The sequence below is a fragment of the Aotus nancymaae genome, unplaced genomic scaffold (assembly GCF_030222135.1).
Source record: "Aotus nancymaae isolate 86718 unplaced genomic scaffold, 86718_ANA_hifiasm-v0.15.2.pri h1tg000012l, whole genome shotgun sequence".
NCBI lineage: Eukaryota > Metazoa > Chordata > Mammalia > Primates > Aotidae > Aotus > Aotus nancymaae.
In genome coordinates this window covers 40,468,844-40,530,384 of record NW_026988423.1, presented here as the reverse complement: position 1 = coordinate 40,530,384, position 61,541 = coordinate 40,468,844, and the positions used below count along the sequence as shown (strand labels likewise).

Genomic DNA, 61,541 nt, shown 5'->3' with positions numbered 1-61,541 from the left:
GTCTCCGAAAGTGCTGGGATTACAGGTGTGAGCTACTGTGCCAGGCTTTTTCATTTTCATGTATTTATTTTGAGACACAGTCTTGCTCTGTTGTCCAGGCTGGAGTGCAGTGGCTTCATCTTGGCTCACTGCAAGCTCTGCTTTCCGGGTTCAAGCAATTCTCCTGACTCAGCTTCCCGAGTAGCTGGGATGACAGGCACGCACCACCACGCCCGGCTAATTTTTGTTATTTTTAGTAGAGACAAGGTCTCACCATGTTGTCCAGGATGGTCATGAACTCGTGACCTCAAGTGATCCACCTACCTGGCCTCCCAAAGTGCTGAGATTACAGGCGTGAGCCACCATGCCCGGCACTTATTTTTATTTTATTTTGTTTTATTTTTATTTTTTGAGACGGGGTCTTGCTCTTCACCAGGCTGGAGCGCAGTGGCACATCTCGGCTCACTGCAATCTCCGCCTCCTGGGTTCAAGCGATTCTTCCGCCTCAGACTCCCGAGTAGCTGGGACCACAGGCACGTGCCACCACGCCAGGCTAATTTTTGTACTTTTAGTAGAGACGGGGTTTCACCATATTGGCCAGGATGGTCTCGATCTCTTGACCTCGTGATCCACCCACCTGGCCTCCCAAAGTGCTGAGATTACAGGCGTGAGCCACCGCGCCCGGCACTTATTTTTATTTTTGAAAGAACCTTTGAGTTCCGGTCCAGCAGAGCGAGTGGGGAGACACAGAGCGCGGCGAGCTCGCCCTGGGCCCTGCAGGCCCTGCGGCCCCGGCCGGCGGGTGAGCTGGAGGGCCCCGGGACGGGCCGTGCCCTCTGCCCTTCAGACACTGGAGGCCTCCGCTGTGGCTGCCCTCTGGCCAGGCCCAGGCCTTGAAGCCGCGGTGAACGTCTCTATCCGCCCCCACTTCGGTGGCTGATGGCGGCGGCAGCAGCCTGTCCCACCCGTACCTCACCCTGGACTCCACCGGCCCACGCGTGCCGGGCCTCGCGAAGCCCCAGCTGGGCTGCCCGGAAGCAACGCCTTTGCGCGGCGGAAGTGGCGGGCCAGGAAACATGGCGGCCTCTCGAGGGCTCCCCGGAGGAGCCGTTAGGTCACGGGGGGCCTCGGAAGGCGGCCTAAGGAAGCAGGCGGGCTCGGCCGCCTCTCTAGGCCACGGAGCCGTGCAGATCCGGGTCCCCAGTGACCACTCGGTCCCCACTGGGCGAGACCTACCTAGTCCTGACAACGGACAGAGGCCTTCACAGGCCGGGAGGTGAGCGGAGTTCCAAGTGAGGCGGGTGGAACGGTTAGCGGCCGTCGCGCGGTCAGCGTTCATTCTACAGACCTTGCTGTCGGGAGGGAGAAACGGTAGAATGACAGGCCGCGTCTGGCGCGTTGGAAATGCCCACCACGCTCTGGGAAGGTTGCTGACCGTTTGTGGAAGACCTGTGAATATAATTTGAAAAAGCTGCTCCCAACTCCACCCCAACCTTTTTTTTTCTTTTTCTCTTTTCTTTTTATTATTTTTTTCTCTTTTTTTTCCACCTTCAACTGTCTTGGTAGAGTTATACACCCCAGCCTTTTAATAGAAAACATTTGTCCATCTAGCCCCTCTAGGTGTAAAGAGGTTGCCGACGTATGATAAAGTGGAGTTAGAAAACCACGCATCTTGTAAATTCTCATTTGTTTAAAAGAAATCATAGAAAATACATATCTCCTGGAGATGACTTTTGGAAATGGAGCTGTTAGGTGGCCTCTGGAAGCGATAGTCCACGTTTGTTCAGTGGGTTAGGTGACATGGAGCTGGAAGACCCGAGAAGGAGGAGAAGGTTCTCTGCTAGACTGGTCCTATTTAGAAGATATTTTCGTATTCTAGCCGTTGCTTTGTGTGCATTTTATTCCTCACTACTGTATATATCGTTGACAATGCTAAACTTTTTAAAATGTCTGTTCTTTTTAGATGTTCTGAAGTGCCTGATGTTAAAATTAGAGGTAGTAAAATCGTATTTTGTAAATAATTTTTTGTTACAATTTGTAGGAAATGTTTTTTGGGGGGAATGGCCAAATCACCTGTTGAGTAGTACTCACTGTGTGTGCAGTGGTTCAGGGGAGGAGGGAAGAGGGGGAGGTGCAGACAGTTCTGTGCCACCCTGCTTACAGCAAGGCAAGGTGAATTATTATATCTCTGCATTTTGTTTTACTTAACTGCGCATATAGTGTACATAAAGGACAAACAAGTCCTAACTTTAACATCTAGTCTTTCTAGAGGTTAAAGAGGTTGCCAGTGTATGACCAAGTAGTAAAATCAGCATATTTTGTCCCCTTTGTGATGAAATTCATAGGAAAACTTGTCTTCGGTAAACGACTTTTGCATTGGAATTTGTTCAGTCATCTCTGAGCATTACATGTGCCTGTACTCGTCCACTGGATTGAAGGCAGAGAAGAAAGAGAGGAGGGAATGATTCCAGGCCAAAATGGTCACAGTTAGACGGTACCTCAGATGATAACCATTGTTATGTGTGTGCAATTTTAGTTAACAGTGCTGTGTACGTGTGGACAAGTTATATGAAATATCTACTCTTTCTAGATATTTGGAAGTGCTTGGTGTATTTAAAAGTAGAAGTAGAATAACACTTTTTGTAAATAGCTTTTAAAAAGTGATGGGAAGTGCGTTGGGAAGTGGAATTGTGGAACCACCTGGGAGGTGGGAGGGAAGAAATTACAAAAGGTGTTTTGCCATTGTTTATTAGAAAATTTCAGCTTAATCCATTGCCTATATGTTACATGCATTTCCTTTAACTTTGCTATCTATACCGTATGTATTATGTATATACTGGACAAATGGGTCCCAATTTTATAATATCTAGTCTCCAGATATTAAAGAGGTCGCCAATGTATGACAGAAGTAGAGTTAGTAAACTGACACATCCTGTACACTTTGTTAAAATTCACAGAAAGGCTGTCTTCTGAGGAAGACTTTCGGAAGTGAAGTAACATCAGCTGCAAGTGACACATGTGCCTGTGTCCACCAGGTTGTTGGTGGTGAAGAGTTGGAAGGAATGAAGAGTTCTAGACCAGAATGTTCCTATCTAGAAGACACTTTCAGATATAACCATTGTTACATGTGTGCAGTTTATTCAACACTACTGTGTATATAGCGGACAAACTTAAGTTCTAATTTGAAACATCTAGTCTTTCTAGATGTTTAGAAGTGCACAAAGTGTGTTAAAAGTAGAGGTAGTAAATAACAAACACATTTTGTAGCTGTCTCTTTGATATATTATCTTTTGGAAATTGATCAATTCTCTGAGCAGTACATTATGGTATCTGTGCAGATTCAGGGAGGAGGAGCGTAAAGGGCTTTCCACCAGTGTGTTTATGATGAGGCACATTGATCATTGTCCTTTATGTCTGCATTTGCATTAACTGTGCTGTGTATGTAGTATATATGAGGACATAAGAGTCCTAATTTACATCTAGTCGATGTTAAAGAGGTTGCCAATGTATGACAGAAGTAGAGTTAGTAAATTCAATACATTGAGTATACCTTGTGTTAAAAATCGTAGGGAAGACTTCTTAAAAACAGAAGTGACATTGTTAAAATCCCCCCTAAGCTGTCCATGGGGTTGGTAGAGGTCGGAAAGGGAAGTAGGTTCTAGGCCAGAATGTTCCTATTTAGAAGACACTCAAATTACAGTCTGTGTTATGTATATACACCATTTATTCAATGCTACTGTGTATATAATGGAAAACTTGAGTCCAGTTGGAAATACCTAGTCTTTCTAGGTGTTTAAAAGTGCACAACATAGGTTAAAAGTATAGGGCTAAAGTACCACCCTCTAAGCGTTTGTTTTCATTACTTCCTTAGGAGTGGTTGGTTGCATTTGGGAATGGAATTGTTAAAATTTGATGCCTAGGAGCCTATGCTGACTATTCATTGGGTGGTGATGGCTAGGGGAGGAGGAGGTATGCAGGGAGAAGGGTTTTGTGCCCTGAGATTAGTTCAGCTGGTCTAACCATTGCTCTGTATGTGCATTTTAGTTAATATTATGTATTAAAGGATAAACAAGTCAATGCTCAGAGTATGTTAAAAATAGAAATAGTAAATCAGTCCCTTTGCGCATGTCCTTTTGTTAGTTTTGAGGAAGGCCTGTCTTCTGGGAGTGACCTTTATTATTAGTTCACCTCTTGGAGCCAGACACCTATACGTAGTCACTGGGGATGGTGGAAGAGGGAGAAGACAGGGTGAAGGGAAGGGCTCTTTGCTAGTATCTCCGTATCTAGAAGATGGTTTTAGATGATAAACACAGACAGGTCTGGATGAGTGTTTGTAGCAAAGTGCCTGTGTTAATTGTGGACAAAGTTCATTATTTTGCAACATCTAAGCTTTATGAATGTCTGGGGTGACAACGTAGAGCTAGTGAATTAGCCAATTTGTAAATACCTTTGTTGTAATTGACAGAAAAGATGCATCTTGGACATGGAATTGTTAAACCACCTCTGAGCAGTGTATGTCGGGACTTGTTCATTGGTTGGCAGCAGAGGGGCAGAAGGAAACTCTAAAGGGAGGGATGTGTGCAGATGTGTCCACATTCGTGTTTTGATGATAGCCATTAATGTATGCATCTCTTGTGGCTGTGCTATAGGAATGTATTAAATAATTCAGTGGAAATATACCTTGCTAATATTTTAATGGCATAGATCTGCTAATGAGCTCTCTGAGAAGCATTGTCCTTAGTGTATTCTGTTGCTGTATGCTTCATTTTAAATTGAGCATGAAGGGAATGCAGTGTTTAAATCGGAACTCTGCCAATGCTTTTATCTAGAGGCGTGTTGCCATTTTTGTCTTCTATGAAATTTTTGTCCCAAGAAAGACAGGATTACATTTTTTTTTAGCAGACTGAGTTGGTGTATTGTATTCTTGGTTATCAAAATGCTCAGATTGCTTTGCGATTTTGAATTAGTAATTATTCATGGTGTGTGAAAGATCATGGTACATACTATACAGTCTCAGTCCCATAAAATGGGATGTTGTGCCTACGGACACACAGGACCTGGAAGAACGTGTCAAACTATAAACTGCTTGTGATTGTGACTTTGTTCTTTGCTTCTTGTGTTTTTCAGTTTCCTCTAATGTACTTAACATCTTAAAAGTAAAGCTTATTTTAAAAACATGTATTGCTGGGCGCGGTGGCACGTGCCTGCAGTTCCAGCTACCCGGGAGGCTGAGGTGGGAGGATCGCTTGAGCCCAGGAGTTCTGGGCTGTAGTGTGCTATGCCGATCGGGTGTCTGCACTAAGTTCGGCATCAATATGGTGACCTCCGGGGATTGGGGGACCACCAGGTTGCCTAAGGAGGGGTGAACTGGCCCAGGTTCGAAACGGAGCAGGTCAGAACTCCCATGCTGATCAGTAGTGGGATCTCGCCTGTGAAGAGCCACTACACTCCAGCCTGGGCAACATAGCAAGACCCCGTCTCTAAAAACAAACAAACAAACAAACAAAAAACATGTATTAAGCCCTTGTTGCTTGTAGAATAAAGTTAGTATACTCCACAGGAAAAGGAAAAAAAAATTTAAAGAACCTTCAGGCCGGGCGCGGTGGCTCCTGCCTGTAATCCCAGCACTTTGGCAGGCCAAGGTGGGCGAATCACCTGAGGTCAGGAGTTTGAGACCAGTCTGGCCAACATGGTGAAACCTCGTCTCTACTAAAAATAGAAAAAATTAGCTGGGCGTGGTGGCAGGGGCCTATAATCCCAGATAGTTGGGAGACTGAGGCAGGAGAATCACTTGAACCTGGAGTCGGAAGTTGCAGTGAGCCGGGACCTCGCCATAGCACTCCAGCCTGGGCAACAGAGTGAGACTCCATCTCAAACAAACAAAAAAGAACCTTCCTTACGCATTTTGTTTTCAGCCTGCCGTTTCTATTGGGAGGAGTTCCAAGTGCCAGGAAAAACAGACGGTCTCCAGGTGCATGCGACTCTGGCCAGGGTCCTCATCAGTATGATTCTACCTTACAGGGAGGTGACAAAGCTGGCAGCATGTGGGCACACAGCACATACCCAGTTTTCATTGCTTACCCTCATTCTAAAACCACCTTTTTCCAAACTCCTAATATTCCAAATTGATGGCAGGGGGTGGAGGAAGGGGAGACAGTGCTTTACCCATGAGCTGAGCCCACAAATACCTGTTTTTAATTTTGTGTTTTTTTTTTTAATTTTTTTTTTTTAAGACGGGTTTTCACCATGTTGGTCACGCTGGTCTTGAACTCCCGACCTCTGGTGATCTGCCCGCCTTGGCCTCCAAAGTGCTGGGATTACAGGCGTGAGCCACCACGCCCGGCTGATTTTGTATGTATTTTTAATTTTTTAAATAGAGATGGGGGCTGAGTGCCATGGCTCATGCCTGTAATCCCAGCACTTTGGGAGGCTGAGGCAGGTGGACCACATGAGGTCAGAAGTTAGAGAACAGCCTGACCGACATGGTGAAACACCATCTCTACTAAAAATACAAAATGCCACCGGGGCATGGTGGCGTGCACCTGTAATCCCAACCACTCAGGAGGCTGAGGCAGGGGAATCGCTTGAACCCGGGAGGCAGAGGTTGCATGAGCCGAGTTCGCGCCACTACACTCTAGCCTTGGTGACAGAGCGAGACTCCCAGACTCTGTCTGAAAAAAAAATAGAGATGGGAGCTGGTGCAGAGGCTCACGCCTGTAATCCCAGCACTTTGGGAGGCTGAGGCAGGGGGATCACTTGAGGTCAAGAGTTTGAGGCCAGCCTGGCTAACATGGTGAAACCCCATCTCTACTAAAAATACAAAAATTAGTTTGGCATGGTGGTGCGTGCTTGTAGTCCCAGCTACTTGGGAGGCGGAGGCAGGAGAATCGCTTGAACCCGGGAGGCAGAAGTTGCCGTGAGCCGAGATCACACGCCACTGCACTCCAGCCTGCATGACAGAGCGAGACTCCGTCTCAAAAATAAAAATAAGAGATGGAGGTCTCACGATATTGCCCAGATTGGTCTCAAACTTCTGGGCTCAAGCAATCCTGTTTTGGGCCTCACAAAGTGCTGACATTACAGGCATCAGACACCACACTCGACCACAGATACCTAATTGATTCACATTTTAAAAAGCACTTCATACAGTTTCACTTGGACCACAAACCCTGGTATTAAGCCAATTTTAGAGAAATTGTGACTTGCTAAAGGTTGCCAAGTAGGTGAGTTGGAGAGCCTAGATTAGCCCCGCATGTTGTGGGTGCCAGAATTTCCTTATGATACTGAGCATCATTTATTTCACTTTGGGGAAAGTTTTTTTTTTTTTTTTTTTTTGAGATGGAATCTTGCTCTGTGACGAGGCTGGAGTGCAGTGACGCAATCTCGGCTCACTGCAATGTCCGCCTCCTGGGTTCAAGCAATTCTTACACCTCAGCCTCCCGAGTAGCTGGGACCACAGGCGCGCGCCACCACGTGCGGCTAATTTTTTTGTATTTTTAGTAGAGACGGGGTTTCACCGTGTTGGCCAGGATGGTCCCGATCTCTTGACCTCGTGATCTGCCTGCCTTGGCCTCCCAAAGTGCTGGGATTACAGGCGTGAGCCACCGCGCCCGGCCTGGGGAAAGTTTTTACTGAATTGTTTATATAAAAGAGCTGGAAAAGACTTGAGGAAATGAGTTCTAAGCATAAAAGCCTCCAACTTACTGAAATGCAACCTACTGAAACACATATTCTGCAAGGTTTAAAATACCTGGAACTTTTTCTTTAATTTACTGTTTTTTCTTTTTTCTTTTGCTTTTTAGACAGGGCCTTGCTGTGTTGCCCAGGCTGGAGTGCAGTGGCACAAACATGGCTCACTACAGCCTTGACCTCTTGGGCTCAAGAGATCCTCTCGCCTCGGGGTCCTGAATAGCTGGGACCACAGGTGGGCACCGCCATGGCCAGCTATGTTTTTTCTAATTGCTGACCAAAAGGGGTCATGTTATGTTGCCCAGGCTGGTCTCAAACTCCTGTCTTCCCACCTTGGCCTCCCAAAGTGCTGGGATTACAAGAGCAAGCCACTCAGGCTGCCCTGGCTAATTTATATATATATATATATATATTTGAGACAGAGTCTTGCTCTGTTGCCCAGGGTGGAGTGCCGTGGTACAATCTCGTCTCACTGCAACCTCTGCCTCTCAGGTTCAAACAATTCTCCTGCCTCAGCCTCCTGAGTAGCTGGGATTACAGACACCCACCACCATGCCCTGCTAATATTTTTTAGTAGAGACTGGGTTTCACCATGTTGGCCAGGTTGGTATCAAACTGCTAAACTCGTGATCTGCCCTCCTCAGCCTCCCAAAGTGCTTAGATTACAGGCTTGAGCCACTGCACTGCCTAATTTGCCATTAATAGACTTATTTTCTCCCTCACATTTCTAAGCTACAGATTTGATTCTTGCTGGTTTATAAGGTATCTTCAGGTGATTGGTTCCAAGGCTCCCATGGATAACAAAATCCACAGTGCTCACATCCCTTATATAAATGGCACAGTATTTGCATGTAACCTATGAACATCTGCGGTATACTTTAAATCATCTCTAGATTACTTAAAGTATCTAGTATAGTGTAAACAGGATATAAATATACTGTATTGTTTAGGGAATGGCAAGGAAAATAGCCTGTTTCCTACAGAAGTGACCATGAATTTTTTCAGAAAAAAATTTTTTTGAGACAGGATCTCACTCTGGGCTGGAGTTAAGTGGTACGATCTTAGCTCACTGCAACCTTGAACTCCTGGGCTTCCGCAATCCCACCACCTCAGCCTCCCTAGCAGCTGGGACTACAGGCGCATGCTACTTCACCTGGGTGATTTATCTTTTGTAGGTATCTCTGTTGAGAAATGCTGAGCGTATGATGAGATATATTGTTTGCTAGGAAGAAAGATGGCAAGGAAAACTTAGCCGCCCACCGCCCCCCGCCCAAGTAGAAAACTACTTGGAGTTTTCTAAAGTGGCAAGACAACATATAATTATCACACACCAGTTAAAACAATTATTTAGGGGCGGGATATGTGACCCTGCCCCCTTGGCTCCCTTGTGAATACTTTTGTCTGTGATCAGCGGTAAGCGGGCACCAGCTGCCTACCTGGTATATTTTTGTGTTGAGAAAATATACCGAACATCAGTTTGTTAATAATAATCACCTGTTCACAGAGAATAACTACGTGGGTCAGAATCTGCTCGCGGCCCTCAGCCTGGAATGCTGTCAGCCCCCGAGGCCCTCAGCTCCGAAGGCTGTTGGCCCCCTTGATGGTCCCACTTTGCTGTTCTATCTGGGTATCTGCTTCTCAGTTCCTTCAGCGCCACCTGGGTGGGGGTCTCTACGGCTGAGCTGGTCTTGTAGATCTCACTTTGTTGCATAGGCTCCAAATATTCTCAATCCTCAATTGGCTGAATTCATGGATGTGGAACTTGGGGATTTGAAGGGCCGACTGCACAATCAATGAATGCATCACAAAGTCCTTTCTGACCTTAGGGCAATAGGCCAGTGCACCTAGAGGATTATTACACATCCTTCTTGTAGCAGTGACTCCTACCAGGGAGAGGCCAGGCCAGTCACGCTTGCATTTTGTCAGTCAGTTGTTCATATTTCTTTGATTCAATTTATTTGAATCACCGCTACACCTGGGTATGAGGGACATCTGAGCATGTAACACCACAGACTCACAGAGGTCCCGAGCCTCCAGGAAAATGAGCAAAGGTGTCTTCTATAAACCCAGAAGGCAATATGCTGGGGGACTGGCCAGGAGTGAATTGTGCTCAGAGGCTGTCAGAGAGCCTGTTTCAGAAACAGAAAGTTTAGGCATTCCAAGAGCACAGCTGATAGGAGGCAAGGCAGCAATTGGCTAAGTCCCTTAATCACCAGCACCTCACTCACCTGACAGTGGTGTAGAGCTCTGAAACTCAGAAAAAAGAACCTGTGGAAGGCGAGCATGGTGGCACACACCTGTACTCCCAGCACCTAGGGAGGCTGACGTGGGCAGATCACCTGAGGTCAGGAGTTTGACACCAGCCTGGCCAACATGGTGAAACCCTGTCTCTACTAAAAGTACAAAATTAGCTCTGTGTGGTGGTGCATGCCTGTAATCCCAGCTGCTGGGGGTGGGGGTGGGGGCCACTGAGGCAGGAGAATCGCTTGAACCTGGGAAGTAGAGGTTGCAGTGAGCCTAGATCACACCACTGCACTCCAGAGTGGGTGACAGAGCAAGACGCCGTCTCAAAAAAACAAACAAACAAACAAAATGGCAGAGCAAAATGTAGGCTGAAGATCAACTAGAAGAGAATGAAATTTTGAGCTTTCCATGAAGGATGGAACTGGGCTCACTTAAATTAAAAAAGACCTGCTGATCCTTTTGTAGTTAAGTGTGATGATTGGGTTTTCGCACTCATAGGTGAGGTGTACCTCCCTCAAACCTGGTTATATTGACGTATTACTCCTTGACATGAAAAATGTGGCCTACTCCAAACCATATCCCACCCTTTAAAGTTCTTCCCCAGCATGGAGTGGGTGATTGCAGCTAGCCTGAGTGTTTTAGGAAGAGGAGGCTATGACACTTTAAGCAGAAGAAAAGCAACTTCAGGGGAACTGCGTATTAAGATTGGTTTTTATTGTCAATCAGGAGTGTCCAAGGGAGAGAATATGGTCATGGGTTTAGTTTCAGTTTATGGTTAGGCCAGTAAAGCCCCTTCCTCATCCCTCTTTTCCGTTTGTTACTAGAGGTAGAAACTAAAAATCGCAGCTTCAGGCTGCTAAAAGCCTAAAACAAAACAGAACAAAGTAAGGTGGGTGGCACAAGCTTGCTTGGAAACAGCAGGGGAATAGGGAACCCACCCCAAACAGGCTTATTCCTGTTCCTTTATCCGTCACTTGATTAAAACAATGTATTTTTGAGACAGTCTTACTCTGTCACCCAGGCTGGAGTGCAGTGGCATGAACTCAACTCACTGCAACCTCCGCCTTCCAGGTTCAAGCAATTCTCTTGCCTCAGCTTCCCAAGTAGCTGGGATTATAGGCAGGCACCATCACACCTGGCTTAAAACAGTATTTTAAGCAGAGTTTCCTGCTACTGATCAGCTTGCTTAACTCCAGGCCCACAAGACCAGGACCCTTGAATCGAGCAGCATGTTTGTGAGTGAGCCACTCCTTACATAATCCCTCAGGGAGCTGTCAGATCTGGGTGGATGCTAATTTCATAACCAGAGGATACAGACTAGATAAATCACATCTTGGAAGAAAATCATTTTATTCTAATTAACTCACTCACAAAGAATAAAATCATAACAGCTGCTTTAAGGAGGCCACACAAACATTTGACCAGCTCCAAATTCTACAGAGTAGGAACACTCCCTTCCATTTCAATTCTGAAGCAAGGAATCTGGAATGACAGGAGAGGTTTAACAGATGGCTACACTTTATACCTTCACTATTAAATTTTTATATTAAGTTAACTTGGTTATGAGAGCTGGTTTTCCATTTCTCCAGTTTGAACTTCTTGATTAGGCCAATCCTGCAAAGAGAAAAATAAGTTAGAAGAGTGCTAGCTTCATACACTCAACAAAACAGAAGGCTTCCAAATCATGAAAGCAGTGACAAGAAACCAAGGTTATAGCTTTTTTTTTTTAAATAAAAAATAGAGATGGGGTCTTGCTATATTGCCCAGGCTGGTATCAAACTCCTGGGCTCAAGCAATCCTCCCACCTTGGCCTCCCAGAGTGCTAAGTGATTGAAGGCATCCTGCAACAAGACACCCTAAATCTCAAGAGTTCCCCTGAGGAACTTAATAAACTCCTTTCACTCAATGAGGTACAGAATACAGGTAATATATCAGTCTTTTTGTCTATTCCTGGATTTTGGTAAAAACGGAATCTAATTTTATATTCATGGCCTTAAGATGAGGAGGTCACTCTCATCCAGTAATCACAGTAAGACCTGGCATACTGATTTACACCTTCTCCTTCATTTTTTTAAAATTTGGGACAGAGCCTCACTCTGTCACCCAGGCTGGAGTGCAGTGGTGGGATCCTGGCTCACTGCAACCTCTGCCTCCCAGGTTCAAGGGATTCTCTTGCCTCAGCTTTCCAAGTAGCTGAGATTACAGGCGCCTGCCACCATACTCAGCTAATTTTTTGTATTTTTAGTAGAGATGGGTTTTGCCGTGTTGGCTAGGCTGGTCTCAGACTCCCAACCTCAGGTGATCCACCCGCCTTGGCCTCCCAAAGTGCTGGGATTACAAACATGAGCCATCACACCTGGCCTATACCTTTTGAAGGAAAAAGAAAATTCAGAAAATGACATAAAAACGACTAGAAAACTCTGGCCCAGTTGTTAGGAGTTAATTCTAGAAAAATATCAACAAAGTCTTCTCCAAACTTACCAATTTAATTTATTAAACACAGATTCCCCTAAGTTCTACAGGATCCAGGAATACCACTGTGAATTAAGCAGATGCAAATTGGACAAATCACCTACCGTTTGCAAGTCGGCACTGTTTTAGCACCTCACTGAAACCCTCACAGAGCTTGATGTCACCCTGGTTCTGGGCACACTCCAAGAACTGTTTGATCTCATAGAAGCAGGGCTGCTGCTGCTGTGCCGGCTGGGTTCCCTGAGGCTCCTGGGAAGGCAAAACCTTCATTATAGCTAAGAAAGAAAATCATATTTATGCCTAGACAATGAAGAGTATATTCTCTTTGAGGTTAAAGGAAAATGGAACTAGCACCAGATGCAAATTAAAGCTTCCATCTATTAACATGGAAAGTGAAAACATTTAAATCTTTAAAAAATATTTTAGGCCGAGTGTGGTGGTTCACACCTGTAATCTCAGCACTTTGGGAGGCCGAGGCGGGTAAATCACTTGAGGTCAGGAGTTTAAGAACAGCCTGGCCAAGGTGGTGAAACCCCGTCTGTCCTAAAAATACAAAAATTAGCTGGGCATGGCAGTGCACATCTGTAATCCCAACTACTCAGGAGGCTGAGGCAGAATTGCTTGAACTTGGGAGGTGAAGGCTGCAGTGAGCTGAGATCGTGCCACTGAACTCCAGCCTGGGCGACAAAGCAAGACTCCATCTCAAAAAAAGAAAAATTTAAATAAATATTTTTAGTAGAAACAGGGTCTCACTATGTTGCCCAGCCTGGTCTCAAACTTCTGGGCTCAAATGATCACCTCACTTCAGCCTCCTGAAGTGGTGGGATTATAGGGATGAGACACCGTGCCCAGCCAAAAGTGAAAATATTTAAAAGCAGAAAGCAAACAGCTTTAACAAAATTCCAATGACAACCAGAAAGATTCATAAAGATGCAAATAAAGTGGAATTGCTATCTTGGTATCAAGACTAAATGGTTTAGTGATGGTTTGGGGAGGAAAAATGGCACCACTATAGAAAAACGGACGGAGGAGTTTCAAGCACACCACAAATACCAGAGTATACACACCTATCTAAGCTCATTACACGAGAAAACTCGTACATATCAGAAAGACAGGTAATGGCAAATATCAGGTAAAAGAGCACGGAGCTATTTGAGAATTTTGATTCCTTAACTAAGATCAAGACAGGATTGTAGGAAGTGACACTGAGATAAAATATTCAAAGGGAAAGCAGTTGTTTTACAGGGAGTCAGGCTGGACTGTTACGTCTACTCCTTGGGAAGAAATACAGTTTGTACAGTATTTGGTGCTGGCCTAAGGCAGTAACTCAACAGCCAGATGTAGCTTTTGATAACCCATTGTCAACAGTGGGTTCTAAAATCTAAGACAATTCCTACACACAAGGAACTTAAAAATGTCTGGTCTTTCTCATAAAATCCACCCATGGAAGGGAAATGCTGCCTAAATTCTCACCTGGTAAGTGATGTCAGGTCTCGCAGGCTCAGGATCACTTCCTCCACTGAAGCCCCCAGTAATGGCGTGGCCCAGTGTGTGGCCCACAGCAGAGCCCACAGCCACGCCAGCTGCAGTGGTTGCCATCTGGGACAGCAGACCTGGCTGCCGGGGCGCAGCAGCTGGAGAGCCAACTGCAGAAGTGGGTGCCGCTGCTGGTGGCTGAGCGGCTGGTGCTGGCCTGGGCGCAGCTCTCATCTGAGGGGCCCGGCTGTGAAAGAAAAGAACAAAGCGTAAAAGTTCCCACTTCCAACCAGTTTTGGAAATTGTCAACTTAATAATAACTTATATATTAAAATAGACCTCAAGGTTTTCATTTCAAGTTATTTACATCACTTTATCTCTTTAATGTTTTTTTTTTTTGACAGGGCCTCACTCTGATGCCCAGGCTGGAGTGCAGTGTCATGATCCCATCTCACTGCAACCTCTGCCCCCCGGGGTTCAAGCGTTTCTCCTGTGTCAGCCTCCCCAGTAGCTGGGATCACTGGCATCTGCCACCACGCCCAGCTAAGTTTGTATTTTTAGTAGAGACAGGGTTTCACCTTGTTGGCCAGGTTGTCTTGAACTCCTGACCTCATGTGATTCACCTGCCTCCCAAAGTGTTGGGATTATAGGTGTAAGCCACCGCGCCCAGCCCCTTTTATCTTTTCTTATAATAATAATTGCCAAGGACAAACTATTTTTCCTGCTTCTTTGCAACCATTTCCATGTATTCACATAGCCCACAGTATCTTTAAAGACATATCCAATATGTCATAAGAAATATAGACTATTAAAAGAAAGATTCTTACAGAATTTATTCATTCAGATATTAGGTAACTACAAGGCGCTAGTAATATAACTAAACGAGACAAAAATCTCTGCATTCATGAAGTTTACATTTTTTTTGAGGGATCAAATAATTAAAATAGGCTGCAGAGCTGTGGCTCTTGCCTGTAATCTCAGTGATTTGGGAAGTGGAGGCAAGAGGATCATCTGAGGCCAGGACTTTGAGATCAGCCAGGGCCACATAGTGAGACCCTGTCTCCACAAAAATAGAAAACAGAATAAAGTTGCCAGGTGTGACACACACCTGTAGTCCCAGCTACCCTGGAGGCTGAGGCGACAGAATAGCTTGAGGCCAGGTCGCCATGGCTGCAGTCAGCCATGATTACATCACTGAACTGAAGTCTGAGTTACAGAGTGAGACTCTGACTCAAAATATAAATAAATAAAGATGTCGTATTTTAAGTGTTATGGAAGAAATATCAGAAGAATATGTTGTGAGATATCTCTATTTTAGGGTAATCAAGGATGGTCTGGCTGAACCAGTAACATTCTAATTAAGACCTAAAGATGGTCAACTGGGGAAAGAATCTAGTCCAATTCCTTCATTTTACACGCTATAAAATAAGACTGGTGAGAGTGACTCGTCTGAACTATTACACCAAAGCAAGTTCAACTATTCCTCATCTGTACAACGTTCAGATGCTTTCAACAATTTCCCTAGGCCAGGATTACTCCTGTAATCCCAGCACTTTGGGAGGCCGCGGCAGGAGGATCTCTTGAGACCAGGAGTTCGCGATCAGCCTGGGCAACAAAAGGAGGTCCTGTGTCTACAAAAATTAGCCGGGCGTGGTGGCGCGTGCCTGCAGTCCCAGCTACTTATGACGCTGAGGTCCAGGCTGCAGCGAGCCGTGACCACGCCGCTGCACTACAGCCTGGGTGACAGGGGAAAACCCCTTCTCAAATCACAAAAGATACAATTTCACTAATGTCCTGCACTTTAAAAATCTTCACATCTATCACGCTCCCTCTAGCCACTTCCGGATTATTTCCTTGGGTGCTCTTTTCCCCCAAATCAGGCTAGGTCAAAAGGTTAAGGCTTCCTATCACGTGGCGCCTGGCCATAACCTTGTGCCTTTGCCGTCGCTTGGACTGGAAGCTTTTTCCTTAAGTGAATTCCCTCCCCACACTCCCCTAACACGCTTCGCGCTCAATCCACGTCCCCCTGGCCGAGACGGGCCCCGTCGCTGTCGGCCTTGCTTCGCCCCCGCCCGCGCGCGGCCTCCCTCTGCGTCATGGCGCCAGTGGGGTCCGGACGCTCCCGCTCTGGCCTCAAACCACGCGATGGTCTCACCTGGCCGGAGGGGCCATGCGGGAGGTACGGCTTCGGCTTCCACGCGGCATCCTGGCTACGGGGCTGCTCGGCCTTTAGACGTGCGACAACCAGAGAAGAGCTCAACGGCTGCTAAGAAAACCGGAAGGCGAGAGGCGGGGCTGGCCTTAGCGCGCAACCAATCAGCGAGCAGGCAGAGGACTTCCGTTCTCCAACGTCTGCGGGGCGCTGAAGGTCACTGAAGGAGCAGGACGTCACGAGGCCGCCCAGTCCCCCCAGCCCCCGCCTCGAGTTCCGATTGGCTCCGCGGGAGCCGGAGGGGGGGCTCTGACGTCACAGGAACGCTCCTTCGGCGACGTCACAGGGGCGGGCCTTCGGTGGCCAGCGTCGCGGGACGGTATAACGCCTTGAGCAGGGTGAGTGGAGCCTAGCAGCCGCCTCCTCTCTGGGTCATGTGTGTTGCTGGCTGAAGAACGGCAGTTGACAAACTCCGACTCGGCACAGTGTGTCGGTAGAAAACTGTCCGGGCGCGGCGGCTCACGCTTGTAGTCCCAGGGCTTTGGAAGGCCTGGGCGGAAGGACCCCTTCAGGCCAGGAGTTCAAGAGCAGCCTGGGCAACATGGTGCGACCCCATCTCTGTAGTCCCACCTGGGCCTCCCAGCTACTTGAACCCCAGGGTTCAAGGCTGCAGTGAGCCGTGGTCCCACCAGAGCCCTCCAGCCTGCGAGACTGAGGTAAACCCTGTCTAAAAAAATAAAAAAACTCTCCAAGTATGCCACAGGCAGGGACTGTTTAGAGAAAACGTGAGGCCGAGGCCGGGCGCCGCAGCTCATGCCTGTAATTCCAGCACCTTGGGAGGCCGAGCGGGTGTAACCCCTGAGGTCAGAGTTCGAGACCAGCCTGACCAACGTGGCGAAACCCCGTCTCTACTAAAATACAAAAATTAGCTGGGCGAGGTGGCGCACCCCTGTAGTCCCAGCTACTCGGGAAGCTGAGGGAGGAGAATCTCTTGAACCCAGGAAGTTGCAGTGAGCTGAGCTCTAACCACTGCACCCCACCCTGGGCAACAGAGTGAGGCTCCAGGGTTTGAGACCAGCCTGGGCAATGTAGTGAAACCCAAACAAACGAAAAAGCAGGATTCTCCTGCCTCAAGCGATTCAAACAAACAGAAAAGCAGGATTCTCCAGATTCAAGCGATTCTCCTGCCTCAGTCTCCTGAGTAACTGTGTTCACCTGTGGCCCCTGCTACTTAGGAAGCTGAGGCAGGAGGATCAGTTGAGGCCAGGAACTCAAGGCTGCGGTGAGCTATGAGCATCCCACTGCCCTCCATCCTGAGCAATAGAAAGACCTTGTTTCTAGACAGTTAGCTAACTAGCTAGCTAATTGATTCGTAGTTTCCTATCAGAAAATTTTTTCCCTAGATTTGAATAGGTTTTCCTTTTTTTTTTTTTTTTTTCTTCCTGAAACGGAGTCTTGGTCTGTCTTCCAGGCTGGAGTGCAGTGGCGCAGCCTCCGCCTCTCAGGTTAAAGCGATTCTCCTGCCTCAGCCTCCTGAGTAGCTGGGATTACAGGGCGTGCTACCACCCTTGGCTTTTTGTATTTTTAGTAGAGATGGGTGTAGGGAGAGCCCTCACACACCACCTGTGGGTACCCGGAGTTCGGTGGCAGCAAAGGAATTGAGAAAAAGGTTAAGAATGAAAGTGGAACCACGGGGCTTTCACTTGTCCTGGAGGCAGTGAAGGCCCTGAGCTCCGGTTTCCACAATATTTATTGAACACAATCACTTTTTTTTAAATTGTGCTTTGGAGTACATGTGCACATCCTGCATCCTGCAGTATTGCTGCATAGGTACATACATGCCATGGTGGTTTGCTGTCTCCGTCACCCCCCTCCCCTGTCGCCTACATCAAGCATTAAACATAATCACTTTTATCTATAGTGCTGGTAGTAGGGTGAATCGGTGAAGGAGAGACTGTGCATCAAACATAAAATTGATGGCAGTGGCGGTTTATGTGAGTTTCTCAAGAGCTAAAAGCATATGCTTACCAATGGACAGTGCAGCTGGTGGGAGCGGGCTTCTCAAGGAGCCAACATGTCTGGTTACATTCCAGTGCTTCAAGGGAGTGTTATGTCCTTGGGCACTGTTTAGAATATCAGCGCTTAGGTCACTTTGTTCCTGGGAACATGGTAGCAATAGAGAGGCCTTCCACAGTTTATTGTTCCTGATTTATTTTATACGTTCGTTACTTATAACCAGTTTATGTAGGCATGCTGTAAACCCTTGCTCTGTTGCTGCTCTTCCCAACAGATCAGGTTTCACCATGTTGGTCAGGCTGGTCTGGAACTCGTGACCTTGTGATCCACCTCGCCTGGCCTTGAACATGTTTTTCTAAAGTAGCATTCAACACATCAGCATTTTATAGTGTTACTAGTTGTTAATATGATTGTTTCTCTGAAATGCAGTATCCTTTACAAAAGCAGTTTTTTCTTTCAAAGCACGTAGATAGGTCCGTAAGTGAATTTGTCTGATGTTGGCGACCTTGGTACCATTTTCTCCAGTTGATTGAAACAATCAATCAATAATTTCAGGTCACTGTTGGCCTTCGAGGAAGAGCCCAAAGGCAACAAGCAAGGGCGCTGGTGTCCAGTCGCCTTCTAGAAGCATTTTCACCTTCCCTTAAGGTTCCCCTTCATGAACACAGAAGTACTGTATGCAGAATTGGCCCAGTGCTTCCCCGGCAACTTTGTTTTTTAGGCTAAATTTACATTTCTTAACCTTTATGAGAGGTGCCCTGGTAGGCTAGTAGAGTTACACAGGAAGTCTGATCTCAGCTGCACTGTCCAGAGATGCAACATGGTTCAATCAAATAACATTCTGAGCCTGTTTCTTTAGCTGTAAAGTAAGAATAACAATTATACCCATCTAAATAGACAACTTAACTGTATTTGAGTGGTCTTTTTTTTTCTTTCTATGAAACTGTCTTTGCCAGGCGAGGTGGCTCACGCCTGTAATCCCAGCACTTTGGGAGGCTAAGGTGGGTGGATCATGAGGTTAGGAGATTGAGACCATCCTGGCCAACATGGTAAAACCCTGTCTCTACTAAAATACAAAAAACTAGCCGGATGTGGTGGCACAAGCCTGTAGTCCCAGCTAAAAATAGCAATGACCAGTGAAACGTGTTTTGCTGTTTTTATTTGGATGACTATTTACTTTGTCATCTACTAGCAAGCTATAAAATGGTATGATATGCAGAATTTAAACGAGTTGCTTTAAGTGAACATTTAAACATGATAAATCATATCGATGTTTATGTTAATATGCTTGAAATGAACACTTTTTCTTCATCATGAGTCATATAACCTACCCCTCAATGAAAGCGTAGAATGAGAGTAAATTTGCTAATGATTTCAAGAACTTTTCCATAGTATCTTTAGTGATGTGCTTAAGGTTCTCTTAGTGTTTCTCCTTCCTTTTAATAGCTTACAGCTTTTTTGGCTTTGTTTCTTTTTTTTCTTTTTTTGAGACGGAGTTTCGCTCTTGTTACCCAGGCTGGAGTGCAATGGCGCGATCTCGGCTCACCGCAACCTCCGCCTCCTGGGTTCAGGCAATTCTTCTGCCTCAGCCTCCTGAGTAGCTGGGATTACAGGCACGCACCACCATGCCCAGCTAATTTTTTGTATTTTTAGTAGAGACAGGGTTTCACCAAGTTGACCAGGATGGTCTCGATCTTGACCTTGTGATCCACCGGCCTCGGCCTCCCAAAGTGCTGGGATTACAGGCGTGAGCCACCGCGCCCGGCGGCTTTGTTTCTTATTGGCTCACTTTAAAGCAAAAACCTCATAACATGTGCTGGGGAAGCACTGTAACCTAGTGGTAAGATTATAGGCTCTGGGGACACAGCCTGGCCACGTCTCTTATCCTGTCTGAGCCTTAGTATCCTCTTTTGTGGTCATGAGAACTGAAGATCTATCCCGAAGATTTAATAAGATAGTCAAGTGCTTCACATAATACCTGGCATATAAATACATAATAAATGCTTCCACCTTATTTATAATAAATGCTTCCACCTTTCTTATTTATTTTTGATTGATTAATTTTTTTTTTTTTGAGACAGAGTCTCATTCTGTTGCCCAGGCTAAAGTGTAGTGGCGTGATCTCGGCTCACCGCAACCTCTGCCTTCTGGATTCAAGCAATTCTCCTGCCTCAGCCTCCTGAGTAGCTGGGATTACAGGTGTGTGCCACCATCATGGGGTTACTGTGGACAAGCCCAGGGCTGCCAGTGAATCCTGCCATCCTTACACATCTCTCCTTAAAAGGTGCTTTGTAGTGTCTAAATATTAGAAACATTCTTTGTTTCTAGAGATGGGGTTTCAGTATGCTGGCCAGGCTGGTCTCAAACTTCTGATCTGCCCACCTTAGCCTCCCAAAGTGCTGGGATTACAGGTGTGAGCCACCACGCCCGGCCCCATTTATTCATTTTTTGAGACAGAATCTTGCTCTGTCTCCCAGGCTGGAGTGCAGTGGCATGACCTTGGCTCACTGCAACCTCTGCCTCCTGGGTTCAAGCAGTTCTGCTGTGTCAGCCTCCTAAGTAGCTGAGATTACAGATGTGTACCACCACGCCCAGCTGATTTTTGTATTTTTAGTAGAGACAGGGTTGCACCATGTTGACCAGGCTGGTTTTGAACTCCTGACCACAAGTAATCCACCCACCTTGGCCTCCCAAAGTGCTGGGATTACAGGTGTGAGGCACCACACCTGGCCTATGTTTTTATTATATTGTTAATTTAGTACTATTCTGAGTAAAAATAATTTGCTATTACAGTTTTATGAATTGACTATGACAATTTTATAAATGTCAATGCTTTCTATAAGGTGAAACATTATGTTGTGGGGCTTTTGTTGTGATATAATTCCAGAGTGCTGGGTTACAGGTATGAGCCACCATGCCTGGCCAGCTCTTAACTTTTTGTAGCTGTTGTGTTATTTTAATCCTGAGTAAATAAATGCTAGCTGAAATGCTGCATGTTGGAAATAGATGCTTGGTGCTGCAAAGAAAAACTGGCACTGAGACAAAGGATTTTTTTTAGCAACGCAAGTTTTACTTACTGGACTGCAGGAAGGGTACTCTCACTAGCCGTCTTGCCATGAGAGTACAATGAACAAAGGAAAACGGACACTTTTTTTTTTAATTTTTCTTTTTCTTTTAAGACGGGGTTTCACCGTGTTGGTCAGGTTGGTCTTGAGCTCCTGACCTCAGGTGATCTGCATGCCTTGGCCTCCAAAGTGCTTGGATTACAGGCGTGAGCCACTGCGCCCAGCCGGAAAGCAGACACTTTTATCCCTTACACATTTGGGGTTGTCCTTACTGCTGTGTCTGATCTCCATTGGCTGGAGACAGAGCTCAAAATTTAAAACCCGATTGGCTAAAAACTTTTCTAAACAGGTAAAAGCATTGGAGAGTTGGGACATGCCTGTGAGCACGTCCAGTACAGATATTTTCATTAAAGTACAAGGATACAGAATATATTACGTGCCTGTAAGCATGGCATATCTAATAGTTACATAGGATAGGGCTTAACAAAGAGTTATTAACACACTTATGATTTATTCTTTAACAAGAAATAAACCATTAAAAAGGAACTTTTCTACTTTCCACATGCAGTTCAGGAGAATCTTCTGCCTCTGTTATTTGAAAACATTATTTTTGTTGGCCAGGTGCAGTGGCTCATGCATATAATCCCAGCACTTTGGGAAGCTGAGGTGGGTGGATCACCAGGTCAGGAGTTCGAGACCAGCTAGACCAACATGGTGAAACCCCATCTCTACTAAAAATAGAAAACTTAGCCTGGCATGGTAGCATGCGTCTGTAATCCCAGCTACTTAGGAGGCTGAGGTAGGAGAATCCCTTGAACTCAGCAGGCGGAAACTGCAGTAAGCCGAGATTGCGCCATTGCACTCCAACCTGGGCAACAGAGCAAGACTCAGTCACACAAAAATTTTTTTGTTAAGTCTAATAAGGTTACACTAATGTTCACGTTTTGGAAATATTACCTCTTCCATTTAGTATTATTTGTATTAAATAATATCAACTGGTATGTTTTTCTGGCTTCATAATGTGGTTCAGATTTCTGTAGAAAGTCTGGCATCTACATTGCCTTAAAGTAATGGGATATTTCTTTTTTTCTTTTGAGCTGGAGTTTTGCTCTTGTTGCCAATGCTGGAGTGCAATGGTGTGATCTTGTCTCACTGCAGCCTCTGCCTCTGGGGTTCAAGCGATTCTCCTGCCTCAGCTTCCCAAGTAGCTGGGATTACAGGCACCTGCCACCACACCTGGCTAATTTTGTACTTTTAGTAGAGATGGGTTTTCACCATGTTGGCCAGGCTGGTCTCGAACTCTTTGGACCTGAGCTGATACACCACCTTGGTCTCCCAAAGTGCTGGGATTACAGGTGTGAGTCACTGCACCTGGCTCTAATCGGATATTTCACCACAGACTTTGATAAACAGAATATTAGCATGTTTAGGGAGCGGAGGGGAAAAAGAAAATATTAGCATGTTTGGTGTTCATTTTATTTTACTCATACTATTTTTTTTGGACTCAATTACAATAACAAAATCAAATTACAAAATTTAAAGAGCAATACAGATTCCATAATTATTCTTTCCTACAAATTGTATTTAAATGATATCCCTTTTTCTTTTTGTCCTTATAGCTCAAGCTGTAAAAACCAAAGGTCCAGTGATGATCCCATACCCATTTTTCCAGTCTCATGTTGAACATCTTTATGTAGGAGGCCTTCCCAAAGGAATTTTTTTTGTTTTTGAGACAGAGTTTTCCCTTCTTGCCCAGTCTGGAGTGCAGTGGCGCCATCTTGGCTCCCTGAAACCTCTACTTCCTGAGTTCAATCAGTTCTTCCTCAGCAAGAGTAGCTGAATAGCTGGGATTACAGGCACCAACCATCATGCCAGGCTAATTTTTGTATTTTTAGTAGAGATGGGATTTTATCATGTTGGCCAGGCCGGTCTCGAACTTTTGACCTCAGGTGATCCTCCCGCCTCAGCCTCCCAAAGTGCTGGGATTACAGCTGTGAACCACCATGCCTGGCCAGGAATTTTTTTTTAAGAAGGCTATCATCTCCTTATGGAATTCCTGGCCTTGAACGGATATTACTTGCAAAGAAAAGGATTCATTTTGTGATAAAAAGTAAGGCTCTTGGATTCTTTGTTGGACTCTTATCTCTGTGCTGAGTAATACATCTTTTGTTGACAAATAATCATTCACCACTAGGGTTATATGTAATTAAGTTTAAGTTATTTTATGTAGTTTTATCTGCTACTTTTTAATTTATCTGGGTCTAACACTGAGTCAGTCATTCCAATGTTACCTTTTGAAATATGAACACTGCCCGCACCTGACCAGCATGCAACTGGCTTTTTCTTTAATAACTTTCTGATACTTTAGCTAAAGAAAATAGTATCCATGTCTTGTTTTTACACCTGAGATTTTATTTATTTATTTATTTATTTACTTACTTACTTACTCACTTACTGAGACAGAGTCTTGCTGTGTTACCCATACTGGAGTGCAGTGGTATGATCTCAGCTCACTGCAACCACAGTCTCCTGGGTTTAAGTGATTCTCCTGCTTCAGCCTCCTGAGTAGCTGGGATTACAGGTGTGCACCACCATGCCCAGTTAATTTGTTTGTATTTTCAGTAGAGATGGGGTTTCAACATGTTGGCCAGGCTGGTCTCAAACGTCTGACCTCATGATCTGCCTGCTTTGGCCTCCCAAAGTGCTGGGATTACAGGTGTGAGCTACGGCTCCCAGCCAGGCCTGAGATTTTTAAAGCATATATGGGAATATATAATGGTTTTTATCGATGGTAGAGGAAAATAGTCTTGAATGCAATGTGATATTAAAGGATCCCGTTAAAGATTTTTGTAATCTTCAAAGACCTGTTGGTTGCAAAGTTACCACTTTACTCCCCCCAACTGTCACTTAAAGTGCTGGGATTACAGATGTGAGCCACCACATCTGGTCAGTTCATTTCCTGTTCCTGGTTCACTGTAAAGGACACATCTTGGAAACAGCCAGTGAAGGAGATGTGCATGCCGGGTGCAGTGGCTGACGCCTGTGACCCCAGGGCTTTGGGAGCTCGAGGTGGGAGGATCGCTTAAACTCAGGAGTTTGAGACCAGCCTGGGCAACATGGTAAAACCCTGTATTTATGAAAATATTTTAAAAAAGCCGGGCGTGGTGGCTCACGCCTGTAATCCCAGCACTTTGGGAGGCTGAGGCGAGTAGATCGCAAGGTCAGGAGTTGAGACCAGCCTTACCAACACGGCGAAACCTTGTCTGTACTAAAAACAAAAGTTAGCTGGTGTGGTGATACGGGCCTGTAATTGCAGCTAGAGGCTGAGGCAGACAATCACTTTAACCTAGGAGGCAGAGGTTGTGGTGAGATGAGATCATGGCACTGCACTCCAGCCTGGGTAACAGAGCAAGACTTAATCTAAAAAAAATACATAGAAATAAGTAAATAAATAACTGGGTGTGGTGGTGTATACCTATAGTTCCAGCTACTGCTGAAGCTGAGGTAAGAGAATGCCTTGAGCTGGGGACTGGGAAGGCTTAAGTTGCAGTCAGCTGAAATTGTGCCACTGCACTCTAGCCTGGACCAAAAAAAAAATAATAATAATAAAAAGATGCCCAGGGGAAGGTAAATGGGGAGGGGCACAGAGCTTCCATGCCCTCTGTTGAACATGCCACCCTCCCAGCACCTCCTGTGTTCAGCAGCCCAGAAGCTCTGCAAACCCTGTTGTTCAGGGTGTTTATGGAGGCTGTATTATGCAAGCACAATTGAGAAAATCTTTGTCTCTGGTGATTAAGTCAACCTCCAGCCCCTCTTGCCTTGCCTCCTGGAGTTCAGCAGGTGAGGCTGAAGGTTTCAAGCCTCTAATCATGTGGTTGCTTCCTCTGGCAATCAGCCCTCCTGAAGAAATCTACAAGCATGTAGCCACCGAGTCATCTCAGCCACATCCCAAAATGCACTCTTATCATGCTGGAGATCCCAAAGTTCTTAGAGGCTCTTGTGTTAAAAAGCTGGGACCAAGACCAAATATTAAAACTAAAGATGCTCCTGTCATCTCTATCACTGAGGTCTTTATAAGCTTTAGAAGCTCAGTGCCAGGAACCAGGGACAGAGACCAAATCTATATATTTTTTCTTTTTTTCAGACAGAATCTCCCTGTGTCATCGAGGCTGGAGTGCAGTGATGTGATCATAGCTCACTAAAGCTTTGACCTCCTGAGCTCAAGCGATCTTCCCACCTCAGCCTCCCAAGTAGCTGGGAGTACACATGCACGTCACCCATGCCCAGCTCTTTTGTGTAGAGATGAGATTTAGTTATGTCACCCAGGCTGATCTCAGACTCCTGGGCTAAAGTCATCATCTCACCTCAGCCTCTCAAGCATCTGGGAGTACAGGTGCACACCACCATGTCCGGCTAATATTTATTTTTATACTTTCTTAGAGGTGTGGTCTCACTATGTTGTCCAGGCTAGTTTCAAACTCCGGGCCGCAAGTGTTCCTTCTACCTTGACCTCCCAAAGTGTTGGGATTATGGGTGGAAGCCACCATGCCCAGCAATCACAAAGGTCTTTATAAAAGAAAGAGGGTAGGAGAGTCAGAATTGGAGCAGGAGATGGGTGATGGAAGCAGAGTTAGAGAGGGAGATTTGAAGATGCTTCACTTCTGGCTTTGAAGATGGAGTTAGGGGCCATGATCTAAGGAATAGGGGTGGCTTCCAGAAGCTGGAAAAGCCAAGGGAACACTTCAGAGCCTCCAGAAGGAATGCAGCCCTGCTGACATCTTGACTTTAGCCTTAATAGACCTAGTTTGAGCTTCTGACCCCCAGAACTGTAAGATGGTAGATTTGTGGTGTTTTAAGTGACTAAATGTAGGGTAGTTTGTTGCAGCAGCAAGAAGAAATGAACATGAAGCCAGACATGGTGGCCGATGCCAGTAATCTCAGCACTATGGAATCCAGGCAGGAGGATCACTTGAGGCCAGGAGTTGAAGACCAGCCTGGGCAACATAGACCCTGTCTCTCCAAAAAATTAAAATTGGCCAGATGCAGTGGCTCACACCTGTAGTTCCAACATTTGGGAGGCCGAGGAGGGCAGGAGTTCAAGACCAGCCCGGGCAACATGGCAAAACCCCATCTCTACCAAAAATATAAAAATTAGCCAGGCATGGTGGCACATGCCTGTAATCCCAGCTACTTGGGAGGCTGAGGCAAGAGAATCACTTGAACCTGGGAGGTGGAGGTTGCAGTGATCACACCATTGCACTACAGCCTGGGCAAGAAGAGTGAAACTCTGTCATAAAATAAAATAAAAAATAAAAAAGGTTAGCCAGGCATGAAGGCATGCACCTATAGTTTCAGCTACCAGGGTGGCTGTGGTAAGAGGATTGGTTGAGCCTGGGAATTCGAGCTAACATTTATATTTTTTGGTAAAGATGGGGTTTTACCATGTTGGCCAGGCTGGAGTCTAACCCCTGACCTCCAGTGATCCACCCACCTGAGTCTCCCAAAGTGCTGGGATTACAGGCATGAGCTACCACACCTGGCCGATTCTAAGACATTTTCTAAAACCGTATTAATTAGAGTTGTATATGGCATGAGAATAGACGAAATAAAGAGAAATCTTGTCTGGGCGCAGTGGCTCACACCTGTAATCCCAGCTCTTTGGGATGCCGAGTGGGTGAATCACAAGGTCAGGAGATTGAGACCATCCTGGCCAACACGGTGAAACCTCATCTCTCATATAAAATGCGTACTTTAAATCATCTCTAAATTACTTATAATACCTACTACAATACCCACACATCACTTCATTCACATAGAGTCAATGTAGTATTCGGCACACAGCAAGGTCAAGTTGTGGTTTTGGGAACTCTATGGAATATTTTACCCCTTGAGTGTTTATGACCTGAGGTTAGTTGAATCTTTGGATGTGGAACCCGTAATACAAAGTGCTGACTGTATTTTCATTAGATGGCTCTGAGAAACTGGTCTTTATAGAAAAAAATGTGAAAACGAACCTGCACCTCACACAAAAAATAAATTCCATATTGATTAATAATTCCAGATTAACATGAAGAGAAATCTGTTTTAAAGTTTAGGAAAAAACATGGTAAACTATTTTTATGACCTTAAGGAAGAATTTCTTTATGAAAAACTCTAAAGAAAAAGACCGATAAAAACTTAGATTCATCAAAAGGTTTTTCTTAATTCTGTTAAAGTGATGGCATTGACAAAAAAGATTAAAAAGTAAGGTAAAAGGTAAGCTATTGAGATAAGCAATTTGCACCATATATATCAGACAAACACTATAGAAAATGAAAAACCACCATTAAAAAATGGGCAAAGGTCATAAACAGGCATTTCACAGAAGAGAAACACAAATGGCCAATGAAAATATAAGATGCCCAAACTCATTGTTAGAGAAGTATAAATTAAATCATAATAAGGTACCATTTTGTTCTTACTCAACTGGAAAAAAAAGAAAAAAAAAAAAAGCCAGGCTGGTGAGGATAAGGACCATTGGGATTTTTTTTCTTTTTTTTTTTGAGACAGAGTCTCGCTCTGTCAACCAGGCTGGAGTGCAGTGGTGTGATCTCGGCTTACTGCAACCTTCATCTTCCAGGTTCATGCGGTTCTCCTGCCTCACCTTCCGAGTAGCTGGGATTACACCACACCTGGCTAATTTTTTACTTTTAGTAGAGACAGCGTTTTGCCATGTTGGCCAGACTGGTCTCAAACTTCTGACCTCAGGTAATATAATATGCCCACCTTGGCCTCCCAAACTGCTGGGATTACAGGCATAAGCCACCGCACCTGGCCTGAGAATTTTTATATTCTGATGGTGGAAGTCTAAACTAGTGCAAACTCTCTAGGAGTTAATTTGGCATTACCTAAAGAAGTGGGAATATGCACACTGCTCATAATCCAGCTATTCTAATCTAAAATGTATATCTTAGAGAAACTCTTCAAGGAAACACCTTCAAAAATGTGCACAGCTCCACACTAAAAACAATCCAAATGTTCATCAATAGTAAAAATGTGTGATCTATTATACCAGAGAATAGTTTTTTGGCATTAAAACTGACGATCTGGCTATATACCATAACACAGGTAAATCTCAAAAGAAGTATTTAGGCCAAAAACAAAAAAGCCTGACAGAAGAAAACACAGACCATAATCCCATTTATATAAAGTTTACCAACAGGTAAACTAAGAAACATGCTAATGGAATATCAAAGGTCACCTCCAAGTAGTTTCAAATATAACAGTTACTGTAATGCCAAAACTGCAAACCTGCCATGTCAGTTTCCTACTAGAGATATTCAAATCGGGTGCCCACTTTGCTTCATTGAGACAAACATTTCATGACTTGAAGACTACCTTTGCCCTAAACAAGCTTACAGGATCATGTGTAAGAACATTAACAAAAGCCTATGGTGCACCTGCTACTGTCCTAGGTGTTGCACACTCATTATTTTGGGGTGGGGAAAGAGGGGAACAGGGCATAAGCATTTAACAATAGAAATTATAACATACTAATAATAAGTACCATTTTGAGCACTTACTTTGTGCCAGGTGCTATTCTAAACGCTTTGTAGTAATTTAATTCTCCCAACTATATGAAGTAAATACTACCACCATCAACTGTAATAGGTATTATCATCATCCTTATAATAATAATAAAGACAATAGGTAACATTTTCAACCACTTATTATATACCAGGCACTTGGCTAAGGGCTTTATGTCATTCTAACTAAATCCTCACAACAACCCTATGGATAGGTATTATCATCCTTAATGGATACTATTTCAGTAATCCTTTATCCAGTTTCGGTTAGTTCTCTGCAGTCAACTGCGGTCTGAAAACATTATATGGAAAACTCCAGAAATACACAACTGACAAGTTTTAAATTGCATATCATTCTCAGTAGCATGATGAAATCTAACACTGTCTCACTCTGTCTAGACTGGGATGTAAATCATCCCTTTGTCCAGCGTGTCCATGCCGTGTACACTCACTACCTACCATTAGTCACTTTGTAGTCCTCTCAGTTATTGGATGGCCTGTAACAGTAATGCAGTCCTTATGTTCAATTAACTTTTGTTTAACTTAATCATGGCCATAAAGCTCAAAGGTAGGGCTGCTGGCATATTGTTATAACTGTTCTGCTTTATAATTAGTTATTGCTGTTAATCTTAGTGTGCTTAATTTATAAATTAATCACAGGTATGTATACACAAGAAAAAACATAGTATATATAAGGCTCAGTACCTTCCGTGGGGTTTCGGGCATCCACTCGGGTCTTGGAACATATCATCTGCAGATAAGGGGGAAACTAACATATTATTCCCATTTCCAGGATAAGAAAACTAAAGGAAAGATGAGATACCGAGACTAAGCAAAACCAAGTAACTCACTCAAGGACATACAATCAATAAAAGACAGAGCTAGGATTTGAACCTGTGGCCGTCTGACTCTAAGGCCTATGCTTAGCCACTGTCACACTGTTTTAGTTTGTCTTCATAAACGCTGTTAAGTATATACAACAAGAACTAAGAGTATAGATGAAGACAGAAAGACCTGGGTCCATATCCTGGCTCTACCACGTTCCAGCTGTGGGATGGAAGACAAGCTCCTCAACCTCTGGGAGCCTCAAGTCCTTCACCTACAAAATTGAGGTGCGTAAGGTACCTAAGGGTAAGCGTGAAAGGGGAAATATAAAAACTAAATGAGATAAGGCATGCAGAGGGCTCAGCATAGTGCCTGGCACATAACAAATGTTCAGTAGATGTTGGATGATATCACTACCATCATCAGCATCTTCCCTGTTGTATAGATAAGAAGATGGAGACACAGAGAGAGATAGTATTTGATGCAATGCTACAAAACCAGTTAGTGTCAATGAAAGACTTTAAACACAAGTCTAGCCAGCCTCAAAGTATAAACTCTTTTCCATTTGCCAAGTGTTCCCTGAAAGCATAGAAAGTACATCCCAGGGGCCGGGCGTGGTGGCTCACGCCTGCAATCCAAACACGGGCATCATGACGCACACCTGTAATCTCAAATACTTGGGAGGCTGAGGCAAGAGAATCGCCTCAACCCGGGAGGCAGAGGTTGCAGTAAGTCAAGATCATGCCACTACACTCCAGCCTGGGCAAGAGAGACAGACTCTGTCTCAAAATATATATATATATGGAAATAGCGGCCCATGGAAATAAACACTTGTCTTGAATTCCTGATCTCAGGTGATCTGCTCACCTTAGCCTCCCAAAATGCTGGGATTACAGGTGTGAGCCACTGTGCCCAGCCTTTTTAAATTATTCACCAGTGAAGAAGCAGTACTGACTATAGTTCTTAACCCTGCATTGTATATGAATTTGTCTTCTATTAGATCATATGTTCCTCTCCAGAAGCTGATACAGTGCCTAGCACATAGTAGGTGCTCAGTAACATAGCAGAGACTACAGTCTGCCTATCCCAATATTCAATCATTTTCTCTTAGTAAAAGAAACCCCAGTTATGACCAGTGAAAAGCAATAAGTAGTACCTGGAAGCTTCTAAGAAATATCCTCAAAAACTGAATGACACTTCTTTAACACACATCCCACCCCTGCTGTGTGGCTTAGAATGCAGATGAAATGATCGGTGCTCCAGCTGGCAGCCGAGATGCCAGATGACTGCAGAGCTGACAAAGCAGCCCTGGTCTGCCGCCTTCTACATAGCAGCCGTTATTTGGAAATCTTTGTTATTTTGGATCTCTATTATTTGTAGAGAAACCTAATCCAAACTAATAAATGATCTGATATCCAACGTCTTAATTGTTGCTACCAATTGCTATATTTTCCAAGAAAAGTATGAATATTGCCTTATTAATTCATGCTCTTGTTCAGTTTGTTTTTCACTGACACACTTTGAAATGCAGTGTTTCCCCAGCTCTGATTTCCTTTCACAGCCCATTTTTCTCTGTCACTTGTATCCCGTTTGTTCCTCTTCTCCAGCTAAAGTGTCTCAGTCACTTCTCTCTTTTATATGATATGAGCGTGGCAGCTCACAGCGGTAATCCCAGCACTTTGAGAGGCCAAGCAGGAAGACTGCTTGGGGCCAGGAGTTCGAGACTAGCCTGGTTAACACAGTGAGACTCTTTCTTTACAAAAAAATAAAAATTACTGAAGCATGGTAGTATGCACCTGTAGTCCCAGCTACTATCAGGAAGCTACGATGGAAAGATCACTTGAACCCAGGATTTTTAAGGCTGTAGTGAGCCATAATCTCACCAGTGCACTCTGGCCTGGCTGACAGAGCAAGACCCTGTCTCAAAACAACAACAAAAAAACCCAATACTATCTTTAGAAAGTGCCTTCACAAAGGAGATGTTTTCACAAACAGACTTGTTCTCTGATAGCTTCATGGAAAAAAAAACACGTAATATTTATATAATTGTGGGTTACTTCAGACTGAGCTAATACAGCTCAGGTAACCCTAATTTGCCTGCTATTAATTTTTCATGCTATTAAAATGCTCACAACTTTTGTGAACATAGTCTGTCATTCTCTTCACTTGCTCAAAACATTCTTGTTATTCTCAAATTTCAAAAGAATTTGAAGTCATTTAGTTATCTTTCTGTTAATCTTGTAAGATATAAGAATTATAAGTTTCCAGACTGACAAAGATTCTGTGTGTGACCAAACTTCGGCCTCCTGGACCTTCTCCTAGGATTATTTGTGTGCTTCTTTATAAAACCCAGTTTTAGCAAGGAACCCCGCTAACGCAGTTTAGGAAGAACCTCTCATGCTTGATATCGAATCACTCTCAGTGTCTGATCAGGTTTCTCATCCTCCACCCCCTTAGTAGTCTTCCATTCACTGACCCTCACCTTGCTCCCTGGCTATAAATTCCCACTTGCCCATGCTGTATTCAGAATTAAGTCTAATCTCTTATCCCCCACTACAAACCCCGATTGCAGTGTTCCCTGTATCTCCTGTAAATTGTGCTAAATAAACTGCCTCATGCCTTAACAAGTATCACTGAATAATTTTTTCTTTAAAAAAACTAAATTTCAATCCCAAGATGGCCGAATAAGAGGCAGCTCCAGAAAGCAGCTCCCAGCAAGAGAGAGGCAGAAACCGAGTGGTCTCCACAATTCCAAATGAGGTACCAGGTTCATTGTGTGGGTCTGGTTGGACACGGTATGAACCAAATAGGGCAAGTTGAGGCAAGGCAGGGGAATGCCCCACCCAGGATGTGCATGCAACCGACCGGAGGACCGGGGAATCTCCCTATCTGGGACGTTGGTTCAGATACAGTGCTCCACCCAAGCCCTCTACAACCCACAGAACAGGAGGTCTTCGCTGGGCTGAAAAGCCTCAGTGAGCTGCCTTAACAGGGCAGAACAGATTGAAGAAAAAGCTAAAAACCAGGCATGTTTGGTCCATTTCCCATTTGGGGTTCGGGGAGGACATTGCTATACAGGATGCCCTTTAATGAAAAGGTGGTGGCTGAATCATCAACATAGAAGGGTTAGGAGGAGAGACGACATGGATTTAGTTACCCAGAGTTCTCTGACTCCCACAAGGCATAAAAGGCATCCCCAATTTTCTTTATGTCCAATGGAACAAGAGGAAGGGAGTTGGGGATTCTGCTAGCAAAATTACTGAAGTACAGGGTTTTGCCCCAGGGGAGGCAAAAAGCTTCAGTAACTGAGGGCTACAGGTCTTACTGTCCAGGTCCAGAGCTTCAAGAAAATGACAGCCAAACCTCGGAGTCAGGATGAATCAACATGGGGCCAGTAAAGCAGGGAGCACCACTGGGCAATCCACTGACCACAGACTGAAACAGCACTTATCAGCAGGGCACAGTGACCAGGAATACTATCACTCCAGAGGCCAAGGAAGACTCAGAAAGAGCATGCAGCAGCACTTACCAGCAGGACACAGTGACCAGGTGGACAGGAATACTATCATTCCAGAGACCAAGGAGGACTTAGAGAGAGCAGCACAAGACCACACAGTCACCTCATCTTTGTATACACGCATTCATATGCCATCTAGGGAACAGATAAGGTTCTCCTGGCATGGACATATATTAGCAGTAATATATGCAGTGGTGGTAGTCATAGTAAAAATAATAATAGTTAACACATATTTATAGCAGGTGCTATATTAGATAATGTCCTAAGCTTTTTACATCTTATTAATGCATTTAAACCTTATTAACAACCCTATGAAGTAAACGCCATTATTAGCACCATTTTACACATGAAGAAAATGAAACATAAAAACGCTAAGTATCTGATTCAAGGTTCCACAGTCAGTAAGTGTTAATGCCAAGATATGAACCCAATATAACAACATATATTTTATGGAAAAACAGATGTATTAAATATATTTTTTAAATATATGAAAATGATAAACAGAATGTCAAGCACACGAAGACTTTCGTAAAGAATCTAGGTAGTTTTCTATGGCTCTGAATCCAGGATAACCTAAAGAAATAGGAGATATTTTTAAATTTTGGGCAGCATTAGCTGCCCAAAATTTTTACAAAAATTTAAAGGTGGACACTAATCTATCAAATGATTGTTACTGAACAAAACTGATATACTGGGAAGTAAAGCAAACTAGGACATAAGCTTTAAATGTTTCATAAACACAGCCACACAGTGCTGCCCACAGGTGACGAGTTCAGACAATATAAAAGGTCAGAAAAAAGTAAAGAGTGCTCATCTTTCAAAAGACCATATTGAAATAGCTATAAATGAAAGGCTTCAAAGTAATCCAGTGGGATACTCCAACCTGAAAGCACCAAAAAAAAAAAAAAAGGACAATATACATTGCATAACAATTTTCAAGACACTGGATATTAGGGGCAATGAAGAACAGTGTTTCCCTGAGAAATGAAAAACAAAGTGATCCCCATGACTGCCCCAGCTTATTGTCTTGAGAAAATCTCCAGGCTGTGGTACAGGAAGGGAGACGCAGGCCAGGCCCAGCAGATTCTAAGTTGAGAAATGGAGCTGAAAGTCCTAGCTGGAGTTTTCAGGACAGAGAATCAAAGAGGAGAGAGCTATATACTACATATATAGCTATATAGCTATATATCAAAGAGGAGAGAGAATTCTAGAGATGTGCTAAGCAGAAAGAATGAATTTACAGGGAACTGTACCCAGAACTCACACAGAACAAGGAATAGTGCTTGCTCTTCCCACGCAGAGTGAATAAACTCATAATTTATTGGATATTGGTAGAGTACTCAGCCAGGTCTTGACTCAGTAATGGGGAATAATCAGGCGTAGACTAAGTATTTCTTCAGACTCACCTAACAAATCATAAAGGCAAAATTCCCAAAGATCAAACTGGTCAAGTAAATTAACTGCATCCCAGAAAAAAGCTCAAGAATATTTGTAGAACTGCAAAAATATCCAGCAAACAAAAACAAAAACAAAAAACAAAAAGTATCCAGCAACCAAAAAAGTACAATTTATAACACCTGACATCCCAACAAATATTACCAGGCATGCATATAAACAGGGAACTATAACTCATAATGAGAAAACTAATCAATTTCAAATGACACAGATGTTAGAATTCTCAAATGCATTAAAACAGTTACTCCACAGTTTATGGAGTACAGTCATTCAAGTACATGTTGAGCATCCCTAATCCAAAAATCTGAAATGCTCCAAAATACAAACTTTTATGACTCTCACATGAGTCTACAAGCGGAAAATTCCACACATAAGTACTTAACACAGACTTTGTTTCATTAACAAAATTATTCAAAATATCGTATAAGATCACCTGAGGCTGTGTGCATAAGGTGTAATATGAAGCATAAGTTAATTTCATGTTTAAACTTGAGTCCCATTCCCAAGCTATCTTACCATGTATATGCAAATATTTCAAAATCCAAAATTTGAAACACTTCTGGCCCAAGCATTTTGGATGAGATACTTAACCTGTATTGACTTCAGCACTAAAATAAACTACCAAAACATGGAGCAAAGTGCATATTACTAAGCAAAAAAGCCCAATCTAAAAAGGTTACACACCGTACGATTCCAACTCTATGACATTCTGGAAAAGGCTAAACTATGGCTAGAGTGAAAGATCAGAGGTTGCCAGGGGTTGGAAAAGGGAAGGATAAATACGAGAAATACAGTGGAAATATTTAGGACAGTGGAAATATTCTGTGTGGTACTAAAATGGTAGATATATGGCCTCTGTACATTTGTCAAAACCCATAGAATGTACAATGCCAGAGTGAACCCTAATGTAAACTATAGAATTTGGGTTATAATGTGTCAATATAAATTCATTGATTTTAACAAATATACCAGTAGGATACTGATATTGGGATAGGCTGTGCATGTGTGTGGGTAAGTCATATATGGGAACTCTCTACACTTTCTGTTAAATTTTGCCATGAATCTAGAACTGCTATAAAAAACAAAGTCTATTTTTGAAAATAAAATTGAAAAATATCAGTGAACTGTGGAAACATTTCAAATAGTCTCATATATGTGTAATTGGAGTCCTGAAGGAAAGGAGAAAGGAGGAGAAAAAATTTTTGGAAAAAACGTATTTTTTTTCCAAATTGTATATGAACTATAAAACTCACCAATCCAACGAACTCAACATATTCCAAGTAAAAATTACTGATTTCAGACATGCAAGGTTCCACAGATTACTACAGATTCTACGGATTGAAAATCATAGTAAGGATTATGAACAACTTTATGCCTGTAAATTGAAAAACTTAGAGGAAATGGACAAATTACTTGAAACACACAAACTACCAAAGCTCATTTAAGAAGAAATAATTTAAATAGACCTATACTGTCGAAAGAAACTGAAACTATAACTTAAAAACCTTCCATATTTGCAAGAAGAGCATTTACCAAGCTAAACAAACAAAAAAAGAAATCCACACCTATTCACAAAATAAAGTAGTAAAAACAAAAAACACAACAGATAAAGAGCTTAAGATGGTCAGAGAAATGACATATAACAAAGGCCTGACAATTACAGCAGATTGTTCAACAGCAATCTGCAACTAGTGGATGGTGGAATAATATCTTCAAAACACTAAGAGAAAATTGCCAACCCAGAGTTAAATAGACCAAAAGTAACCTTCTAAGAACCTAAGACGTAAAGAAAAAAAAAAAAACTCTGAGAAATATAAAGATCCTTAGAATAAAATTAGAATTCTAAGTCCATACTATGCAAAAATGTAAGCAGCAAAAACTCTGGACTAAATCCCTCACTTCACGCAAAAATCATTGAGAAAGACCACAGTGGTATAAGGAGTATAAGAATCATTCTCATTATTTTTAACACTTCCTCTGAGCTCTTCGCCCTAAGAGTAGTACTAGCCATACAGAAACAGATTGCAGGCAGCTAAAACTCTGAAAGAAATCCAAACTCTGGCTAGAATTAACAATGAGAGGAGCCTCTGGGAGCCTGAGAGTATATGGGAAATCCAGGAAAAGTAAGAGCCAGAGAAAGGGTTTCCCGTAATTTTGCACATGAACCAGCTAGCTCACACATGAGAGAGATTCAGGGAAGTACAGCAAAGGCTCTGAGAATAAATTAAAATACAAACTGTCACTACAGCGCCAAACTAACTCATAAATGGTCTGTGGATAGGAAAGACCCAAAGCAGCACAGCAGTCTTTGAACTAATAATACTGGAAATACTATTCACAGAAGGTGAGAAAACTTGTGGTTTAGAACCTAACCAGCTTGACTGCCTACCAAAACAAAAACAAAATCAGCATTCTCCCACGGATTTTAACAGGACTTGGAGACACAAAATGTAACTCCAAAATCCATCAAATCTAGAGCATCAGGAAAATGTGATCCAAACTTGAGGGAAAAGACAATCAAAAGTAATTTGTAAGGGAAGAACAACGATATAACAAAACCAGACATAGAGTGTAAGAAAAAGGAAAATTATAGGTCGGTGTCACTTATGAAAGAGATATAAAAACTCTAAACCAAAAATTAGCATACCAAATCCAAAAACAATGATCAGATGATAAATCATGACCAAGTTGGGTTTTTCTTCCAGAAATTCAAAGTTAAATAAACATTAGAAAATCTGTTAATGTAGCTTACTATATTTGTAGCTTACGATTAAAGAAAGTTAGATGACTACTTCAATTTGCCAAAATACAACCTCTGTGGTGGGGTACTTGTAAAATGGTTCCCAATAATTCTGTCGTACAAAGGGCTCTTTAATGAAATTAAGGGTGTGCCTCACAGGTCCTCTCGATTTAACAAGGCCTCTAGGGAGCTTAAGAACATTGTCCCTCAGCCATCTGAGAAAGAGCACAAAGTAAAGAAGACTGCATCTTAGATTTGTGGGTGTGACTATTACCCAATGGAATGAACACAAGTGAATTTCATAAAACACAAAGTTTTTGAGAAAATCATATCAGCAGCAACACTGCCAGTTTGGACCCAAAAAACCCAGAAATAGTACAAAATGAAAAGAGGCCACTAGACTCTCAAAATTCTATTGGCAGTAGGCAGCCTGATAAAACATTACACAGCTGCTAAAACATACAATCTTTCATGAAAAAGGAAGATTAACTCAGAGGTGGAATCAAGAGCCAGAACAGACCTAAGGACTATAAGCAATTATTCCTAGACCTTGATACCAATCAAGGAACTGCTAACATTTTCCGGGGTTTCACCTTGTTGGTCAGGCTAGTCTCAAACTCCTAGCCTCAAGTGATCCACCCGCCTCTGCCTCCTAAAGGGGTGGGATTACAAGTGTGACCCACCGCACCCAGCTGGCAACTTGTATCTTTAATATCACATTTCTTCAGATTGAGTGGAACTGTACTCAAGGAACTATATTTTAGAAACTTCAGCCAGGTGCAGTGCCTCACACCTGTAATCCTAGCACTTTGGGAGGCTGAGCCCAGGAGTCTGAAACCAGCCTGGGCAACATCCCTATCTCCACTAAAAATCAAAAAAATTAGCCAGATGTGGTGATATGCAACTGTAATCCCAGCTACTCAGGAGGCTGAGGCAGGAGAATCACTTAAATCCAGGAGGTTGAGTCTTCAGTGAGGCATGATTGCACCACTGCACTCCAGCCTGGACAACAGAGACCCTGTTTCAAGAAAAAAAGAAAGAAAGAAACTTCACCCATAAACTTCATTCACAACTGGACCTGATTTAGATGACAAAATTCTGGACTTTGAGCTGATACCGTAATGGAATGAGAGTTTTGGGGACCTGGGGAAAGGAACAAATTAAGAGGGGTAGATGCAAGAGACATGAGTCATTGGGGGCCAGAGGGCAGGCTGGAAGACTGCTTCTGAAATAGCACCTGATGGTCCACAACTCCTGATATTCCTACCTTTGTGTAATCCCCTCTACTTGATTTTAGCTGGGCCTAGGAATTTGGTTCTAATGAATATGGCAAAAGTGATAGGATGTCACTTCAGAGATAAGGTTGGAAAAGATGTTAACTTCCTTTTTTTTTTTTTAAGAGACAGGGTTTCACCTTGTTGGTCAGGGTGGTTTCGAACTCCTGACCTCAGGTGATCCACCAACCTCGGCCTCCCAAAGTGTTGGGATTACAGGCATGAGCCACCACTGCCGGCTAATTATGTATTTTTAGTAGAGATGGGGTTTCTCTATGTTGGTCAGGCTGGTCTCGAACTCCCGACCTCAGGTGATCCACCAGCCTCAGCCTCCCAAAGTGCTGGGATTATAGGCATGAGTCACCACACCTGGCCATGAATGACATTTTTAGTTAAATCTAGTTGGTTTGTTTTTAAGCAGAAGAGAATATGACAGTACTACACGTACAATGACTACTAAGTACAGTTTGGTGCCACTCCCTTGATTTGTGCTAAGGGATCCACAGTTTTATATACCAGCTCTTTTGCACTATCAGCATAAATGTTAACAGAATGAAAATTCAAATGACATCTTAGTATTACCGTGAAAATAGTTTTAACCTTGGATATCTCCTAGGAAGGGCTGAAAGAGTTTTCAGGTATGCTGAAACTATAATTTGGGAACGTGTATTTTAGTGACACACAAGAAGGATTTACACATGAAGTGATGTGATAGCTTGTACTTGTTTTAAAATAATAATTCAGCAGAAGCTGGGAGAAGAAAGGGAGTTAATACTACTGGCCTACAATGGTTAACAGTTGGTACTGCGGATTCTGCTTACCATTTTATTTTTTGAAATTCTGCATAATAAAATATTGTTTAAGGCATTCCTCTTAAAATTTGACTTCTCAACCTTGGGCACAACTGATATTTGGGGCTGGATAAATTCTTTGTTGTAGTAGCTGTCCTACGATTGCAGGATGTTTAGCAATATCATGGCCTCTTTCCATTATAGGCCAGTAGTATCACTTCCGCTTCCCCAAATGTGACAACCAAAAAGTCTCCAGACATTGCCAAATGTCCTCTGAGGAGCAAAGTGCCCCCACTTAAGAACCACTGTTTTAAACCAAGGTTGCTTATTACTATTAGAAGACCTAGCCTAGGCAAAACCACAAAACATTAGAAAAGCTGCAGGATATAGATACATAAAAGTCATTTACATTTGTATACACCAGCAACTAAAAGAATATTTAAAACCAATACACGGCCTGGTGCAGTGGCTTACACCCACAATCCCAGCAAATTGGGAGGCTGAGGCAGGCAGATCACCTGAGGTCGAGAGTTCGAGACCAGCCTGACCAACATGGAGAAACTCCGTCTCTACGAAATACACAAAATTAGCTGGGCAAGGTGGTGCATGCCTGTAATCCCAGCTCCTTGGGAGGCTGAGGCAGGAAACTCACTTGAACTCAGGAGGTGGAGGTTGTGATAAGCCAAGATCACGCTATTGCACTCCAGCCTAGGCAACAAGAATGAAACTTCATCTCAAAAAAACAAAAAACCACCACATATCTGGCTGGGTGTGGTGGCTCATGCCTATAATCCCAGCACTTTGGAAGGCCAAGGTGGGTGGATCACCTGAGGTCTGGAGTTAGAGACCAGCCTTGTCAACATGGTGAAACCCAGTCTCTACTAAAAATACAAAATTAGCTGGGTGTGGTGACTCACACCTGCAATGCCAGCTGTTGGGGAGGCTGAGGCAGGACAATCTCTTGAATCTAGGAGGCAGAAGTTGCAGTGAGTCAAGATTACATCACCGCACTCCACCCTGGGCAACAGACTGAGACTCCATCTAAATAAATACATAAAATTAACAAATGAATGAAAACAACCCACATATTTACATTACCAATGAAAAGAAGGTAGTGAATAAATTTATCAAATAAAGTACGAGACTTTTATAAAGAACATTACAAAATATAATACCATAAAAGGATATTGAAGAAGACCTAAGTAAAAGGAGATGTCTACTGTATTATGGATAGAATGGCTTAACATTGTAAAAATGGCAATCCTCCCTCAAGTCACCTACAGAGTCAATGTAAATTTACTCTGATTTTTCATGTAATCGGGCAAGTTCATTTTTAAATATATATAGAGGAACAAAGGGCTTAACCACAGCCAAGACATTTGTGGCCGACTGTGGTGGCTCATGCCTGTAATCCCAGCACTTCGAGAGGCTGAGGTGGATGGATTACCAGAGGCTGGGAGTTCAAGACCAGCCTGACCAACATGGAGAAAGCCTGTCTCTACTAAAAAATACAAAATTAGCCAGGCACTGTGGCACATGCCTGTAATCCCAGCTACTCGAGAGGCTGAGGCAGGAGAATCACTTGAACCCAGGAGGCAGAGGTTGCAGTGAGCCAAGATAGTGCCATTGTACTCCAGCCTAGGCAACAAGACTAAAACTCCATCTCAAAACAAACAACAACAACAATGAAAAAAACAAGACATTCCTAGAGAAGAATTAAGCAGGGAGGTTACACTATTCTTTCCTTCTTTTTTCTTCTCCTTTTTGAAACAGTCTCACTGTCACCCAGGCTGGAGTGCAGTGGTGCAATTTCGGCTCGCTGAAACTTCTGCCTCCATTCCCTGGGACTACAGGCGCCCGCCATCACACCCAGCTAATTTTTTATTTTTTTTTTTTGGTAAAGATGAGGTTTCACTGTGTCAGCCAGGCTGGGGTTTAACTCTGACCTCAAGTGATCCGCCCAACTCAGCCTCCCAAAGTGCTGGGATTACAGGCGTGAGCTACCGCACCTGGCCAATTCTAAGTTATTTTATAAAATCGTAGTAACTGGAGTGGTATATGGCATGATGATAGACTAAAGAAAGAGATCTTAGGCAGGTATGGTGGCTCATGTCTGTAATTCCAACACTTTGGGAGCCCGAGGCGGGCAGATCACCTGAGGTTAGGAGATTGAGACCATCCTGGCGAACATGGTGAAACCCCCGTCTCTCATATAAAATGGCACAGTATTTGCATATAACCTACATACGTCTTCCTTAATACTTTAAAGCATCTCTGAATTACTTATAATACCCAATATAATACGCACACATCACTTCATTCACGTAGAGTCAATGTAGTATTCAGCACACAGCAAGGTCAAGTTGTGGTTTTGAGAACTCTATGGAATTTTTCCCCCCGAATGTTTTTGATGTGAGGTTAGTTGAATCTATGGATGTGGAACCCATGAATACAAAGTGCTGACTGTATTTCCAAAGATGGTTCTGGAAAACTGGTCATCTTTATAGAAAAAAATGTCAAAATGAATCTGTACCTCACACACACAAAAAAATTCCATATTGATTAATAAATTCCAGATTAACATGAAGATAAATTTGTTTTAAGTTTTAGAAAAAAAATGGGAAACAATTTTTATGACCTTATTGTAAGGAAAAATTTCTTTACGAAAAACTCTAAAGATAAATACAAGTTTAAAACTTACATTCATCAAAAGATTTTTTTAAATTCTATTAAAGTAATAGCATTGGCAAAAAAGATATCAAACGAAGTTAAAAGATAACGATTGAGAGAAGAAATTTGCAACATATAGATCAGACAAACACAATAAAAACAATAAAAAACCACCCATTAAAAAATGGGCAAAAGTCATAAACAGGCATTTCACAGAAGAGAAACACAAATGGCCAATGAAAATATAAGATGCCCAAACTCATTGTTAGAGAACTATAAATTAATCATAATAAGGTACCATTTTGTTCTTACTCAACTGGAAAAAAAAGAGAGAGAGAAAAAAAGGCAGTCTGGTGAGGATAAGGATCATTGGGAATTTTTTTTTTGGAGATGGAGTCTTACTCTGTCGCCCAGGATGGAGTGCAGTGATGCAATCTCGACTCACTGCAATCTCCATCCAACGGGTTCAAGCAATTCTCCTGCCTCAACCTCCAAGTAGCTGGGATTACAGGCGTGTGTCACCACACCCAGCTAATTTTTGCACTTTTAGTGAGACAGGGTTTCGCCATGTTGGCCAGACTGGTCTCAAACTCCTGACCTCAGAAAATCCCCCCACTTGGGCTCCCAAACTGCTGGGATTACAGGTGTGAGACACCACATCCAGCCCGGGAATTTTATATTCTGATGGTGGGAGTATAAACTAGTGCAAACTCTCTAAAGTTAATTTGGCATTACCTAAAAAAGTGGAAGATGCACACTGCTAATAATCCAGCTATTCTAATCCAAAGTATATATCTTAGAGAAACTCTTGAAGAAAACACCTTCAAAAATATGCACAGCTCCAAACTAAAAACAATCCAAATGTTCATCAACAGTAAAAATGTATAAATAATCTATATTATACCAGAGAACAGCATTTTGGCAATTAAAACTGATGATATAGGTATATACCACAACACAGGTAAATCTCAAAAGACAATGTTAAAAAAAGAAAAAAATGACAGAAGAAAGCACAGACCATGATCCCATTTATATAGTTTATCAATGCGGGCAAACTAAACAAAGAAACAAAGGAAAAAATATCAAAGGTCACCTCCAAGTAGTTTCAAATATAACTTACTGTAATGCCAAAATTCCCAACCTGCCATGTCAGTTTCCTACTAGAGATATTCAAATAGGGTGCCCACTTTGCTTCATTGAGACAAACATTTCATGACTTGAAGACTACCTTTGCCCTAAACAAGCTTACAGGATCATGTGTAAGAACATTAACAAAAGCCTATGGTGCACCTGCTACTGTCCTAGGTGTTGCACACTCATTATTTTGGGGTGGGGAAAGAGGGGAACAGGGCATAAGCATTTAACAACAGAAATAATAACACACTAATAATAAGTACCATTTTGAGCACTTACTATGTGCCAGGTGCTATTCTAAACGCTTTGTAGTAATTTAATTCTCCCAACTATATGAAGTAAATACTACCACCATCAACTGTAATAGGTATTATCATCATCCTTATAATAATAATAAAGACAATAGGTAACATTTTCAACCACTTATTATATACCAGGCACTTGGCTAAGGGCTTTATGTCATTCTAACTTAATCCTCACAGCAACCCTATGGATAGGTATTATCATCCTTAGTGGATACTATTTCAGTAATCCTTCATCTACAGTTTCAGTTAGTTCTCTGTAGTCAACTGCAGTCTGAAAACATTAAATGAAAAACTTTAGAAATAAACAACACACAGGTTTTAAATTGCATGTCATTCTCAGTAGCGTGATAAAATCTAACACTGTCTCACTCTGTCTAGACTGGGATGTAAATCATCCCTTTGTCCAGCGTGTCCATGCAGTGTACACTCACTACCCACCATTAGTCACTTAGTAGCTCTCTTTTACTTTTTTTAATCCAGTTTCTGTGCAAGTCACTTAGTAGCTCTCTAGGTTATTGGATAGACTGTAGCGGTATCACAGTGCTTACGTTTAAGTAACTCTTGTTTAACTTAATCATGGCCAAAAACCTCAAAGGTAGTAATGCTGGCATGTTGTTATAACTGTTCTGCTTTATAATTAGTTATTGCTGTTAATCTTAATGTGCTTAATTTGTAAATTAACCACAGGTATGTAGGCATAAGAAAAAACATAGTATATATAGGGCTCAGTACTATCCGTGGGGTTTCGGGCATCCACTGGGGTCTTGGAACATATCATCCGCAGATAAGGGGGAAACTAACATATTATTCCCATTTCCAGGATAAAAAAACTAAAGGAAAGATGAGATACCGAGACTAAGCAAAACCAAGTAACTCACTCAAGGTCATACAATCAATAAAAGACAGAGCTAGGATTTGAACCTGTGGCCGTCTGACTCTTAAGCCTATGCTTAGCCACTGTCACAGTTTTAGTTTGTCTTCATAAACGCTGTTAAGTATATACAACAAGAACTAAGAGTATAGATGAAGACAGAAAGACCTGGGTCCATATCCTGGCTCTACCACGTTCCAGCTGTGGGATGGAAGACAAGCTCCTCAACCTCTGGGAGCCTCAAGTCCTTCACCTACAAAATTGAGGTGCGTAAGGTACCTAAGGGTAAGCGTGAAAGGGGAAATATAAAAACTACATGAGATAAGGCATGCAGACGGCTCAGCATAGTGTCTGGCACATAACAAATGTTCAGTAGATGTTGGATGATATCACTACCATCATCAGCATCTTCCCTGTTGTATAGATAAGAAAATGGAGACACAGAGAGAGATAGTATTTGATGCAATGTTACAAAACCAGTTAGTGTCAATGAAAGACTTTAAATACAAGTCTAGCCAGCTTCAAAGTATCAACCCTTTTCCATATGCCAAAGGGAGGCCTTGGGGAGATCTTCCTTAGGGAAAGGAAACCTGAACTAAATCTTGCAGTACAACCATGAGTTGGTCAGATGAAGAAATGAAGTGAGAGAAATGAGTGTTGCAGGCAGAGGAAACAACACATCCAAAGGAAATGATTAAATGAATGGTGTGGCAATAATTGTAGCTACAATTATTTCAGTGTGGCTGGAGTCCAGGCTGTAGAGTAAGAAAGTCTGAGTCCACAAATGAAGCAAACAAAATGTAACATAATTTTAAGCAGTGGTTCTCAGTGTGAAATCAGGCCAGGAACATTAGCATCACCTGGGAACCTATTATAAGTGCAAATTCTTGGGCCTATCCCAGACCTTCTGAATCAGAAACTTTAGGTCTTTTAAAGGTCCTCCATATGATCATGATGAATGGTTGATGTTTTTAAACATGATTTTAAGCAATGATGAAATGTAATTATGTTTTCAAAAACAATGAAATAATTGTTCATTAGACAGGTAATTCAGAAGAGGAGCATGAAGAAACCATGAATTCCTACATAATATCTGGATGGGCACCAACTATAATTCCCTTGATGTACCTGGGTTTTCTTTGACAACAGTTAATCAATTTAATAGGTTACTCTACGTACAGATCCAATTTGCGCTACGCTTCATCTTGGCAAAATACTCTGAACTAGGCTTAATTTTAAATCTTAAAAAAAATAAAAGAATTCTAGGCTGGGTGTGTGGCTCACACCTGTAATCCCAGCACTTTGGGAAGCCAGGGTGGGCGGATCACCTGAGGTCAGGAAAGACCGGCCTGACCAACATGGTGAAACTAAAAATGCAAAAATTAGCTAGACATGGTGGTGCACACCTGTAATCCCAGACACTCGGGAGGCTGAGGCAGGAGAATTGCCTGAACCCGGGAGGCAAAGGATAGAGTGAGCCAAGATTTTGCTACTGCACTCCAGCCTGGGCAACAGGGCAAGACTCTGTCTCAAAAAAAAAAAAAATGGAAATAGTCGCATAGGTAAACAAATATTGGTCTCAAATTCCTGACCTCAGGTGATCTGCCCATCTCAGCCTCCCAAAGTGCTGGAATTTCAAGTGTGAGCCACTGCACCCAGACGTTTTCTTTTTTTAATTATTCACCAATGAAGAAGTAGGACTGACCATAGTTCTTAACCTGCATTGTACATGATTCTACGTCTTCTATTAGATCGTATGTTCCTTTAAGCCAAAGACCTTTTATCTCCAGGAGCTGACACAGTGCCTGGCACATAGTAGGTGCTCAATAACACAGCAGAGACTACTATCTGCTTATCCCAATATCCAATCAATTTCTCTGAGTAAAAGAAACCCCAGTTACTGCCAGTGAAAGGTAAGAAGTACTACCTGGAAGATTCTAAGAAATGTCCTCAAAAAATACTAAACACCACTACCTTAACACACATCCCACTGGCACTGTGCAGCTTAGAATGCAGATGAAATGATCGGTGCTCCAACTTGGATCCTGGGGATAATGGAGACAAAAGCTGGAAGCAGCCGAGATGCCAGATGACTGCAGAGCTGACAAAGCAGCCCTGGTCTGCGTTCTTCTGCAGCCGTCATTTGGAAATCTTTGGTATTTTGGATCCTATTATTTGCAGAGAAACCTAATCCAAACTAATAAATGATCTGATATCCAACTTCTAATTTTTGCTGCTAATTGTTACATTCTCCACGAAAAGTATGAATGTTGCTTATTAATTCATGTTCTAGCTCTGCTTTTCACTGACACACTTTGCAATGCAATGTTTCCTCAGCTCTCTCATTTCCTTTCACAGCCCATTTTGCTCTGTCACTTGTATCCCTTGTTTATTCAATTCCTCTTCTCCAGCGAAGGTGTCTCAGTTACTTCGCTCTTCAACATGACATGGGCGTGGCAGCTCACAGCAGTAATCCCAGCATTTTGGGAGGCCAAGGCAGGAAGACTGCTTGGGACCAGGAGTTCGAGACCAGCCTGGGTAACACAGTGAGACCCTGTCTCTACAAAAAATAAACAAAAATTACCCAGGCGTGGTGGCATGCACCTGTAGTCCCAGCTACTAACAGCAAGCTAAGGTGGGAAGACAGCTTAAGTCCAAGAGTTCAAGGCTGTGGTGAGCCAGAATCTCGGCACAATACTCCATCCTGGGTGACAGAGCAAGACCCTGTTTCAAAAAAAAAGACACAACCCCAATACCCCAGTAGCATCCTTAGACAGTGCCTTTATAAAGGAGAAGTTTTCACAAATAAACAGACTTGTTCTCTAATAGCTTCATGAAGAAGGAAAAACCACATGTAATATTTATATAATTCTTCTGGGATATTTCAGACTGAGCCAGTAGAGCTCAGGTAATCCTAACTTGCCTGCTGTTAATTTTCCATGCTATTAAAATGCTCATAATTTTTGTGAATACAGTCTTTCATTCTCTTCACTTGCTTATTCTTGTTATCCTTAAATTCCAGAATAATTTCAAGTGGTTAGTTATCTTTCTGTTAATCCTGTAAAATGTAAGAATTTTAAGTTTCCAGGCTGACAAAGATTCTTTGTGTGACCAAACTTGAGTCAGGATCCTGAACCTTTCCTAGGACCATCTGTGTATTCTTTATAAAATCCAGTTTTTAGCAAAGAACCCTGCGCTAAAGCAGTTCAGTAAGAACCTCCCACCCTTGATACCTAATCACTCAGTATCTGATCAGGTTTCTCATCCTCCACCCGCGCCAGCTGATGTCTGATCACCCTGGCCTGTCTTCAGCAAGAATCCTATGAGGTCAGCTTAGGCAGAATGCCCCTGACCCCTGATGTTTCCTCTTAGTATTTCTGTCCACTGACCCTCACCTTGCTCCCTGGCTATAAATGCCCACTTGCCCATGCTTTGGTCCCTGTATCTCCTGCTAAATAAACACTGCCTCATGCCTTAATAAGTAACATTGAATAATTTTTTCTTTAACAAAAGTAAATTTCATTTTAGATATTAAAGTGTTATAAATTTAACAAATTACTAAGTATTCTTCCTACTTCCTCAAAAAATCTTCATTTCCAAAAACGTTTTTGCATTATTTTCACTTATTTATTTAGTCTTTCTTTGCTTTATATCTGACTTAGAGGATTTTTTTGTCTGCTTTACTTACTAGAAGCTGTAGGGTATCTGTTTTCCTGTTCTTATTTGCTCTCTTGTGCTTGTCACTACTCTTACCATTTTCTTTCGAATTTACTTGTGTTTAGGAGTTACTCTCTTCTCTTTCTGCTCTGAGTGTAGATTAGAACTCTGAATTGTAGTTGTGATTCCTATACTTGTTGTCTAAGGGTTAGGGTTAGGTCTGTCTAAGGGTCCTGTACTTGCTGTCTAAGGGTCACTTTGCTCTTCTGACCTGGCAAGCTTGATTTTTATTTGTTCCAGATAATTTCATGGTATCATAATGAGTTTAATAACAGAAGTAACTCTGTACTCTCTCATAACTTCCCAAAAATTTCCTCATGGAGACAACTAAAATTCCACAAACCAAGAGAAGAAAGCAACATAAATGGCCCAAAACTTTACTTCTACTTTCTTTTCAAGACACTTGAGCAGGAGCTCTGACTTTTCTGTAACTGAAACTGCACAGGGAAGCAAGAGATGCCACCCTGACCGTAAATAACTAGAAACCTCCAAGCAAAGCAAAGGTTACCTTTCCTAGTTAGTAAGATAAGAGGCAGAACTGTGAAGAGGTCCTGATATCTCTACACCATCTGGTGACATCTCCAAACCTTCAAGGCTGAACTCAGGAGTTCAAGACCAGTCTGGCCAACCTGGCACTCTACCAAAAATACAAAAAAAAAAATTTAGCTGGGCATGGCGGTGCATACCTGTAATCCCAGCTACTAGAGAGGCTGAGGCAGGAGAATCACTTGAACACGGGAGGCAGAGGTTCCACTGAGCTGAGATTGTGCCAAAGGAAATATGGTCTAGTTTAGACTCACCTGAACCAAAACAGCTCTTGTTTTATACTGAAATTCTGGTAAGATTTTCTGTCAAAAAGGGGTTCAAATATTATTTTGCTTTCAAGTTTTAGAAAGCAATTGTAGCCTATGAGGAAAGACTAAAATACCAAGTGTTGGTAAAGATGTGAGGCAACTAGAACGTACTCATCTACAGTACAGCCATACATGAAAAAGACACTTTGAAAAACTGTTAGTATCTGTTACATGCACACATGCACACACACCCTTTATCATCTAGCAATTCTACTCACTGGTATTTACCATAGAGAAAAGAATGCTATGTCCACCAAAAGTAACGTACAAGAATGTTCTTAGCAACTTTTATGCATAATAGCTCCAAACTAGAAAGACCCCAAATGCAAAAATCTTGGAATAAGTATTAGTAGATTCTACTCATGGTTGTGATATGTTAATTTTTGACAAAGCAGAGAACTTTACTGGGTCTCCACTCCACACACTGAAATGCTAGGTAAGGTCTCTTTGCTTTCTAAAGTTCATTAATTAATAATATAATTTCTATGGATTTTCTTGGTCTTTATGTTTATCTTAAACATAGCAAGTATATAGACAAGATGTTCTCTTCCTGATTGACACAAAAATTTAACATAAGCCTATCTCTTTAACCCCTACTGAAGAGCCTGGTGGTCTAACAGTCTTCTTTCATATTAGCAGATGTGGCTGGCATCGGTGTCAGGCCAACATACAAGCACAAAGACTGAAATACCTAACATAGGTCATTAAAAATCAATTATAGTCTATTATCTGAAAAAGTTATAAACTGCAGTGACATTAGCCAGAGCTGAAATTTTCTTTGAATCAGTAAAAATAACCTATAGCCAGTACAGTGATGGTACATCATAACTTATAATCAATAATTGAAAGCTAGGTATAGGCAGGCAGCTGTTCCTTTGAGATTATCTATATGAGAAATAAATATTTAGTATACAAGTTCTATACAGTGAAATAAATTAAGGAGATATTCCTTGGTGAAATTAGAAGGGCACACAGGAAAGTATACTGCTTTTTATTTTTTACAGTGGTTATACAAATGAAAAAGACAAAATTTAACTATAACCAACTTTTCTTCATAACCTGAATTTAATAGTAGTTTCCATTTTTATATCCTCATTCCAGGTATGTAAGTCATCAAGTCAGGTTGTCAGATCAAATGAGGGCATACTCATCTTCACTTCATGAGAAAAGAAGCAAAATGCTAAAAATAATCTTTGAGAAGTTTTAAATCCAAGCAACTTCTTTTATGGATTAGGCTTAAAATTCTGGAGATTCTCTAGCCTTTTGTAAAAAATAAGAGAAGATATATCCATCAGATGACAAAGGAAGCACTACACCTAGTAAAATGCCATGGGGAAAAGCACAACCTCATTGAGACCGAGGCATGGATTCAAATTCTGGCCCTGCCATCTAAATCTGAACAAATCATTTTTTTTTTTTTTTTTTTTGAGACGGAGTTTCGCTCGTTACCCAGGCTGGAGTGCAATGGCGCGATCTCGGCTCACCGCAATCTCCGCCTCCTGGGTTCAGGCAATTCTCCTGCCTCAGCCTCCTGAGTAGCTGAGATTACAGGCACGCGCCACCATGCCCAGCTAATTTTTTGTATTAGTAGAGACGGGGTTTTACCATGTTGACCAGGATGGTCTCGATCTCTTGACCTCGTGATCCACCCGCCTCGGCCTCCCAAAGTGCTGGGATTACAGGCTTGAGCCACCGCGCCCGGCCTGAACAAATCATTTTAATCTTACTGTGACTCAGTCTTTTTGTCCATAAAATGAGGAGATTAGGTTAGACAGTACTTTTATATTTCTTTATCACTAAAAATTACAAAATATTTATAATTCACTATGTGCTCATTGACATGATACATGCATTTCCTGATTTTAACCTTAATCCACACAAAAGCCGACTATCCTCAATAACAACAATACCTAGAAATTAGAAATCAGAAGCCACTGAAACTAAATTATGGACAATAAGGTCTGAGGCCTTGAAGAAGGCTTTTCACCGCCTGTAAGCTCGGTTTGCATCCATCAAAGATTTTCACTTATAAGTAAGTCAAAGTCTATAATAAACTGATAGAGAATAAAAAAAGAAACCTCACCAATGAAGCTGTATCTGTTCCAGAAAAGGTCTTCAGTTTCCATATACACACACACACGTACATATACACATATATATATATATAACACACACAGATATGTGTATATATCATTATTAGCTAAATATAGAGTCAAAATAAAAAAACGTATCTTCTACTCATTTTGACAGACACACTCCCCCAGCTTTCCCAATCATCTCTTCATGGTGCAGTACCGAGTGGTTCCAGGGAATATGGAGGAACTTTAAGAGTGTTCTCATCCACCGTTCAGGATGTAAGACAAGCTGTTCGTAGTGAACCAACATGCACTTTTTATAACCAACCTCCATACACTGGTTATACGTGGTCTCTATGGCACGATTCCACTTGGTCAAGCAGTCCCTGTAGCTGTTCAAGTCAAATCCAGCCATAGTAACTTCTTGAGAAATCATGGAATGTACTGATGTCCAGCCATCTCGGACCATCAGAAGAAATTTGCCATTGGGGAATAACCTACCAAGGTAAGTTAAGGATTTCAGGGCAGGAGGAGGATCCAAGATGGCTGATTAGGAGCAGCTCAGGATTGCAGCTCCAAGTGAAAGCACAGAGGGTGAGTGGACACTGCATTTCCAGATGGATTTTTATTGCCTACAGACCAGGAGATTCCCAGGTGGAGGAGACCCACAGGTCGCCAGCGCGGCTGGTTTGGCCAGCACGGCTGCTTTGTCGGCGCCCCGAGGTGGTGGTTTTCCATACAAAATACACGGGTCGGGGCACCGTTTTAGCTGGTGACTGGAGCTCCAGGAAGGCAGAGTCACCCATTAATCTGATTAAAAAGGGGACTGAAATAGGGAGCCAGAACAGGAGATTCCCGGGCAAAAAAAGGACATGAATCTCAGTGCTGCTGTTTCAACCAGCACAGTGGGTCACCACATGGGAAATCACACAGATCCTGGCACCTTTTCAACAGGCCACTGGAACACCTTGGAGACAGTTGACCGTTCAACTTAAAAAAAAGGCTCTGAGGCAGGGAGCCAGGTGATCAGGCTCGGCTGGTCCCACCCCCACAAAAAAACACCAATTCGAAACGCTCTGGGTTGTTTCATAGCAAGCACAGCTGAACCTGGGAAGGTTCAGCACTGTGGGGGAGGGGCATCTGCCATTACCAAGGCACTCCACCACAATGGAGGTAGTCCGCCATTGCTGAGGCAGCCCGCCGTTGCCAAAGCAACCCACCACTACAGAGCGAGTCCGCCATTACAGAGGTGGGCCCGCTTTGCCAAGGCAGTTCTAACTACACACGTATAAACAGGACTGCAGGGAAGTTCACACAGCAGCTGGGTGGAGCCCACAGAAGCTCAGCAAAGCCTCTGCAGGCAGACAGTGACTAAGCTGCCTCCTCGCTGGCAGGGCAGCCCTGATAAAAAGGCAGCAGCACAACGGAAACTCATAAAGCCCTAAGTACCCGGGACAGAACACCTGGGAAAAAAAAAGGGGGTTTATGAGTTCTGCTGCAGCAGACTTAAATACACCTGCCCAGCAGCTCTAAATGAACAACGGAGATCACAGCTCAGCACTTGAGCTCCTATAAAGGACAGACTGTCTCCTCAAGCAGCTCCCTGACCCTCATATATCCAAAGAATCACCTCATAAAGGAGAGCTCAGACTGACATTTGGCGGGTATACTTCTGGGACAAAGATAGCAGAAGAAGAAACTGGCAGCAACCCTTACTGCTCTGCAGCCGATGCAGGTGATCCCCAGGCAAGCAGGGTCTGGAGTGGACCTCAGCAGTCCTACAGCAGAGGGGCCTGACTGTTAAAAGGAAAACTAAGAAACAGAAGTAAATAACTTCATCATCAACAAACTGGACGTCCACTCAGAGACCCAATCTGAAAGTCAACAACTTCAAAGACGACAGGTGGATAAATCCACAAGGATGGGAAGAAACCAGCACAAAAAGGATGAAAGCAACCGAAACCAGATTGCCTCTCCTCCTACAAGGGATCACAATTCTTCACCAGCAAGGGAACAAGGCTGGATGGAGAATGGGTGTCATGAATTGATAGAATCAGGCTTCAGAAGGTGGGGAATAAGAAACTTCTCTGAGCTAAAAGAACATGTTCTAACCCAATGCAAAGAAACTAAGAACCTTGAAAAAAAGATTTGATGAAATGCTAATGAGAATAAACAGCTTCGAGAGGAACATAAGTGAATTGATGGAGCTGAAAAACACAACATGAGAACTTCGTGAAGCATACACAAGTTTCAACAAGTGAATTGACCAAGCAGAAGAAAGGATATCAGAGGTCGAAGATCAACTCAATGAAATAAAACGAGAAGGCAAGATTAGAGACAAAAGGGAAAAAGAAATGAGCAAAGTCTCCAAGAAATATGGGACTATGGACCTAATCTACGTTTGATAGGTGTACCTGAATGTGACAGAGAGAACGAATCCAAGCTGGAAAATATTCTTCAGGATATTATCCAGGAAAACTTTCCCAACCTAGCAAGACAGGACAATACTCAACTCCAGGTAATACAGAGAACACCACAAAGATATTCCTCAAGAAGAGCAACCCCAAGGCACATAATCATTAGATTTGCCAGGGTTGAAATGAAGGAGAAAATACTAAGGGCAGCCAGAGAGAAAAGTCAGGTTACCCACAAAAAGAAGCCTAACAAACTTACAGGAGATCTCTCAGCAGAAACCCTACAGAATAGAGTGGGGGCCAATATTCAACATACTTAAAGAAAAGAACTTTCAACTCAGAATTTCATATCCAGCCAAACTAAGCTTCGTAAGTGAGGGAGAGATAAAACCCTTTATGAATAAGCAACTATTCAGAGATTTCATCACCATCAGGCCTGCTTTACAAGAGCTCCTGAAAGAAGCACTAAACAAAGAAAGGAACAACCAGTACCAGCGGCTCCAAAAACATACCAAATGGTAAAGAGCATCAACACAATGAAGAAACTGCATCAACTAACAGGCAAAACAGCCAGCTAGCATCAAAATGGCAGGATCAAATTCACACATAACAATATTAACCCTAAATGTAAATGAGCTAAACACCCAAATCAAAAGACACAGACTGGCAAATTGGATAAAAAGCCAAAACCCATCAGTGTGCTGTATCCAGGAAACACATCTCACATGCAAGGATACACAAAGGCTCAGAATAAAGGGATGGAGGAAGATTCACCAAGCAAACGGAGAGCAAATAAAAAAGCAGGAGTTGAAATTCTCATCTCTGATAAAACAGACTTTAAAGCAACAAAGATCAAAAGAGACAAAGGAGGATATTACATAATAATAAAATGATCAATGCAACAACAAGAGCTAACGATCCTAAATATATATGGACCCAATACAGGAGCACCCAGATACATAAGTCAAGTTCTTAATGCCTTACAAAGAGACTTAGACTCCCACACAATAGTAGTGGAAGACTTTAACACCCCATTGTCAATATTAGACAGATCAACGAGACAGAAAATTAACAAGGATATCCAGGACTTGAACTCAGACCTGGACCAAGCAAACCTAATAGACATTTACAGAACTCTCCACCCCAAATCCACAGAATATACATTCTTCTCAGAACCACATCGCACCTACTCTAAAATTGACCACATAATTGGAAGTAAATCACTCCTCAGCAAATGCAAAAGAATGGAAATCATAACAGTCTCTCAGACCACAGTGAAATCAAGTTAGAACTCAGAACTCAGAAAGTAACTCAGAACCGCACAGCTTCATGGAAACTGAACAACTGGCTCTTGAATGTTGACTGGATAAACAATGAAATGAAGGCAGAAATAAAGATGTTCTTCGAAACCAACGAGAACGAAGACACAACATAACAGAATCTCTGGGACACATTTAAAGCAGTCTCTAGAGGAAAATATATAGCAATAAATGCCCACATGAGAAGCAAGGAGAGATCTAAAATTGACACCCTATCGTCAAAATTGAAAGAGCTAGAGGAGCAAGACCAAAAAAACTCAAAACCTAGCAGAAGATAAGAAATAACTAAGATCAGAGTAGAACTGAAGGAGATAGAGACACAAAAACCCCATCAAAAAATCAATAAATCCAGGAGCTGGTTGTCCGAAAAGATCAACAAAATAGCCCACTAGCCAGATTAATAAAAAAGAAGAGAGAGAATAATCAAATAGATGTAATAAAAAATGATAAAGGGGATAGCACCACAGATTCCACAGAAATTCAAACCATCATCAGAGATTATTACAAACAACTCTACACACATAAACCAGTAAACTTGGAAGAAGTGGATAAATTCCTGGAAACTTGCATCCTCCCAAGCCTAAACAGGAAGAAGTTGAAACCCTGAATAGACCAGTAACAAGGTGTGAAGTTGAGGCAGCAATTAAGAGCCTACCACCCAAGAAAAGCCCAGGTGCAGATGGGTTCACAGCCAACTTCTACCAGACATACAAAGAGGAGCTGGTACCATTCCTTCTGAAACTATTCCAAACAATCCAAAAAGGGGGAATCCTACCCAAATCATTTTATGAGACCAACATCATCCTGATACCAAAACCCGGCAGAGACTCAGCAGGAAAAGAAAACTTCAGGCCAATATCCATGACAAACATAGATGCAAAAATCTTCAATAAAACACTGGCAAACCGATTGGAACAGCACATCAAAAAGCTTATCCACCATGATCAAGTAGGCTTCATCCCAGGGATGCAAGGCTGGTTCAACATACACAAGTCTATAAATTCACCACATAAACAGAACCAAAGACAAAAACCATACGATTATCTCAACTGATGTAGAGAAGGCCTTTGACAAAATTCAACAGCCCTTTATGCTAAAAACCCTCAATAAACTAGGTATTGACAGAACGTATCTCAAAATAATAAAAGCTGTTTACGACAAACCAACGGACAATATCATACTGAATGGGCAAAATCTGGAAGCATTCCCTTTGAAATCTGGCACTAGACAAGGATGTCCTCTCTCACCACTCCTATTCAATATAGTATTGGAAGTTTTAGCCAGAGCAATCAGGCAAGAAAAAGAAATAAAGGGTATTCAAATAGAGAGGAGGAAGTCAAATTGTCTCTATTTGCAGATGACATGATTGTATATCTAGAAGACCCCATCGTCTCAGCCCAAAATCTCCTGAAACTGATAAGCAACTTCAGCAAAGACTCAGGATACAAAATCAATGTGCAAAAATCACAAGCATTCCTATACACCAATAACAGACTTAAAGAGAGCCAGATCAAGAACGAACTGCCATTCACAACTGCTACAAAGAGAATAAAATACCTAGGAATACAACTAACAAGGAATGTAAAGGACCTCTTCAAGGAGAACTACAAACCACTGCTCAACGAAATAAGAGAGGACACAAACAGATGGAGAAACATTCCATGCTCATGGTTAGGAACAATCAGCATCGTGAAAATGGCCATAGTGCCCAAATTAATTTACAGATTCAATGCTATTCCCATCAAAGCTACCAATGACCTTCTTCACAGAACTGGAAAAATCCACCTTAAACTTCACATGGAACCAAAAGAGAGCCCGCATAGCCAAGTCAATTCTAAGCAAAAAGAACAAAGCAGGAGGCTTCACACTACCGGACTTCAAACTATACTACAAGGCTACAGTAATCAAAACAGCATGGTACTGGTACCAAAACAGAGATATAGACCAATGGAACAGAACAGAGGCCTCGGAGGCAACACCACACATCTACAACCATCTGATCTTTGACAAACCTCACAAAAACAAGCAATGGGGAAAGAATTCTCTGTTTAATAAATGGTGTTGGGAAAACTGGCTAGCCATGTGCAGAAAGCAGAAACTGGACCCCTTCCTGACACCTTACACTGAAATTAACTCCAGATGGATTAAAGACTTAAACATAAGACCTAACACCATAAAAACCCTAGAAGAAAATCTAGGCAAAACCATTCAGGACATAGGCGTAGGCAAGGACTTCATGACCAATACACCAAAAGTATTGGCAACAGAAGCCAAAATAGACAAATGGGACTTAATCAAACTCCCCAGCTTCTGCACGGCAAAAGAAACAGTCATTAGAGTGAATTGGCAACCAACAGAATGGGAAAAAATTTTTGCAGTCTACCCATCTGACAAAGGGCTGATATCCAGAATCTACAAAGAGCTAACAGATTTACAAGAAAAAACAAGCCCATTCAAAAGTGGGAGAAGGATATGAACAGACACTTTACAGAAGAAGACATACATGAGGCCAACAAACATATGAAAAAATGCTTGTCATCACTGGTCATTAGGGAAATGCAAATCAAAACTACATTGAGATACCATCTCATGGCAGTTAGAATGGCGATCATTAAAAAATCTGGAGACAACAGATGCTGGAGAGAATGCTGAGAAATAGGAACACTTTTACACTGTTAGTGGAAGTGTAAATTAGTTCAACCATTGTGGAAGACAGTGTGGCGATTCCTCAAGGACCTAGAAATAGAAATTCCATTTGACCCAGCAATCCCATTACTGGGTATATATCCAAAGGATTATAAATCGTTCTAGTATAAGGATACATGCACACGAATGTTCATTGTGGCACTGTTTACAACAGCAAAGACCTGGAACCAACCCAAATGCCCATCGATGATAGACTGGACAGGGAAAATGTGGCACATATACACCATGGAATACTATGCAGCCATAAAAAACGATGAGTTCGTGTCCTTTGTAGGGACATGGATGAACCTGGAAACTATCATTCTCAGCAAATTGACACAAGAACAGAAAATCAAACATTGCATGTTCTCGCTCATAGGTGGGTGTTGAATAATGAGAACACATGGACACAGGGAGGGGAACATCACACACTGGGGTCTGTTGGGGGCAAATAGGGAAGGGACAGCAGGGGGTAGGGAATTGGAGAGAGATAGCATGGGGAGAAATGCCAGATATAGGTGATGGGGAGGAAGGCAGCAAACCACACTGCCATGTGTCTACCTATGCATCCATCTTACATGTTCTTCACATGTACCCCAAAACCTAAAATGCAGTTTATAAATAAATAAATAAATAAATAAATAAATAAGGTGATTGGGTCATGATGGCAGACCCTTCATAGTGGATTAATGTTACGGTGGGTATGGTTAAGTTATCATGAGCAAGTTGTTATAAAGCAAGTCCTAACCCTTGTGCCTCTGTCTTGTGTCCTCACTTCCACCTTTGTCCTTCTCACCATGGGAAGACCCTTGCCAAATGTAGGTGCTATGCTCTTGGACCTCCCAGCCTCGATAACTATGAGCTAAATAAATTGCTGTTCATTATAAATTAAAAAAAATAAATATCAATGTTTATAATCAGAAACAGCTTTTGTTAAGGCAGTAATTCTGAAGCTATGTACCTGGTAAATAATGGAACTAAATAAAATTATTTCTTAAAAATTATTAAATATTTGTCAAACAAATATTTAATAAGCCCAAGAATATCTGGAGTCCAACCCAAGGCTGATCTCTGCTATTCGGATTTGCTTCATCTCTAAGCAGTCATTATCTCCACATTCTAACATAATGAGAAATTATAGAAGAAATATAAAACAACTTCCAAATCTTTAACAGAGATTCAGTTTATTATCCCACAATTTATTTAGGTACTACAGACCAGAAACTCAGGCTTGACTGAGGACAAGCTTTGAAAAGAACAACAACATATTGACCTCTGCTCTTGGAAAATAAAGTCTTTTGACAGACAGATATGTAAAGGATGTCAATAAAATGTGATCAGTGCCTCAGTGGAAATATGCAAAGGGGCAATGGGAGCATAATGAAAAGGAGCATGTAATCCACCTGAGGAAGATGTAAAAGTTTTACAGAAAGTAGGAGAGAAAGACCAGGTGCAGCAGCTGACGCCTGAAATCCCAGCACTTTGGGAGACTGAGATGGGAAGATCGTTTGAGCTCAGGAGTTCAAGACCAGCCCAGGCAACATACTGAGATCCTGTCTCTTTAAAAAAGAAAAGAAAATAAAGTGAGAGGGAGGGATACTCTAACCAAAGGAACTTGTGTGCAAAAGCACAATGGCAAGACAGAACACAGCATAGTTAGGTAATAAGAAGTAATTTAGGAGAGCTGGTGTATAGGCTACAAAGTGTTTGTATAAGTATCTGTGATCTAATCTTCAGAAGGACAGGTAAGATCTGGACACAGGAAGCACTCTAAGCTGCAGGTACACTATGACCAAAGACACAGATGTGCAAAAGTAGAAGCATGGATATCAAACAGCTGGAGCTGGTAGTTTAGCAAGAGCAAGGGTATACAGTGGGAAACAGACAGCAACCAGACCACACCTATACCAAAATAATTTACCCTGAATCCTCAGAAGGCAAGTGTGACAGTTAATTTTATGTGTCAGCTTGGTCAGGCTTCGGTGCCCTGTTGTTTGGTCAAACACCGGTTTAGATATGGCTGTGAAGTCATCTTTTAGATGTGATTAACATTTAAATGAACAGATTTCTAGTAAAGTGGATTACCCTCTATAATACAGGAAGGCTTCCTCTAACAGCAAAGACTGAGGTTTCCTGAGAAAGGACAAAAACATAGAAACCCTGCCTGTGTGTCCAGCCGGCTACCCAGCAGAATCTGGAGTCAAGACTGTGGCAGTCCAGTTCTCACTAACACAGGCCTCCATAACAACTGTTTCAGTACTGACTGGGTGATGAAGTTAAATATTAAAGGCTAAAAAAAAGCCAGTGCCCTTATACAACGGCTGGAATGTAACAAAATCAGCCAATAGTTTTGCCTAGGCCTTTCCTGGGCCTTAAAGCATGACAAAATAATGAACGGGACCCATTTAGGATTAAACAAGTTTTACTAAGGGTCTGAAGAAACTTCCCAGGCCTCCACAAACAAGTTTATTGGAGATCTGAAGGAACTCCCCAAAACTCTGTGATTTAGCAGGAGACAAAATAAGGGTAATCACCCCAGCAACTAGACTCATTTAGATTAAGTAAACTTACTAAGGCTCTAGAAGAAGGTCTTCAGGACTCAGACCTTAGTTACAGATTAATAGAAGTTAATCCCTTATATTTTCAGATGAATACACACCTACAGGCAGACATATAGGTTAGAAGGCATATAAGCTCTGAAAAACTTTGTAATTTTAAGTTGATCACCCCTCTGCTCACTGAGTAGATGCATATCTGATTGCCTCCTTTGGAAAGGCTAATCAGAAACTCAAAATAATGCAACTGTTTATCTCTCACCTATCTGTGACCTGGAAGCCCCTGCCCCACATCAAGTCTTCTTGCCTTTGCTTCAAGTTGTCCTGCCTTTCCACACCGAACCAATATATTTCTTAAATATATTGATTGATGTCTCATGTCTCCCTAAAATGTGTAACACCAAGCTGTATCCCAACCACCTTGGGCACATGTCATCAAGACTTCCTGAGGTTGTCACAGGTGCGTTCTCTAACCTTGGCAAAATAAACTTTCTAAATTAACTGATACCTGTCTCAGATTTTGGGGGTTCACATACTATATACATTACACTTCAATACAGCTTTTTTTTTGGTAAAGGAATACAATGCTAGAAAAATACTTTGACAGTCTCAGTAGAATACAGCAACTAAGATCTGGTTCTTGTTTACTCATGTGTATAATGCTTTAATCACTCATTCAATATGTGTTTGAGCACACAGTTCTATGCCAAGCACTATATAAAGCTTCAACAAAAAATCACAGACTATGTTGATATCAAAACATTAGCTTAATAAGAAAAAACTGCAAAGAAAAAAGTTTTAAGATAATTGGCTGAGACGGGCAAATCACAGGTCAGGAGTTCAAGACCAGCCTGGTCAATATGGTGAAGGCTCATCTTTCCTAAAAATACAAAAATTAGCTGAGCATGGTGGCAGGCACCTCTAGTCCCAGCTACTTGGGAGTGTGAGGCAGGAGAATCGCTTGAATCTGGGAGGTGGAGGTTGCAGTAAACTGAGATCACACCACTGTACTCTGGCCTGGGCAGCAGAGCAAGACTCTGTCTCAAAAAATAATAATAATAATTGGTGGCAATATAGAATTAAAATGTCTATGCAGAACACTGTATCCATTATATTAGAAGATACACTTAAAATGTCATCCTAATATTCAATTCAAAAGGCGCCAAGTGGAAAGAAAAGGAAACAATGGCAAGAAAAGAGAATAATGTAGAAAACAGAGAAGAGTAAACCCTATTACAGAATAACATTTTGGTTAAAGAAAGTAAAACTATATTATAGGTTCAAAAAAAAAACAAAAACACTTCCCTGAATGCAAGCAGACACTACTCTATCAATGTGAGCGTCTATACATCTACAGAGCAAAACAAGTGATAATAGACCCCATCTGGACATATCTTGGCAATTCCAACCATGAAAAATTCTGCAGGCTTTTAAACAGACAAAAATGAAAAACACAAAGGACGAATAACAAGCTGGCATTTGATGGCACTACAATATAAAATGCTTGTACTGTGGTTTCCGTGTGTGTATGCGTGTGTGTCTGTTTGTGTGTTGGAGGGGTTGTAGCCATGCTTTTCTTTAGTTTTCAAACTTGCTCTGAGGAACTTCTCTGTTGCTTTTTTAACTGGGAAAAGATAAATCAGTATTTTAAAAATAAAAAAAAGTCTTTCTTTTAAAATGGC

The 61,541-nt window shown here is 42.3% G+C and overlaps 1 protein-coding gene, 2 long non-coding RNA genes and 1 pseudogene across 4 annotated transcripts; 3 read left to right on the top strand and 1 right to left on the bottom strand.

Moving 5' to 3' along the window:
* Positions 1 to 1,055: 1,055 nt before the first annotated feature.
* On the top strand, positions 1,056 to 5,077 carry LOC105714955 (uncharacterized). The gene is made up of 2 exons (XR_001106934.2): positions 1,056 to 2,473; positions 2,937 to 5,077. It is a non-coding gene; the product is annotated as an uncharacterized LOC105714955 (long non-coding RNA).
* A 5,288-nt stretch (positions 5,078 to 10,365) lies between these two features.
* LOC135274701 (small nucleolar RNA U13) lies at positions 10,366 to 10,462 on the top strand (annotated as a pseudogene).
* Positions 10,463 to 10,605: 143 nt separating this feature from the next.
* CHCHD2 (coiled-coil-helix-coiled-coil-helix domain containing 2) lies at positions 10,606 to 16,183 on the bottom strand. Its single transcript, XM_012449126.3, has 4 exons — positions 16,016 to 16,183; positions 13,858 to 14,107; positions 12,489 to 12,633; positions 10,606 to 11,526 (listed from the first exon to the last, which is right to left on the bottom strand). The coding sequence occupies exons 1-4, from the start codon at positions 16,063 to 16,065 to the stop codon at positions 11,516 to 11,518; spliced, it is 456 nt and encodes a 151-aa protein (XP_012304549.1). The 5' UTR covers positions 16,066 to 16,183; the 3' UTR covers positions 10,606 to 11,515.
* Positions 16,184 to 16,385: 202 nt separating this feature from the next.
* Positions 16,386 to 32,113, top strand: LOC135274629 (uncharacterized). 2 transcript variants are annotated; one of them, XR_010342423.1, is made up of 3 exons: positions 16,386 to 16,728; positions 20,110 to 20,227; positions 29,452 to 32,113. It is a non-coding gene; the product is annotated as an uncharacterized LOC135274629 (long non-coding RNA). The 2 variants fall into 2 exon arrangements; XR_010342422.1 differs by having other exon boundaries at positions 25,238 to 32,113.
* Positions 32,114 to 61,541: the final 29,428 nt, after the last annotated feature.

What these genes read in the sequence shown, in the direction of transcription:
- CHCHD2 (XM_012449126.3), bottom strand. Translation starts at nt 16,065, where the DNA reads ATGCCGCGTGGAAGCCGAAGCCGTACCTCCCGCATGGCCCCTCCGGCC. An exon ending in CGCATGGCCCCTCCGGCCAG is followed by an intron (nt 14,108 to 16,015) that starts GTGAGACCATCG and finishes TTTCTTTCACAG; the next exon opens with CCGGGCCCCTCAGATGAGAG. An exon ending in GACCTGACATCACTTACCAG is followed by an intron (nt 12,634 to 13,857) that starts GTGAGAATTTAG and finishes TTGCCTTCCCAG; the next exon opens with GAGCCTCAGGGAACCCAGCC.